We start from the raw sequence: 60,948 nt of genomic DNA, 5'->3' as shown, positions 1-60,948 counted from the left end.
CAGTCCATGGGGTGTTTTGCCTGACCCTGCGCATTAAAAATACATTAATATTAACCTAATCCCACACAGAAAGAATCTAATCCACATGCACCCCAGACACTGGCAAGCACATACACACCATTGATCTCCCTCAACTGAATCCCTGAAAAGTACAATGCTCCCACAATGACTTATGATCTGCCAGATCTAGACTACACCTTGGTCCATACCTGAATCCCACTATACAAAAGTACTCACCCACATAAATATTTGTTCACTCATGATAGCCCATATTGGGGAAACTGAAGCATAGTCTTGAGATGATGTACTGAGGTTCAGGAACTCTGAGATTAGTGCCAACATCTTAACAGGAAGCCTCAGGGGTCCCCTGTCCTCTTGGAGTCAGCAGCGCTGGCTCTGATTCCCATTTGCTTTCTCTGCCTATAGAGATTCAAGGACAAACTCCTCTGAGAGGTCCTCACATCACGACTCCCTCAGCCTAATAAATGCCCCAGAGACCAGCAGAGCAGATCTCAGACTCATGAGAAGCTGGCTGGGCTTCCACAATCAGGAGAGTCCTCCCACTTGAGTCACACCATCTCTGCCTTCTGAGATCTGGAGCGGGGAGGAGCAGCATCATGCTAGGGACCAGGTGTTAGGGAAGAAATGGGGGTTGAGGCCAGGAAAGGGAAATGTGTTATCCCTTTGGAGTAGTATGTCAGCTCCTCCATCCCTGCTTCTCTCCTTGTCAATCAGCCCAGAAGTACGTGGAAGACACATGCAGAAGCTGAACTTTGCTGAGAAGCAGATTCGACCTGATGAACAGACGTGGTGCACATCACCTTCTGGAGCGGCTGGGAAGGAAAGAAAAGCATCTGGACATGGAGGTGAGCTTCAGAAGCTGTCCACTCACTTGGCTACTCCAACCCAGTTTGGTACTTACTCTTTTCTCCCTGATACTTTCAAATATTTCATGGATTGGGAAGTCATAAGATCCAAGTAACATTTCCATATGTCACTTGGTTTTAAATCCATTCAGTTGGACTTCTAGGCACCTATACCATATGTTTTGGTGGAAGCAAAATCCTTCAATAGAAATAAGAGGAAAGAAAGAGTTGTATTCCCAGCATCATTCATACACCCTGTCCTTTTAGAGCTAATCTTCCTGATTTTCAGATCCAAAACCTTCCTCTCTTTCTAGTCATCAGCCTGGGTGTTCATCACTTCTCTGACTTAGAGCAATCAATTCCATTAATTCATCAAATCTCCACTTATTTTTGTATTGAACATTCCCCAGGCAGCCCTTTCACAATGACTCACTTATGAATATTGATCTGTGTGTGATGTACTGCTTTACAGACATGGTGTCTCCCTTGTTATTCATAAAACATCAGGAACCAGCTTGTGAGCAGGTGATGCAGGATGAATCAAACCTCTCACTGTTTGTCTTCACCAGAGGGCACTGTCCACTGCATGACACCAGCTCCACGCACCAGACATGCCCCAGTCATTCATGGCCAATTTTTTCCACCCGATTTGGCCCGCTAATCATGGATATTCATATTTTCAAATTCCACTACAACACAGAAAGGCCACCTCTCTAGCAAATACAAGGGTAAATTCTGAATATGGGAGAAGAAAGTGTGTCAGAGGGTACAAGGGCAATTCGAGTAGGAAATTTTTAGAACAATAAAAACAGTGCCAGGATGGGGAACACATGTATGCCTGTGGCGGATTCATTCTGATGTTTGGCAGAACTAATACAATTATGTAAAGTTTAAAAATAAAATAAAATAAAGAAAAAACAACAGTGCCTATGTTGATGGTGATCGACAATTAACATAGCGTAACTAGAGGAGGGGAAGCTTCACACTGGAGAGCATGAACTTAGAGTGAGCCAGCTTGGAGTTAAACCTGATTGCTTCTCATGTCCTTAGTGAACTTCAGCAAACCACTTCACCTCTGTAAGCCTTAAGTCTCCTGAAATGCTTCATCATTCCTTGGGATTTAGTGGCATGTTTAGCATAAACTTGGTACATAATGCTTACTCATATATACTGGTCATTATTATTAGCTTTAATTACTGATTCATCCAATTCTTCAATGCATAAACAAATATTCTTTCCATAAAACCCTGCCAAATCCTGAAATTAGCTAGATAATATTGCAGTGAGGGATGTGATACTTTACATACATAAATTAATTGATCTTCAGAACATCAAGAAACAGAAGATAAAGGACGGTGACACAGGGACTGATGAGGATCAACAGCTTCTCCTGCTGACAATATGCTTGTCTCTTTTCTAAGTGTTTTCATGTGTTATTCACTATTTTCATGAGAATGTGAATATTTGTGTCCTATATGACACATGAAGTACTTGAGGTTTAAAGATGTTTGATAACTTATATAAAAATATGAGCAGTTAATTGTAAATGATGTAATGCATTAATTCAACAATGTTAAATAAATTAATATATCAAGAAATTCATATGTAATATATGACTTTAAGGCCTTCCCAGGTTGCACTAGTGATAAAGGATCTGCCTGCCAGTGCAGGAGTTGTAAGAGACGTGGAGCCAATCCCTGGGATGATCTCCCTGAGAAGGGAATGGCACCTCACTCCAGTATTCTTGCCTGGAAAATTCCATGGGCAAAGGAGCCTGGCAGGCTATAGTCCTTGAGGCCTCAATGAGTTGGACACGACTGAACGACCAAGCACACACACTCACACAAGACTTGATGTCCTGAGTATGACTGGAAGACACATATTTACATGTTTCTCATATGTATCTTTGAATAAATGTATGAGAGAAGAAATTTTAAAACATGAATTGTATAGTTAACAATGGATGCTTTTCTGTACAAAAGTGGTTTAGGACAGGGGATTAATGAAGGGAAGAATGATTTATGAAAGAGGGGAGACTTGCACAGACTGATGATAGCATGCCGTGAGTTCAGGAGGGGTTAACCTTTGAAAGGTTAAGAACCTTTCATTCTGTGTCCAAATAAGGGAAAACCACTGTTGAATTGGATTCAATATTCCTCTCAGATATTCACTGTTGATTATTTTGGAAAATGCTTATTTCTATCAAAGACACACAAAGTCTAGTTTTATAATAACTGAATTTGCTTTGGTAAAGGATAGGGGTCCTTCATGGTGATGTATGGCAGAACCAATACAATATTGCAAAGTAATTAGCCTCCAGTTAAAATAAATAAATTTATATTTAAAAAAAGAAAGTTGAAAAAAATAAAATACTCCCCACCTCCAATGATCTTTATCTACTTATACTAATAATACCCTATTTTTTAACAAATGTATCACTCAGTTCAGTTCAGTTCAGTTGCTCAGTCATGTCCAACTCTTTGTGACCCTATGGACTACAGCACACCAGGCTTCCCTGTTCATCACCAAAACCCAGAGCTTGCTCAAACTCATGTCCATCCACTTGGTGATGCTATCCAACCATCTAATCCTGTTTTCCCCTTTTCCTCTGGCCTTTAATCTTTCCAGCATCAAGTCTTTTCCAATGAGTCGGTTCTACACATCAGGTGGTCAAAGTATTGGAGTTTCATCTTCAATATCAGTCCTTACAATGAATATTCAGGGCTGATCTCCTTTAGAATGGACTGGTTTGATCTCCTTGCAGTCCAAGGAACTCTCAAAAGTCTTCTCCAACACCACAGTTCAGAAACATCAATTCTTTAGTGCTCAGCTTTCTTTATAGTCCAACTCTCACATCCATTCATGATTACTAGAAAAACAATACCTTTGACTAGATGCACCTAGTAAAGTAATGTCTCTGCTTTTTAATACTCTGTCTAGATTGGTCATAGCTTTTCTTCCAAGGAGCAAGCATCTTTTCATTTCATGGCTGCAATCACCATCTGCAGTGATTTTGGAACCCAAGAAAATTAAGTCTGTCACTGTTTCCATTGTTTTCCCATCTATTTTCCACGAAGTGATGGGACTGGATACCATGATCTTAATTCTTTGAATGTTGAGTTTTAAGTCAGCTTTTTCACTCTCTTGTTTCAATTTCATCAAAAGGCCCTTTAGTGTCTCTTCACTTTCTGCCATAAAGGTTGTATCATCTGTGTATCTGAGGTTATTGATATTTCTCCCAGCAATCTTGATTCCAGCTTATGCTTCATCCAACCTGGCATTTTGCACTATGTACTCTGCATATAAGTTAAATAAGCTGGGTGACAATATACATCCTTGATGTATTCTGTACTGCTACGTGTATGTATCACTACCTGATATTGTATTACATATACTGTTTGTGATCATCTGACTTATCACCCAAGCTAGATGAATTACACAAAGGCAAGAATTTCTGTTCTATTGCTGTATTCCCAGCAGGGACACAGATTTCATAGACTAGGAACTAAGGAACTTGAATCAAGGGGTCCAGCTGTGATGGTTTCTAAAGGAAAACCCTTCTTCTGTTCCTTCAGGTTTCATGATAAGGCCCTTATGATCACATGGATTTGGGAAGGGAGGACCACATCAAGGCACCAGGAGAGTAACAAGCTTTCCCAGCGCAGCTGCTAATAGTGCCCAAATAGAGGACAACAAAGACTTGCTGGGATCTTGTAATTTGGGCTGTGGAATTGGAGCATGATAAATAACAAACCTTCTTGTACATAGCTAGACCAAAGTCAATGGAAAGACTCAATCAAAACAGCAGTGTCTCTGAGTTCATACTCCTGGGACTTTCCTCGCGGCCAGAGGACCAGAAACCACTCTTTATCCTCTTCCTCATCATATACCTGGTCACCATAACAGGGAATGTGCTCATCATCCTGGCCATCCGTTCTGACCCTCAACTGCACACCCCCATGTATTTCTTCCTGAGTTTCCTGTCTTTCTTTGACATTTGCTTCTCAACAACCATTGTCCCCAGGATGCTGCTGAATTTCCTGTCAGAGAACAAGACCATCTCCTATGCTGGATGTCTGGCCCAGATGTATTTTACATATGCCTTGGCCAACACTGATAGTTATCTTCTGGCAGCCATGGCCTATGACCGCTATGTGGCCATCTGTGACCCCTTCCACTATATCACCATCATGAGCCGCCGCCCCTGTATCCTGCTGGTGGCCTTCTCCTGCTCACTGCCTCACTTTCACTCACTCCTACACATACTTTTGCTGAATCAGCTCACCTTCTGTAACTCCAATGTTGTCCACCACTTTTTCTGCGACATCAACCCTCTTCTGAAATTGTCCTGCTCCTCCATATCTGTCAATGATCTCACAATAAAGACAGAAGGGCTGGTGTTCTGGGCGACCCCCTTCCTATGCATTGTTTTCTCGTATGTGCAAATCCTCGTAGCAGTTCTCAGGATCCCCTCAGCTGCAGGGAAACGCAAAGCCTTCTCCACCTATGGCTCCCACTTCACTGTGGTGATCCTGTTTTATGGAAGCATCTTTTATGTCTATTTACAGCCCTTGTCCAGCTACAATGTTCGGGACCGAGTGGCAACAATTGTCTACACTGTCCTGTCCTCCATGCTCAACCCTTTCATTTACAGTCTGAGAAACAAAGACATGAAGAGGGGCCTGGGGAAGCTGCTGGGCAGGAGGAAATCCTAGCTAGAAGGAGGAAATCCTAGCCTTCTGGGGATATGTTCATGGGTTTCTCTGAGGCTCTAGATCCTGTTTCTCTTGGTTCTTGACAAACATAATAAACTCCTATAGGTCAGTAGATATGACTCACATGTGTCATGGATGTTGGGTTGCACCCACTTCTTTACACATGCAACTACTAACTGTGGAGACTTTATGATGATTCAGGAATAGGCTCCAGGTCTACCAAAATCTTGGCTTCCAGTTTTCATATATCTGCAACTCTCTTTCTGCCTTCCTTTTCTGCAGGAAACCACATCTTTTTCATTGCTTCAAATGCTGTTGTTTTTCACAAAATTTCCTAGAACATACATCCATCTGATAACTTTTGATTCTCTTAGTATAATTTGGGTTTCAATGTAATGTCTATAATGAACTAGCTTTTTGAAAATCATTGCAGTAATTTAGAAAAATGATGCAATAGATGGAGATGGTGACAAGACAGAGACTTAGAAAACTGAAACTTCCACCAAGCGAGGAGTGTGTCTAGTGCAACAGTTATACAGAGATTGTGCCCTTCCTTATTCCATATTTTTGACAGCAGAATGTTCTGGGCTCTGTAGTGAACAAAACCCAACTCTTATGCATGTTAACTATCATTATTGTGGTAATCATTCTGTAATAAAAACACATATCAATTCACTGTGTTGGATACCTTAAACAGTGTCATGTGTCCATTATATCTCAATAAAGCTGGAATAAATAAATAAAACTTGTCAAGAGGATGCATGAATAGAAAGACAGATACATGAATAGTAAGTTGAAGGAGACAAAACGCAAAGCCAAGACTTTCTCTCTCTACATTATTTATTCCTGATATGTAGATGAAAGTTTAAAAATAAATTCACCACAAAGGAAAAGGACCCATGGGTATTGCATGAAGCAGTGGTTTATTTTGAGGGTATTAGCCAAATGTACCTTCTTTCCCATAATTTTACTATGGATAATGTTTACCAAAATACACAATATTTTCTGTATAAAATTTAAAAGTTAACTTTCTCTTCAATTTTCATGCCAGGAAGCAGTTTTACCCTCATTTAGTAAAAGAAGAACCTGAGGCTTCTAAAGGCTAAGTAACTTCTTAAATGTAACTACTAACAGAAAAGGGCAGTATTCTAATAAATATCTCTTTTTCTCAACACTAAACTTCAAACACTGCTCTGAGACTAAACTCTAAAACACATGCTTTTTTATCCAACATCCATTTGCTACATATGACAATATCCTTTGCATGGCTCTGGGCTTTAAACATACATAAATGTTAACTGCATACCACATGGAAAAATGTCTAGTCCACGTGCCAACCCAGATACTGGAAAGCACAGACACTGAAAGCACATAGATCTACCACTGCATTCCCTGAAAGCTTTAACCTTCCACTATATTAACCGATGACCTGCCAGGATCTAGAATACACCTTGGTCCACATTTGAATGTCCTAAAATAACAATATTCACCCCAGTGAGTATTTGTCCATCCTTGATAAAGCATATCAGTTGGGGAAACTGACACAGGCCCATGACATAGTGCACTGAGGTTCAGAAGCTCTGAGATTAGTACCAACGTCTAATCAGAAAGTCTCAAGCGTGCCCTGTCCCCTTGGAGTCAACAGTGCTAGTTGTGATTCCTCTTCTGCTTTCTCTGCCTACAGAGATCCCAGGACAAACTCTATGGAGAGATCATTACACCTCAACTCCCTCAGCCTAACAAACACCCCAGAGGCCAGCAGAGCAGAACTCAGACTCATGACAAGCTGGCTGGGCTTCCTCAATCAGGAGCATCCTCCCACTTGAGTCAGTGCATCTCTGCCTTCTGAGATCTGGAGCTGGCAGAAGCAATAGAGAGCTAGGGACCAAGTGTTAGGAAAGAAGTGGGAGTTGAGGTCAGTGAAGGAAAACATGTTACCCCTTTGGAGTAGCATATCAGCTCCTCCTCCATCTCTGTTTGTCTCCTTGTCAATCAGTCCAGAAGTTCATGGGAGACATACGAGGAAGCTGAACTTTGGTTGACAAACAGACTTGACCTGATAAACAGACGTGGTGCACATCATCTTCTGGAGTGGCTGGGAAGGAAAGAAAAGCATCAGGATGTGGAGGTGAGCTTCAGAAGCTGTCCACTCACTTGGCTACTCCAACCCAGTTTGGTACCTTACTCTTTCTCCCTGATACTTTCAAATATTTCATGGATTAAGAAGTCATAAGTTCAGGGAGGTAAAACTCACTTTTGGAATTTGGTTTTAAGTCCATGCAGTTGGACTTCTAGGCCATATATACCATTTGTTTTTATGGAAACAAAACCCCAGCAGTAGAAAGAAAAGAGAAGAAGAAGAAGAAGAAGAAAAAAAGATTGTAGACTCGGCCTGATCCACTCACCCTCTGCTTTTAGAATATTCGAGTCAAAAACCTTCCTACACTTCTTGTCTTCAACCTGGGTGCTCCTCACTTCTCTGACCTAGAGCAACCAATCCCATTAATTCACCAAATCTCCACTAATTTTTGTATTGCACATTCCCCAGGCAGCCATTTCACAAATGATTCACTTTTGAATATTGATCTGTGTGTGATGTACTGCTTTACAGACATGGTGTCTCCCTTGTTATTCATAAAACATCAGAAACCAGCTTGTGAGCAGGTGATGCAGGATGAACCAATGTCGTCAGCCCAGGGTACTGTCCTCTGTACGACTCCAACACCAACACCAGACACGCCCTAGTCATGCATGGCCAATATTTCCACCCAATTTGGCCAGTTAATCATGGATATTCAATTTTCAAATTCCACTATCTCTACAACACAGAAAGATAGGCCACCTCTCTAGCAAACATAAGGATAAATTCTGAATATGGGAGAAGAAATTGTGTCAGATAAGGAGGATAGATGGGGAAACTGTGTAGGAAATTGTCAAAACAATTAAAATAGAGCCTATGTTGATTGTTATAGACAATTAACATGCCAAACTTAGAGGAGGAGTAGCATGATACTGGAGAGCATAAACTTAGAGTGAGCCAGCTTGGAGTTTAAATTCGGATTGCTCTTCACAGCCTTGAAAGTGAAAATGAAAGTAGCTCAGTCGTGTCCAACTCTTTGCCACCCTATGGACTATACAGTCCATGGAATTCTCCAGGCCAGAATACTGGAGTGGGTAGACTTTCCCTTCTCCAGGGGATCTTCCCAACCCAGAGATTGAACCCAAGTATCCCACATTGCAGGGGGATTCTTCACCAACTGAGCTATCAGGGGAGCCTTAATGTCCTTAGTGAACTTCAGCAAACCACTTCAACACTGTAAGCCTTAATCTCTTAATGCTTCACAATTCCTTAGGATTTAGTAGGATGCTTAATATAAACTTGATACATAATACTTACTCACAAATATTGGTCATTATTATTAACTTTAATTACCAATTCATCCAATTATTTGGTGCATAAACAAATATTCCTTCCATTAAAAATTTGCAAAATCCTGAAATTAGCCAGACAATTTGGCAATGAGGAATGTGATACTTTATGTATATAAATTAATTGATTTTGAGAACATCAAGAAATAGAAGATAAAGGACGGGTACACAGGGACTGATAAGAATCAACAGCTTCTCCTGCATGCTAACAATATGGTCGTCACTCTTCCAAGTGTTTTCATGCATTATTTCACGAAATCTTCGTGAGAATGTGAATATTTGAGTCCAATGTTAGACATGAAGTATTTGAAATTTAAAGATGTTTGATAACTTAGAATATGAGCAGTTAATTTTAAATGAAGCAACATATTTATTTAACAATGTTAAATAAATTAATATAGCAATCAATAAATTAATATATAATATAAGACTTTCAGGGCTTCCCAGGTTTTGTTAGTGGTAAAGGATCTGCCTGCCAGTGCAGGAGATGTAAGAGACATGGATTCAATCCCTGGGAAGTTCTCCCAGAGAAGGGAATGGCACCTCACTCCAGTATTCTTGCCTGGAAAATTACAGGGGCAGAGGATCCTGGCAGGCTATAGTCCATGGGGCCTCAATGAGTTGGAAACGACTGAGCAACTTAGCACACACACACACACACACACACACACACACACACACACAAGGCTTTAAAATGCCTTAAAGTTCCAGTGCAATATGTCCATTTAAAATGTATTAAAGAATACACTGCCTCTGAAAATTAGTTTAAACACGTTAATGATATAAGTATATTCATTGTAGGGATTTTCATGGTAACCAATAATTTATAAATAACCAATGTCTCAAAATGTTTGAAACTTTCAATGTAATATGTAATTCACAAAGTATGGAAGAATATGATGGCTCTAAAAAATTTCTTTAAAGAACATTTGCTGATGTAAGATCTATCATTATAGAGTATGTTGCAGTAGCAACAAACAGAGACAATTTTCAAGTCCATTATAAGGTAATGGGTATGACTGGATATGACTGGAAAACGCATACTTACATGTTTCTCATAGATATCTTTGAATAAATATGTGAGAGAAGAAATTTTAAAACATGAATTGAATAGTTAACAATGGATGCCCTTCTGTACAAATGTGGTTTAGGACAGGGGATTAATGAAAGGAAAAACGATTTACGAAAGAAGGGAGACTTGCACAGACTGATGATAGCATGCCGTGAGCTAAGGAGGGTGACAGACAAGTGTGTCCAGACAAGGACAGAAACACAGTTGAATTGGGTTCAACATTCCTCTCAGATAGTCCCTGTTGATTATTTTGGCAAATGCTTATGTCTGCTGAAGACATGCAAAGATAAAGTTTAATTTTACAACAACTGAATTTGCTTTCATAAAGAATGGGGGTCCTATGACTTCAGTATCTAAAATACTCCCTACCCCCAATGATCTCTTACACTATTAACATTATTTTTTAACAAATGTATCGCTATTTGATATTATATTACATATACTGTTTGTAATCATCTGACCTATCAGCCAAGCTACATGAATTACATAAAAGCAAAGATTTCTGCTTTGTTGCAGTATTCCCAGCAAGAGGAACTTCCTAGATTTCCCAGACTAGGAACTAAGGAACTTGAATTAGAGGTTTCTAAAGGAAAATTCTTATGTTCCTCCTGGTTTCAACACAAGGTGCTTATGATAACGTGGATTTGGGAACAGAGGACCACATCAAAGACCACGAGGGTAAGGAGCTTTCCCAGCACAGCTGCCAATAGTGACCAAACAGAGGAAACAAAGTTTGCTGGGTTCTTGTGATTTGGGCTGTGGAATTGGAGCATGATGAATAACAAACCTTCTTGTATCTAACTAGACCCAAGTCAATGGAAAGACTCAACCAAATCAGCAGTGTCTCTGAGTTCATCCTCCTGGGACTCTCCTCCCGGCCTGAGGACCAGAAGCCACTCTTCATCCTCTTCCTCATCATGTACCTGGTCACCATAACAGGGAATGTGCTCATCATCCTGGCCATCAGCTCTGACCCCCAACTGCACACCCCCATGTATGTCTTCTTGAGTGTCCTGTCTTTCACTGACATTTGGTATACAACAACCATTGTCCCCAGGATGCTAGTTGACTCCCTGTCAGAGAAGAAGACCATCTCCTATGCTGGATGTCTGACCCAGATGTATTTCATATGTGCCTTGAGCAACACTGATAGTTATCTTCTGGCAGCCATGGCCTATGACTGCTCTGTGGCCATCTGTGACCCCTTCCACTATGTTACCATCATGAGCCACAGCCTCTGTGTCCTGCTGGTGGCCTTCTCCTGCTCACTGCCTCACTTTCACTCACTCCTACACATACTTCTGCTGAATCAGCTCACCTTCTGTGGCTCCAATGTTGTCCACCACTTCCTCTGCGACATCAACCCTCTGCTGAAATTGTCCTGCTCCTCCATATTTGTCAGTGATCTCACAATAAAGACAGAAGGGCTGGTGTTTTGGGTGACCCCCTTCCTATGCATTGTTTTCTCATATGTGCGAATCCTCGTAGCAGTTCTCAGGATCCCCTCAGCTGCAGGAAAACGCAAAGCCTTCTCCACCTGTGGCTCCCACTTCACTGTGGTGATCCTGTTTTATGGAAGCATCTTTTATGTCTATTTACAGCTCTTGTCCAGGTACACTGCTCAGGACCAAGTGGCTACACTTGTCTACACAGTTCTGTCCTCCATGCTCCACCCTTTTATTTACAGTCTGAGAAATAAAGACATGAAGAGGGGCCTGGGGAAGCTGATGGGCAGGAGGAAATCCTAGCTCAAAGGAGGAAATCCTAGTCTTTTGGGGATATGTTCATGGGTTTCTCTGAGGCTCTAGATGCTGTTTCTGCTAGTTTCTGATACACATAATAAACTCTTGTAGGTCAGCAGAAATGACTCACATGTGTCACAGATGTTGGGTTGTGTCCACTTATTTACACATACAACTATTAACCATGGAGACTTTATGATGATTCAGGAATAGGCTCCACGTCTACCAAAGTCTTGGCTTCCAGTTTTCATGTATCAGCATCTCTCTTCCTGTCTTCCTCTTCTCCAGGAAACCACATCCTTTTCATTGCTCCAAATGCTGTTGAAACCTTTGTTTCCCACAAACTTTGCTAGAACTTAACATATATCTGTTCAATAACTTTTGATTCCCTTAATATAATTTGGCTCTCAATGTAATTTCTGGAATAAACTAGCTTTTTCAAGTCATTGCAATGATTCAGAAAAGGAGAAGCAGAGAGAGAGTGACAGGATTGAGGCTCTTAAGAAATGGAAACTTCCACCAAGCGAGGAGTGTGTCTAGTGAAACAGTTATCCAGGGATTGTGCCTTTCCTTCTTCCATATGTTTGACAGCACAATGTTCTAGTCTCTGTAGTGAACAAAAGCCCAACTTTTAGCCCCGCTTAGCCAGGTGACCTAGTAGTTCAGCACACAACTGCCCTGATTATCAGGCCAGGGTACATGAGGCTGAGTTGCCTCAGGGTCTCTACCCTGGTCATCTGGTGCCTCAAATATGCCTCAAACGCACTGGTCTTATTCCCTCTCTTAGCTTTAGTTCCCCTTAGAGAGTCCCCTATTGCCACCATTATAATCATCCCGATCTATCTGCTTCCCAGAGAAAGTACATACATTAATTCTATGTACTTAGAATTAATGATTCTAAGGAGAGGCCTGGTATGCTGCGATTCATGGGGTCGCAAAGAGTCAGATATGACTGAGTGACTGAACTGAACTGAATCTACATGTATACAGATACTCACTGATTGCAGCATTTTACATAATAGAAAAAAATTAGAAAAATTAAAAATAATCTGAATGCCCATCAATAGAGAAATAGATAAATAGTGGTTCACTTTTCCATAGAGAGAAATAATCTGTAATATATATACATAAGGAGGTATATCTCTAGGACTGACCTGAAAAGCCATTACAAATATAAATGAAATTGTCTTTGAGTAAACATGTTAGGGTAAAAAAAAAAGTACATATATCTGTGTGTGTTTGTGTGTGTGTGTGAGGGTATATTTTTGTGTATCTGGTGAGATTATATACCCAGTAAGAAAACATACACCCTTACACACACACACACACACACACACACACACAGAGAGAGAACACATACACCGTTATACAAAAGACTAGAAAGAAATAATGTGTGCTTTAAAGTCTGCACATATTTTTAACATCAGAATTTTTAAAAGGGGACATTTTTTTAATAAATAAACACCAATTGTTAAGAGTAGTGTAAAATCTATTGCTCTGTTGTTCCTCATCATTGAGTTTTGTTTAGTTTTGTTTTGTTTAAAAAGCAATAATATCGCATCATGATAGGAAAGAGCTGGTAGAAAAGAGGTTGGATCACCAATGGGACCCTCCATTGAATGTCCTAATTCTCATTTTGATGAACTAGATAAGGAGGAAACACTTCATGCCTGAAACAATCACACTTCTACACAACATAGGGTTTTTGCTATCAACACTTTGGGTTTGGAAGAGAAAATCCTGATCTGTACACTTTTCTCCAAGACTGGGCATGGCCACAGAGCTATGGCTATGTCCCTCGAGTCAGTCTGAGTGAGGTCCAAGAATTTTCATTTCCTACAAGCCCACAGGTGATGCCACATACTGATTAATAAAAATACTTTGAGAATCACTAGTCTAGTAGATATCAAGACCCACTATAGACCTATTGCAATGAAGGCTATGTGGATATTGGTGAAAGACTAGACAAACAAGACAGCTGCTATAAAATAGAGAACCCAACAGGCAGTCCTAAGATGGCGGAGGAATAGGACAGGGAGACCACTTTCTCCCCCACAAATTCATAAAAAGAATATCTAAATGTTGAGTAAATTCCACAAAACTATTTCTGAATGCCAGCAGAGGACATCAGGCACCCAGAAAAGCAGCCCATTGTCTTCAAAAGGAGATAGGAAAAAATATAAAAGACAAAAAAAAAAAAGAGAGAGAGAGAGAGAGAGACAAAAAAAGTAGGGATGGGGCTCCATCCCAGGAAGGGAGTCTTAAAAAGAGAGAAGTTTCCAAACACCAGGAAACACTCTCACTGCAGAGTCTGTGGCGAGCCTTGGAAGCACAGAGGGCAACATAACAGGGAGGGAAAATAAATAAATAATTAAACCCCACAGATTATGAGCCCAACCGTAACTCCCCCAGCAGAGAAGCAGTGCAGACGCCTGCACCCGCCACTAGCAAGTGGGGGCTGGGCAGGGAGGAACGGGCTGTATTGCTTAGAGTAAGGATCTGGCCTGAATGCCCCAAGGGCAATCTGAGCAAACTAACTTGGGCTAGCAAACCAGACTGTGGGATAGCTACCACACGAAAAGCCCTAAGACACCGCCAGGCCCGCGCACAGAACAAAGGGCTGAACAGAAGTAGCCAACTGCAGACCACCCACTCCAGTGACAGGCAGCCAGAGCTGGAAGGGGGCAATCACAGCCCCAGAGAGACATTATCTACCAAACTACAAGCAGGCTTCTTTGCTAACTAAGATTTCCTGGGGTTCTGGACAGTGAACATCCACCTGAGAAGGTGCACCGGTTGTACATCCAGAAAACCGAGCAGCAGGGACGGGGGAGGCGATAAGTCACAGCAACCGAGCTCGCCAAACACCTCATCACTTGAGCTGCTCGGACCTGGGAAGGGCACAAAACGCAGGCCCAACGGAGTCTGTGCCTCTGAGGACTACCCGAGTGCCTGAACCTGAGCGGCATAGACCTGGGAGGTGCATGCAGCCCAAGGCTGGCCTCAGACGTTTCCTGGAGGAGCAACCTAGAGCCTGAGCAGTGTGGGCAGGGAGGGTACACACGTCATGAGCGGGGGCAGGCCCAGTGTGGCCGAGACACTGGGAGCACATGCCAGTGTTATTTGTTTGCACCGTCCTTCCCTCCCCACAGCGCGACTGAACAAGTGAGCCTAAAATAAGTGTCCACCACCGCCCTCTTTTTATCAGGGCAGAAATCAGACACTGAAGAGACCAGAAAACAGAAGAAGCTAAAACAGAGGGAACCGCCTTGGAAGTGACAGGTGCAATAGATTAAAACCCTGTCGTTAGTACTGACTCCATAGGAAGGGGCCTTTAGATCTTGAGAAATATAAGCCGGACCAAGGAACTATCCAAAATGAACTGACTTCACAATACCCACCACAACACCAAAGAAAGCCCTAGATATATTTTTACGATCTTTCTTTTTTTATTATTTAAAAAAAAAAATTTAAGTCCTCTGTTAATCCTTTAATTTTCACTTTTATAACCTACCATTATTTTGCAAAAAAAAAGGACCCTATTTTTTAAAGCAAAATCCATATATAGATATATTTTTTTATTATTTTTGCGATTTTGTTTCTTTTCTTTCTTTCTCTCTCTTTTTTTTTTTCTTCTTTTCTTTAATACTGTATTTTTGAAATTCCAAATTCTACTCTAGATTTTTAATCTTTGCTTTTTGGTATTTGTTATCAATTTTGTACCTTTAAGAACCCAATCTTCAGTACCCATTTTTACTTGGGAGCACAATTACTGGCTTGACAGCTCTCTCCCCCTTTGGACACAACCTTTTCTTAACCAGCTCAAATCTGTCTCCTCCCTTCCCCCTCTCTGTTCTACCCAACTCTCTGAATCTCTGTGTGTTCCAGACGGTGGAGAAGATTTAGAGAACTGATTACTGGCTGGATCTGTCTCTCTCCTTTTGATTCCCTGCTTTTATCCTCCTGGCAACCTCTGTGTCCTTCCTCCCTTTTCTGTTCCCTGTATAACTCCAAGAACATATCTGAGCGGTCCAGTTGTGGAGTGCCCATAAGGAAGTGATTACTGGCTAACTTGCTCTCTCCTCTATTGATTCCACCTCATCTCATTCAGGTCACCTCTAACTCCCTTGTCCTTCTTCGCTTCTCCATGTAACTCTGTGAACCTGTCTGGGTGTCCCTCACTGTGGAGAAACTTTTCATCTTTAACCTAGAAGTTTTATCAATGGTGCTGTATATAAGGAGAAGTCTTGAGACTACTGTAAAAATAAGACTGAAAACCAGAAGCAGGAGGCTTAAGTCCGAATCCTGAGAACACCAGAGAACTCCTGACTCCAGAGAACATTAATTGACAGGAGCTCATCAAGCGTCTCCATACCTACACTGAAACCAAGCACCACCCAAGGGCCAACAAGTTCCAGAGCAAGACATACCAAGCAAATTCTCCAGCAACACAGGAACACAGCCCTGAGCTCCAATACACAGACTGCCCAAAGTTGCTCCAAAACCATTGACATCTCATAACTCATTACTGGACACTTCATTGCACTCCAGAGAGAAGAAATCCAGCTCCACCCACCAGAACACGCCACAAGCTTCCCTAACCAAGAAACCTTGACAAGCCACCTGTACAACCCCACCCACAGTGAGGAAACTCCACAATAAAGAGAACTCCACAAACTGCCAGAATACAGAAAGGACACCCCAAACTCAGCAACATAAACAAGATGAAGAGACAGAGGAATACCCAGCAGGTAAAGGAACAGGATAAATGCCCACCAAACCAAACAAAATAGCAAGAGATAGGGAATCTACCTGGTAAAGAATTCCAAATAATGATAGTGAAAATGATCCAAATATTGAAATCAAAATGGAATCACAGATAAATAGCCTGGAGACAAGGATTGAGAGGATGCAAGAAAGGTTAACAAGGACCTAGAAGAAATAAAAAAGAGTCAATATATAATGAATAATGTAATAAATGAGATCAAAAACACTCTGGAGGCAAAAAATAGTAGAATAACAGAGGCAGAAGATAGGATTAGTGAAGTAGAAGGTAGAATGGTAGAAATGAATGAATCAGAGAGGATAAAAGAAAAACGAATTAAAAGAAATGAGGACAATCTCAGAGACCTCCAGGACAGTGTTAAACGCCCCAACATTCAACTCATAGGGGTCCCAGAAGAAGAAGACAGAAAGACAATGAGAAAATACTTGAGGAGATACTAGGTGAAAACTTCCCTAAAATCGGGAAGGAAATAATCACCCAAGTCCAAGAAACCCAGAGAGTCCAAAACAGGATAAACCCAAGGCGAAACACCCCAAGACACATATTAATCAAATTAACAAAGATCAAACAAAAAGGACAAATATTAGAAGCAGCAAGGGAAAAACAACAAATAACACACAAGGGGATTCCCATAAGGATAACAGCTGATCTTTCAATAAAACTCTTCAGGCCAGGAGGGAATGGCAAGACATACTTAAAGTGATGAAAGAAAGTAAACTACAGCCCAAATTACTGTACCCAGCAAGGATCTCATTCAAATATGAAGGAAAAATCAAAAGCTTTACAGACAAGCAAAAGCTGAGAGAATTCAGCACCACCAAACCAGCTCTCCAACTAATGCTAAAGGATAGTCTCTAGACAGGAAACACAAAAAGGGTGTATAAACTCAAACCCCAAACAATAAAGTAAATGGCAACGGGATCATATGTATCAATAATTACCTTAAACGTAAATGGGTTGAATGCCCCAACCAAAAGACAAAGACTGGCTGAATGGATACAAAAACAAGACCCCTATATATGTTGTCTACAAGAGACCCATCTCAAAACAGGGGACACATACAGACTGAAAGTGAAGGGCTGGAAAAAGATATTCCACACAAATAGAGACCAAAAGAAAGCAGGAGTAGCAATACTTATATCAGATAAAATAGACTTTAAAACAAAGGCTGTGAAAAGAGACAAAGTAGGACACTACATAATGATCAAAGGATCAATCCAAGAAGAAGATATAACAATTATAAATATATATGCACCCAACATAGGAGCACCACAATATGTAAGACAAATGCTAACAAGTATGAAAGGGGAAATTAACAATAACACAATAATAGTGGGAGACTTTAATACCCCACTCACACCTATGGATAGATCAACTAAACAGAAAATTAACAAGGAAACACAAACTTTAAATGATACAATAGACCAGTTAGACCTAATTGATATCTATAGGACATTTCATCCCAAAACAATGAATTTCACCTTTTTCTCAAGCACACATGGAACCTTCTCCAGGATAGATCACATCCTGGGCCATAAGGCTAGCCTTGGTAAATTAAAAAAAATTGAAATCATTCCAAGCATCTTTTCTGACCACAAAGAAGTAAGATTAGATCTCAATTACAGGAGAAAAACTATTAAAAATTCCAAAATATGGAGGCTGAACAACACGCTGCTGAATAACCAACAGATCACAGAAGAAATCAAAAAAGAAATCAAAATTTGCATAGAAACGAATGAAAATGAAAACACAACAACCCAAAACCTGTGGGACACAGTAAAAGCAGTCCTAAGGGGAAAGTTCATAGCAATACAGGCATACCTCAAGAAACAAGAAAAAAGTCAAATCAATAACCTAACTCTACACCAAAAGCAACTAGTAAAGGAAGAAATGAAGAACCCCAGGGTTAGTAGAAGGAAAGAAATCTCAAAAATTAGAGCAGAAATAAATGCAAAAGAAACAAAAGAGACCATAGCAAAAATCAACAAAACCAAAAGCTGGTTCTTTGAAAGGATAAACAAAATTGACAAACCATTAGCCAGACTCATCAAGAAACAAAGGGAGAAAAATCAAATCAATAAAATTAGAAATGAAAATGGAGAGATCACAACAGACAACACAGAAATACAAAGGATCATAAGAGACTACTATCAACAATTATATGCCAATAAAATGGACAACGAAGAAGAAATGGACAAATTCTTAGAAAAGTACAACTTTCCAAAACTCGATCAGGAAGAAATAGAAAATCTTAACAGATCCATCACAAGCACGGAAATTGAAAGTGTAATCAAAAATCTTCCAGCAAACAAAAGCCCAGGTCCAGACGGCTTCACAGCTGAATTCTACCAAAAATTTAGAGAAGAGCTAACACCTATTCTGCTCAAACTCTTCCAGAAAATTGCAGAGGATGGTAAACTTCCAAACTCATTCTATGAGGCCACCATCACCCTAATACCAAAACCTGACAAAGATCCCACAAAAAAAGAAAACTACAGGCCAATATCACTGATGAACATAGATGCAAAAATCCTTAACAAAATTCTAGCAATCAGAATCCAACAACACATTAAAAAGATCATACACCATGACCAAGTGGGCTTTATCCCAGGGATGCAAGGATTCTTCAATATCCGCAAATCAATCAATGTAATACACCACATTAACAAATTGAAAAAGAAAAACCATATGATTATCTCAATAGATGCAGAGAAAGCCTTTGACAAAATTCAACATCCATTTATGATAAAAACTCTCCAGAAAGCAGGAATAGAAGGAACATACCTCAACATAATAAAAGCTATATATGACAAACCCACAGCAAACATTATCCTCAATGGTGAAAAATTGAAAGCATTTCCTCTAAAGTCAGGAACAAGACAAGGGTGCCCACTTTCACCATTACTATTCAACATAGTTTTGGAAGTTTTGGCCACAGCAATCAGAGCAGAAAAAGAAATAAAAGGAATCCAAATTGGAAAAGAAGAAGTAAAGCTCTCACTGTTTGCAGATGACATGATCCTCTACATAGAAAACCCTAAAGACTCCACCAGAAAATTACTAGAACTAATCAATGACTATAGTAAAGTTGCAGGATATAAAATCAACACACAGAAATCCCTTGCATTCCTATACACTAATAATGAGAAAACAGAAAGAGAAATTAAGGAAACAATTCCATTCACCATTGCAACGGAAAGAATAAAATACTTAGGAATATATCTACCTAAAGAATCTAAAGACCTATATATAGAAAACTATAAAACACTGGTGAAAGAAATCAAAGAGGACACTAACAGATGGAGAAATATACCATGTTCATGGATTGGAAGAATCAATGTAGTGAAAATGAGTATACTACCCAAAGCAATCTATAGATTCAATGCAATCCCTATCAAGCTACCAACAGCATTCTTCACAGAGCTAGAACAAATAATTTCACAATTTGTATGGAAAAACAAAAAACCTCGAATAGCCAAAGCGATCTTGAGAAAGAAGAATGGAACTGGAGGAATCAACCTACCTGACTTCAGGCTCTACTACAAAGCCACAGTTATCAAGACAGTATGGTACTGGCACAAAGACAGAAATATAGATCAATGGAACAAAATAGAAAGCCCAGAGATAAATCCACGCACATATGGACACCTTATCTTCGACAAAGGAGGCAAGAGTATACAATGGATTAAAGACAATTTCTTTAACAAGTGGTGCTGGGAACTCTGGTCAACCACTTGTAAAAGAATGAAACTAGAACACTTTCTAACACCATACACAAAAATAAACTCAAAATGGATTAAAGATCTAAACGTAAGACCAGAAACTATAAAACTCCTAGAGGAGAACATAGGCAAAACACTCTCTGACATACATCATAGCAGGATCCTCTATGACCCACCTCCCAGAATATTGGAAATAAAAGCAAAAATAAACAAATGGGACCTAATTAACCTTAAAAGCTTCTGCACATCAAAGGAAACTATTAGCAAGGTGAAAAGACAGCCTTCAGAATGGGAGAAGATAATAGCAAATGAAGCAACTGACAAACAACTAATCTCGAGAATATACAAGCAACTCCTACAGCTCAACTCCAGAAAAATAAATGACCCAATCAAAAAATGGGCCAAAGAACTAAATAGACATTTCTCCAAAGAAGACATACAGATGGCTAACAAACACATGAAAAGATGCTCAACATCACTCATTATCAGAGAAATGCAAATCAAAACCACTATGAGGTACCATTTCACACCAGTCAGAATGGCTGCGATCCAAAAGTCTACAAGTAATAAATGCTGGAGAGGGTGTGGAGAAAAGGGAACCCTCTTACACTGTTGGTGGGAATGCAAACTAGTACAGCCACTATGGAGAACAGTGTGGAGATTCCTTAAAAAACTGGAAATAGACATGCCTTATGATCCAGCAATCCCACTGTTGGGCATACACACTGAGAAAACCAGAAGGGAAAGAGACACGAGTACCCCAATGTTCATCGCAGCACTGTTTATAATAGCCAGGACATGGAAGCAACCTAGATGTCCATCAGCAGATGAATGGCTAAGAAAGCTGTGGTACATATACACAATGGAGTATTATTCAGCCATTAAAAAGAATACATTTGAATCAGTTCTAATGAGGTGGATGAAACTGGAGCCTATTATACAGAGTGAAGTAAGCCAGAAAGAAAAACACCAATACAGTATACTAACGCATATATATGGAATTTAGAAAGATGGTAACAATAACCCTGTGTACGAGACAGCAAAAGAGACACTGATGTATAGAACAGTCTTATGGACTCTGTGGGAGAGGGAGAGGGTGGGAAGATTTGGGAGAATGGCATTGAAACATGTAAAATATCATGTATGAAATGAGTTGCCAGTCCAGGTTCGATGCACGATACTGGATGCTTGGGGCTGGTGCACTGGGACGACCCAGAGGGATGGAATGGGGAGGGGGGAGGGAGGAGGGTTCGGGATGGGGAACACATGTATACCTGTGGCGGATTCATTTTGATATTTGGCAAATCTAATACAGTTATGTAAAGTTTAAAAATAAAATAAAATTAAAAAAAAAAAAGAAAAAAAAAATTAGAGCAGAAATAAATGCAAAAGAAACAAAAGAGACCATAGCAAAAATCAACAAAGCCAAAAGCTGGTTCTTTGAAAGGATAAATAAAATTGACAAACCATTAGCCAGACTCATCAAGAAACAAAGGGACAAAAATCAAATGAATAAAATTAGAAATGAAAATGGAGAGATCAGAACAGACAACACAGAAATACAAAGGATCATAAGAGATTACTATCAACAATTATATGGCAATAAAATGGACAACGTGGAAGAAATGGACAAATTCTTAGAAAAGTACAACTTTCCAAAACTGGACCAGGAAGAAATAGAAAATCTTAACAGACCAATCACAAGCACGGAAATTGAAACTGTAATCAAAAATTTTCCAGCAAACAAAAGCCCAGGTCCAGACGGCTTCACAGCTGAATTCTACCAAAAATTTAGAGAAGAGCTAACACCTATCCTGCTCAAACTCTTCCAGAAAATTGCAGAGGAAGGTAAACTTCCAAACTCATTCTATGAGGCCACCATCACCCTAACACCAAAATCTGACAAAGAGGCCACAAAAACAAAAACAAAAACAAAACTACAGGCCAATATCACTGATGAACATAGATGCAAAAATCCTTAACAAAATTCTAGCAATTAGAATCCAACAACACATTGAAAAGATCATACACCATGACCAAGTGTGCTTTATCCCAGGGATGCAAGGATTCTTCAATATCCGCAAATGAAACAATGTAATACACCACATTAACAAATTGAAAAATAAAAGCCATATGATTATCTCAATAGATGCAGAGAAAGCCTTTGACAAAATTCAACATCCATTTATGATAAAAACTCTCAGAAAGCAGGAATAGAAGGAACATACCTCAACATAATAAAAGCTATATATGACAAGCCCACAGCAAACATTATCCTCAATGGTGAAAAATTGAAAGCATTTCCTCTAAAGTCAGGAACAAGACAAGGGTGCCCACTTTCACCATTACTATTCAACATAGTTTTGGAAGTTTTGGCCACAGCAATCAGAGCAGAAAAAGAAATAAAAGGAATCCAAATTGGAAAAGAAGAAGTAAAACTCACACTGTTTGCAGGTGACATGATCCTCTACATAGAAAACGCTAAAGACTCCACCAGAAAATTACTAGAGCTAATCATGAATATAGTAAAGTTGCAGGATATAAAATCAACACACAGAAATCCCTTGCATTCCTATACACTAATAATGAGAAAATAGAAAGAGAAATTAAGGAAACAATTCCATTCACCATTGCAATGAAAAGAATAAAATACTTAGGAATATATCTACCTAAAGAAACTAAAGGCCTATATATAGAAAACTATAAAACTCTGATGAAAGAAATCAAAGAGGACACTAATAGATGGAGAAATATACCATGTTCATGGATTGGAAGAATCAATATAGTGAAAATGAGTATACTACCCAAAGCAATCTATAGATTCAATGAAATATCTATTCAAGCTACCAATGGTATTTTTCACAGAGCTAGAACAAATAATTTCACAGTTTGCATGGAAATACAAAAAACCTCGAATAGCAAAAGCAATCTTGAGAAAGAAGAATGGAACTGGATGAATCAACCTGCCTGACTTCAGGCTCTACTACAAAGCCACAGTCATCAAGACAGTATGATATTGGCACAAAGACAGAAATATAGATCAATGGAACAAAATAGAAAGCCCAGAGATAAATCCATGCACATATGGACACCTTATCTTTGACAAAGGAGGCAACAATATACAATGGATCAAAGACAATCTCTTTAACAAGTGGTGCTGGGAAAACTGGTCAACCACTTGTAAAAGAATGAAACTAGAACACTTTCTAACACCATACACAAAAATAAACTCAAAATGGATTAAAGATCTAAACATAAGACCAGAAACTATAAAACTCCTAGAGGAGAACATAGGCAAAACACTCTCTGACATACATCACAGCAGGATCCTCTAGGACCCACCTCCCAGAATATTGGAAATAAAAGCAAAAATAAACACATGGGATCTAATTAAACTTAAAAGCTTCTGCACAACCAAGGAAACTATTAGCAAGGTGAAAAGACAGCCTTCAGAATGGAAGAAAATAATAGCAAATGAAGCAACTGACAAACAACTAATCTCAAAAATATACAAGCAACTCCTACAGCTCAATTCCAGAAAAATAAACAACTCAATCAAAAATGGGCCAATGAACTAAATAGACATTTCTCTAAAGAAGACATACAGATGGCTAACAAACACATGAAAAGATGCTCAACATCACTCATTATCAGAGAAATGCAAATCAAAACCACAATGAGGTACCCTTTCATACTACTCAGAATGGCTGCGATCCAAAAGTCTACAAGCAATAAATGCTGGAGAGGGTGTGGAGAAAAGGGAACCCTCTTACACTGTTGGTGGGAATGCAAACTAGTACAGCCACTATGGAGAACAGTGTGGAGATTCCTTAAAAAACTGGAAATAGAACTGCCATATGCCCAGCAATCCCACTGCTGGGCATACACACCGATGAAACCAGAATTGAAAGAGACACGTGTACCCCAATGTTCATCGCAGCACTGTTTATAATAGCCAGGACATGGAAGCAACCTAGATGTCCATCAGCAGATGAATGGATAAGAAAGCTGTGGTTCATATACACAATGGAATATTACTCAGCCATTAAAAAGAATACATTTGAATCCATTCTAATGAGGTGGATGAAACTGGAGCCGATTATACAGAGTGAAGTAAGCCAGAAAGAAAAACATCAATACAGTATACTAACGCATATATATGGAATTTAGAAAGACGGTAACGATAACCCTGTAAGCGAGACAGCAAAAGAGACACAGATGTATAGAACAGTCTTTTGGACTCTGTGGGAGAGGTGGGGGGAGGGGATGATTTGGGAGAATGGCATTAAAACATATATAATACCATATATGAAACGAATCGCCAGTCCAGGTTCGATGCAGGATACAGGAAACTTGGGGCTGGTGCACTGGGATGACCCAGAGGGATGGTGTGGGAAGGAGGTGGGAGGCGGGGTTCAGGATTGGGAACATGTGTACATCTGTGGCAGATCCATGTTGATGTATGGCAAAATGAATACAATAAAAAAAATTAATCTAAAAAAAAAAGCACAGGTTGAGTGAATGAGGCTGGGGATTCCATAGTTTTTGTCTCTGTTCTACTTATGGGCTCTGCTTCCATTAAAACAAGTGGTATAGGGGGACTTCTCTGGTGGTCCAGTGACTAAGACTCCATGCTGCCAACACAGGGGGCTTGGGTTCGATCATTGGTCAGGGAACTAGATCCCACATGACAAAATTAAGAATTCATATCCTACAACTAGGAGTCCGCCTGCTGCAACAAAGACCCGGTGCAGCCAACATTTTTTAAAATGTGGTATAGATAGCCTAGAAGTCCAACTGGATGGATTTAAAACCAAATGGCATATGGAAATTTTACTTGGACCTTATGACTTCTCAATCCTTAAGTTATTTGAAAGTATCTTGGAGGAAAGAGTAAGGTACCAAACTGGATTGGAGTAGCCAAGTAGGTGGCCAGTTTCCTGAAACTCACCTCCATGTCCAGATGCTTTTCTTCCCTTCCCAGGCCCTCCAGAAGCTGATCTGCACCACATCTGTTCATCAGGTCACGTCTGCTTCTCACACAAAGCTCAGCTTCCTCATGTGTCTCCCATGAACTTCTGGGCTGATCGACGAGAGAAGCTGGGATGGAGGAGGAGCTATCTACTACTTCAGAGGGATAACATGTTTCCCTTCCCTGACCTCAACACCCACTTCTTTCCCAACACCTGGTCCTGGGCTCACTGCTGCTCTCCCAGCTCCAGATCTCAGAAGGCAGAGATGCTCTGACTCAAGTGGGAGGACGCTCCTGATTGAGGAAGCCCAGCCAGCTTCTCATGAGTCTGAGGTCTGCTCTACTGGTGTCTGGGGCACTTGGTAGGCTGAGGGAGTTGAGGTGTGATGACCTCTCAGGGGAATTTGTCCCCAGAGAGGGAGTAGAGAGCAGACAGAGAAAGCAGAATGGGAACCACTGTCAGCACCACTGACACCAAGGGGACAGGAGACCCTTGAGGCTTCCAGTTTAGATGTTAGGACTAATCTCAGAGCTTCCAAACCTCACTGTGACATCTCAAGGGCATGCTTCAGTTTCCTTTACTATGGATTATCAAGAGTGGACAAAAAATTATGTGGGTGAATACTTTCATTTTTGGAGACTCAGATGTGGACCAAAATGTATTCTAGGTTTGGGGAGGTCATGAGTCAATGTGAAAAGGCTGCAGTTTTCAGGGGATTCCATGGAGGTAGATCAATGGTGTGTACATGCTTTCCACTGTCTGTCTGCATGTGGAGTAAATATTTTACTAGGTGAGATTAGGTTAACATTAATGTATATTTAAAGGGCAGGTTTCAGCAAAAGTTACTGTCACATTTAGCAAAACAGCTTTGGAAAAAAGGTATGCATTTCATAGTTTAGACTAAGAGCAGTGTTTTGAGGTAAAGTGTTGGGGAAAGGAGATATTTACTAGAACGTTGGCCTTGTCACTTAGTAGTTGCTTTTAATAAGCTTCTTAGCCTCTATAAGCTTCAGGTTCTTCATCTGAAAAATTAGTGTAACAACTCTGGCACCAAAACAAGAAATGAAATTTCCTTTTGAGTTCTATACTGAGAACATTGTATATTACGGTGAATAATATCTACAACAATATTATAGGAAATAAAACACATTCTGCTACCACCCTCAGAGTACCACTGCCTCACACAGAACATGTATTTGTTGAAGAATGATCACTACAGTAATGTTAGTTAATACATCCATACGTTTACATGGTTAAAACTTATTGACTTGTTTTGGTGAGAACTTTTATATCTGCTCACTTAGAAGTTTAAAAAAAATTTTTTTTTCAAATTGAGGTCTAGTTGATGTACAATATTATATAAGTTTGGGTATCCAACACAGTGATTCATAAATTTTAAAGTTATATTCCATTTATAGTTACTATAAAATATTGGGTGTATTCCATGTGCTGAACAATATGTCCTTGTAGGTTATTTATTTTCTGCATAGTGGTTGCTGCTGCTATTGCTAAGTCGCTTCAGTCGTGTCTGACTCTGTGCGACGCCATAGATGGCAGCCCAACAGGCTCCCCGGTCCCTGGGATTCTCCAGGCAAGAACACTGGAGTGGGTTGCCATTTCCTTCTCCAATGCATGAAAGTGAGAAGTGAAAGTGAAGTCGCTCAGTCGTGTCCGAGTTTTAGCGACCCCATGGACCCCATAGCGGTTGGTAACTCTTAATTCTCTACCCCATCTTGCCTCTTCCCTCCCCTCTTCCCTACTGATAACCTATAGTTTGCTCCATGTATCTATGAATCTGTGTCTTTTTTTCAGTAGTTTGTTTTTTCAGTAATCTATATATAAGTATTATCAGACAATACTTTTCTTTCTCTGTTTTATTTTTTTAAGGGGAAATTGTTTTATTTAGATCCTTGTTTTTATTCAATGAAAGATTCTTTAATTATATAGTGCCTTTACAATTTTGAAGTTTCACTTACATGATTTCATATAATTCCATGCTGCTACTGCTGCTAAGTCGCTTCAGTCATGTCCAACTCTGTGCGACCCCCAAAACGGCAGCCCACCAGGCTCCCCCATCCCTAGGATTCTCCAGGCAAGAATACTGGAGTGGGTTGCAATTTCCTTCTCCAATACATGAAAGTGAAAAGTGAAAGTGAAGTCCCTCAGTCGTGTCCGACTCTTAGCGACCCCATGGACTGCAGCCTACCAGGCTCCTCCGTCCATGAGATTTTCCAGGCAAGAGTACTGGAGTGGGGTGCCATTGCCTTCTCCATATAATTCCATCATAACCCTTAAAAAAATCCCTAAGCCTCTATTGCCTCTCCCCTCTTCCCTCTCATCACTGGCAGCCACTAGTTTGTTCTCTGTATCTGTAAATCAGTCATCATCTGTCCTCACACAGAGCTATTACATTATTAGTGACCAGACTTCTTATGATGTATGGTGCATCTCTGCAGGTTGTTGATTTATAGCTGGAAGCTTGTATCTCTAATCCCCTTCCACTTTCCCCCTCCCCTCCAAATCCCCTCTGGCTATCACCCATTTGTTCTCTGTATTTATAAGTCTGTTTTCATTTTGTTTTGTTTTTTAGATTACATATTAAAGTGATATCATATGGTATTTTTCTTTGTCTGTGTGACTTATTTCGCTTAGTATAATATCCTCAAGTTCATCCATCTTGTTACAAATAGCAAGATTTCATTTTTTATGGCTGAGTAACTGGTCATAACAAACACCCTCTTCCAACAACACAAGAGAAGACTCTATATATGGACATCACCAGATGGTCAACACCGAAATCAGATTGATTATATTCTTTGCAGCCAAAGATGGAGAAGCTCTATGCAGTCAGCAAAAACAAGACCAGGAGCTGACTGTGGCTCAGACCATGAACTCCTTATTGCCAAATTCAGACTGAAATTGAAGAAAGTAGGGAAAACCACTAGACCATTCAGGTATGACCTAAATCAAATCCCTTATGATTATACAGTGGAAGTGAGAAATAGATTTAAGGGCCTAGATCTGATAGATAGAGTGCCTGATGAACTATGGAATGAGGTCCATGATGTTGTACAGGAGACAGGGATCAAGAGCATCCCCATGGAAAAGAAATGCAAAAAAGCAAAATGGCTGTCTGGGGAGACCTTACAAATAGCTGTGAAAAGAAGAGAAGTGAAAAGCAAAGGAGAAAAGGAAAGATAAAAGTATCTGAATGCAGAGTTCCAAAGAATAGCAAGAAGAGATAGGAAAGCCTTCTTTAGCGATCAATGCAAAGAAATAGAGGAAAACAACAGATTGGGAAAGACTAGGAATCTCTTCAAGAAAATCAGAGATACCAAAGGAATATTTCATGCAAAGATGGGCTCGATAAAGGACAGAAATGGTATGAACCTAACAGAAGCAGAAGATATTAAGAAGAGATGGCAAGAATACACAGAAGAACTATACAAAAAAGATCTTCATGACCCAGATAATCACAATGGTGTGATCATTGACCTAGAGCCAGACATCCTGGAATGTGAAGTCAAGTGGGCCTTAGAAAGCAACACTACGAACAAAGCTAGTGGAGGTGATGGAATTCCAGTTGAGCTATTCCAGATCCTGAAAGATGATGCTGTGAAAGTGCTGCACTCAATATGCCAGAAAATTTGGACAACTCAGCAGTGGCCATAGGTCTGGAAAATGTCCGTTTTCATTCCAATCCCAAAGAAAGGCAATGCCAAAGAATGCTCAAACTACCACACAATTGTACTCATCTCACACGCTAGTAAAATAATGCTCAAAATTCTCCAAGCCAGGCTTCAGCAATACGTGAACCGTGAACTTCCTGATGTTCAAGCTGGTTTTAGAAAAGGCAGAGGAACCAGAGATCAAATTGCCAACATCCACTGGATCATGGAAAAAGCAAGAGAGTTCCAGAAAAACATCTATTTCTGCTTTATTGACTATGCCAAAGCCTTTGACTGTATGGATCACAAGAAACTGTGGAAAATTCTTCAAGAGATGGGAATACCAGACCACCTGATCTGCCTCTTGAGAAATTTGTATGCAGGTCAGAAAGCAACAGTTAGAACTGGACATGGAACAACAGACTGGTTCCAAATAGGAAAAGGAGTTCGTCAAGGCTGTATATTGTCACCCTGTTTGTTTAACTTATATGCAGAGTACATCATGAGAAACGCTGGACTGGAAGAAACACAAGCTGGAATCAAGATTGCCGGGAGAAATATCAATCACCTCAGATATGCAGATGACACCACCCTTATGGCAGAAAGTGAAGAGGAAGTAAAAAGCCTCTTGATGAAAGTGAAAGTGGAGAGTGAAAAAGTTGGCTTAAAGCTCAGCATTCAGAAAAAGAAGATCATGGCATCCGGTCCCACCACTTCATGGGAAATAGATGGGGAAACAGTGGAAACAGTGTCAGACTTTATTTTTCTGGGCTCCAAAATCACTGCAGATGGTGACTGCAGCCATGAAATTAAAAGACGCTTACTCCTTGGAAGGAAAGTTATGACCAACCTAGATAGCATATTCAAAAGCAGAGACATTACTTTGCCAACAAAGGTTCGTCTAGTCAAGGCTATGGTTTTTCCTGTGGTCATGTATGGATGTGAGAGTTGGACTGTGAAGAAGGCTGAGTGCCGAAGAATTGATGCTTTTGAACTGTGGTGTTGGAGAAGACTCTTGAGAGTGCCTTGGACTGCAAGGAGATCCAACCAGCCCATTCTGAAGGAGATCAGCCTTGGGATTTCTTTGGAAGGAATGATGCTAAAGCTGAAACTCCAGTACTTTGGCCACCTCATGCAAAGAGTTGACTCATTGGAAAAGACTCTGATGCTGGGAGGGATTGGGGGCAGGAGGAGAAGGGGACGACAGAGGATGAGATGGCTGGATGGCATCACTGACTCGATGGATGTGAGTCTGAGTGAACTCCGGGAATTGGTGATGGACAGGGAAGCCTGGCGTGCTGCGATTCATGGGGTCGCAAAGAGTCGGACACAACTGAGCGACTGATCTGATCTGAATAGTCCATTTTCTATGCATGTTATTGAAAGATATGTGGGGTTTGGCTGCTCACCTCTCAAAAGTCAACAGACAGACCAGGTTGGTGGAAAGGAAAGTTTGCTTTATTTCAGGTGCCTGCAACTGCGGGGAAGGGTGGCCAACATCGACATCTGTCCAAAGGCTGATTTCCACCCTGCCCCCAACAAGCAGGGGGTGAGAACTTTTACAGATAAACTGGCGGCGGGGTGGGAGTGGGGGTGAGCAATGTATAGAAAAGCATAGTCATTTTCAAACTGGTCATCGTTGATCTGACCAGCATCATCTTGGTTGTTTTAGGTACAGTTAATCTTCAGTTTCAGGGTCCATATGTTCCCATTTCTTTCCAGCCAGTTCTCAGAATTGTGGCCCCTCATGTCCTGGATGCAGTCTGGTCATCAAGCAGTTAACTTCTCCACCTGGTATTCTAGTACCTTTAAGACAGCTCCCAGGATATGACTCAGAATATTATCTACAGCCCTTGAGAAAGCACTAAAGGTCCTTGACTTTAGTTCAAGCTTAATGACCACGTTATTATTATTTGGTCTCCTTTGACTGTTTTCCTTTGTTTCTGCAGTTCTTCTGTGATTAAACTTATTCTTTGACAAAAGGCAGGCAGAGGACATGGTGGTCGTGGGGGTGGGCACCACCCAACAGTAGCAGCCTGCTCTGTGTCGTGCACACCACATCTTTGTTCAATCTATTCATCTACTGATGAGCACTTAGTGAGCTTTCATACCCTCTTTATTGTAAATAATGCTTCAATGAACATCAGGGTGCATTTTTTTGGATTAGTGTTTTTCTTTTATTCAGGTAAATACCCAGAAGTGAAATTGCTGGAACTTTAGCAGTTCCATTTTACTTTGTAAATTCCTTCCAGTATAGTTTTCCATCCACATTGAAATCTGGTGTAGTTAAAAGACCAAATTAGATTCCAGTGTGTCAGGCAGAGGACAGTAATGTGTCTCTCTCATCATCAAGTACTTGCTTTAACCAGGGTGTTACTCTGGCTACAGAAACATAAAGTAGCAGTTACTACCTGACAGTCACAGTATGTCATAGAGGTTCAAAGGCAGGCATCCTCCTAGTGCAACAGCAAATGTAATAATATGTGACTGAAGTGATAAGCCCAAATTACTATAGTTTAGGCAGGTCTTTAAGGAACTCATTGACATCGTCTTTCTAAATTGTACATAAATTGTATATAAAAGGTCTCAATGGACATGAATTTGAGCAAACTCCAGGAAACAGTGAACAGAGAAGCCTGGCATGCTGCAGGCCATGGGGTCTCAGAGTTGGAAAAGATTTAGCGACCGAACAAGAACAAAATAAAAGGTCTCAGAAAATTGTTTTAATGTGGGTTTGGTCCAATTCTTCCTCTCATGGAAAAATGAATTCTGGAACATTATTGGCCATGACTCAGCAGTACACATGAGATAACAGTTAAGAACACTAAACTCTTGCTTTGAGGTAGTTTCTTAAGAAAGGAATATTGAATCCCATTCCTGCCTTTATTTTTCATTAGGTGATCTCTCTTCAACTGCCTTAGTTCTTGCACTTTTTCTGATTTCTACCTGTCCTAACCCAAACCGGGCTTCTCTGGACAATCAGCTCTGGTTCAACTCTACCGCCCTCTATAGGCATGCAGCAAGATGAGACTCTCCAGAGCTGCTGCTTTCGTCCATTTCTGCTGAAGAATTGATGCTTTTCAACTGTGGTGCTGGAGAAGATTCTCGAGAGTCCCTTGGACAGCAAGGAGATCAAACCAGTCCATCCTAAAGGAAATCAGTCCTGAATATTCATTGGAAGGACTGATAATGAAGCTGAAGCGCCAATACTTCGGCCGCCTGATGCGAAGACCTGAATCACTGGAAAAAACTGATGTTGGGAAAGATGGAGGGCAGGAGGAGAAGGGGGAGACAGAGGAAGAGAAGATTGGATGGCATCATCTACTCAATGGACATCAGTTTGAGCAAACACCAGAAGACAGTGAAGGACAGGGAAGCCTGACATGCTGCAGGTCATGGAGTGGCAGAGTTGAACATGACTTAGTGACTGAACAACAGCAATTACCAAATAAGTCACTATATATTCTGTCTGCTACTTGGAGTTTGCACTATTTTTATTGTGATGGAGTGGAAAAGCTTTCTGCTTTGAAGATCAGACTCCTGGCTTTTTATGGATGCACACTATTTTTTGAAACACACATGTCTCCCATTCTCCATCTATTACAGCCCTTATACATTAAAACAATACTGCAATTAATCATAATTGATTTATTTACTACTGATATGATTTTATGTTTTGGCCTATTTTTATATTAAAAACTAAGATTCACTCAAATAAAATCTCTACACTCAACATACGGTTATGGCAATATTTCTGTGAGATTCTTAAGACTTGAAGTTTCTAGAATAAGTATTAAATTATATATTTTAAAACATACTTTAGTGATAGATGGAGGGAGGAAAGGTTTCAGCATTCCCCCTGTGGAATGGATAATTTCCTGATTCTTACTCTTTCTGGTCATTAGCAATTTTTAGTTGTTTGGTTAAAAAATGATGAAATTGAAAAGAAATAAAGTCATAGCAATACAATAAGTGAGGAACAGAAAAACAAAGAGGAGAAAAAGTGAAAACTGAAGTTTTAAACAAGAAAACATTTTTGAATGAGAAAAAATGAGGAGTTATAAAAATATTCAAAGTGAAAGTTAGCTAAAATGTACTCTTTCTCCTCCTCCTCTCCTTCCGTCTCCCCTTTCAAATGTTTGCAAAGGCATCCAACAGCTACAAATTAAGTATTTATTTTTAGCAATATACTGAAATGTGAAGGATTTTGGAGGATAAGTCTTGAAATGAGAAATTTGTTCAGGAAATATCTGTGGGAAAAAGATTGGTTTAAAGCATCTCATCTGGAATATGCAATGTAATGAATCTTCATAGGAAAGAGGAGAAACAGTGGGGAAGAACATCATGATTTAAGCAGAAGCAAAGTCAAATAAAGGGTCTTCATCAATGGATGTAATTGACCACAATGCCTATTATCGCATGGGTTAAAAATGTTAACCTCCAAGAGCTTGCTTGTTCACCAAAACCCAGTAGAAACCAGATTCAAATGGGGAAGATTCCCTTGTGTTTTCATCAAGGGGGTGCTGCCTGAGGTTTCCTCCTGCCCACCAGCTTCCTCAGACCCTGTTTCAGGTCTTTGTTTCTTAGGCTGTAGATAAAAGGATTGAGCATGGAGGACAGAACTGTGTAGACAATTGTTGCCACGTGGTCCCTGACAGTGTAGGTGGACACAGGCTGTAAATAGACATAGAAGATGCTTCCATAAAAGAGTGTTACCGCTGTAAGGTGAGACCCACAGGTGGAGAAGGCTTTGTGTTTCCCAGAAGCTGAGGGAATTTTGAGAACCGTGATGAGGATTCGTATGTAAGAAAAAGCAACGCATAGAAAAGGAGTCACCAAAAAGGCAGATGCCTCTGTCATTAACACAATTTCATTGACAAATGTGGAGGAGCAGGATAATTTCATCAGAGGGCTGAGGTCACAGAGAAAATGATGGATAATGTTGGAGTCACAGAAGGTGAGGTGATTCAGTAGAAGTGTGTGTAGGAGAGAGTGGAAGTGAGGCAATAAGCAGGAGAAAGCCACCAGCAAGACACAGCAGCGGTGACTCATGATGGTGACATAGTGGAAGGGGTCACGGATGGCCACATAGCGGTCAAAGGCCATGACTACTAGAAGCCAACTGTCAGTGTTGCCCAAGGCATATATAAAATACATCTGGGTAAGGCACCCAGCATAGGAGATGGTCTTGTGTGACAGAAAGCTCACCAGCATCCTGGGGACAATGGTTGTTGTGAAGCAAATGTCAGTGAAAGACAGGAAACTCAAAAAGAAATACATGGGGGTGTGCAGTTGGGGGTCAGAGTGGATGGCCAGGATGATGAGCAGATTCCCTGTTATGGTGACCAGATATATGATGAGGAAGAGGATGAAGAGTGGCTTCTGGTCCTCAGGCCAGAAGGAGAGTCCCAGGAGGATGAATTCAGAGACACTACTGGTTTGGTTGAGTCTTTCCATTGACTTGGGTCTAAGTTATATGCAAGCTGTTTTGTTATTTCACATGCTCCAATTCCATTGTCCAAATCAGGAGAACCCACCAAGCTTTTTGGTTACCAGTAGCAACTGTACTTTCCCAAAGAATCTGTCTGCAATGCAGGGGACCTGGGTCAATCACTGGGTTGGGAAGATTCCCTGGAGAAGGGAATGGCTACCCACTCCAGTATTCTTGCCTGATGAATTCTATGGACAGAGAAGCCAGGCAGGCTACAGTCCATAGTGCCACTAACACTTTCACTTTCACAGCAGGTGTGCAGGGAAAGCTTCTCATCCTCATGGTCCATGATGTGGTCTTAGCTTCCCAAATCCATGGGCATCATAAGGACCTTATATTGCAAGCTGTAGGGACAGAAGAAGAGTTTTCCTATAGAATCCATCAGAGTGGTCTTCTTTGATCAAGTTGCTTAGTTCCTATTCTGGGAGAAACTCTGTTTCCCTAATGGGAACATAGCAAAAAAATAATATTTGCTTCGTGTAGTTCATGTTGTATTTTGGGAGATAGATCATGGACAAACAGAATATGGAACATTACATCAGGTGAAGAGAAGTTTTGTTAGCAAAATAGGGTATTATAAGACAATGGAGATGGCTGGAGGGTGTGGATGGTGAAACACAGAAGTCACAGAACCATCATTCCTTCTAAAGCACATTCAGTTGTTATCCTATTGGATTTAACTTTGCATGTCTGGGAAACGGGTAAGGGTTTGCTGAAACAACCAACAGGGCAAGTCTAAGAGGAATGGTGAAGCTAGGTCAACATTGTTTTATTTTCCTTGTTTGGGCACAGAATGGGAAGCTAATCCTCCTTACCTCATGGCATGATATCATTTTGCAAAATTTTATGGAAGGAATATTTGTTCATGCATCTAGTGATTTGAGTGTATCAGTAGTTAAAGCAGAAAATAACAACCAGTGTTTACAAATACATATTCCCTATGAAACCTATGCTAAGCACTTGACTAAATCCCATGATAAGGAATTATGAAGCATGCATTGTTTCAGGGAACTAAGGTTTACAGAGGTGAAGCGGTTTGCTCATGGTTACTAAGGAGTTGAATAGCATCAGGTATCAAACATCAAGCTTATGCTCTTAAGCATTATGTACCTCTCCTCCAGTTTTGGTATATTTATTGTCTATCACAATCAGGCACAGACACTGTTTTCCTCATTTTGACAGTTTCCTACATGAATTACCCTTCTATGTCCCTTAATTAACAATGATTCTTCTTCCATGATCAGAATGCATCCTTGGAGTTGCAAAAGAGGTAGCCTATCTTTCTGTGAAGTAGAGATGGAGGAAGTTGAAATTTTGAATCTCCATGATAAACTGGCCAAAATCAGGTGGAAAAATTTGACTCTGTGTGACCGCTGTGTGTCTAGTGAGTGGAGTTGGGGTCCTGGAGTGGACAGTGCCCTGGACTAAAGTTGAATTGTGGGAGTTTGATTTTTCCTCCATCACCTGTTCGCAAACTCATTCTTGATGTTTAATGAATAACAACTGAGATACTATGTCTGTAAAGCAGTGTATCACACACTGATCAATATTCAAAGATGAGGTATTTATGGAAGGCTTGCCTGGGGAATGTGGAATACAAAAGTTAGTGCAGAGTTAGTGAATTAATGGAATTCGGTGCTGCAGGTCACAGATGTGAAGAACACACAGGTTGATGACTAGAAAAAAGGAGGAATATTTTGGATCTGAGAATCAGGAAGAATAGTTCTAAAAGCACAGGGTGAGTGGATCAGGCTGTGAATATGATGGGTTTTCTTTTCTTTCCCTTCTACTGGTGGGGTTTTACTTCCAATAAAACCAATGGTATAAATGGGTTAGAGATCAAACTGGTTGAACTAAAGACCAAATGCCACATGGAAGTTCTACTTGGACCTTAGGATGTCTCAGTCTGTGAGATATTTGAAAGTATCTGGGAGAAAAAAAGTAAGGTACCAAAGTGGGTTGGAGTAGCCAAGTGGGTGGCCAGCTTCTGAAGCTCACCTCTATGTCCAGATGCTTCTCCTTCTTTCTCAGCCTCTCCAGAAGCTGATGTGCACCATGTGCGTTCATCAAGTCATGTCTGCTTCTCAGTCAAAGCTCAGCTTCCTCATGTGTCTCCCATGAAATTCGGGGCTGATTGACAAGGAGACAAGCAGGGATGGAGGAGGAGCTGATATACTACTCCAAAGGGGTAACACGTTTTCCTTCCCTGACCTCAACCCCACCCTTCTTTCTTAACGGTCTCTGGTCCCTAGCTCACTGCTGCTCTCCCAGCTCCAGATCTCAGAAGGCAGAGATGCTCTGACTCAAGTGGGAGGGCTCTCTTGGGTGTGGCAGTACAGCCAGCTTCTCACGAGTCTGAGGTCTGCTCTGTGGCCTCTGAGATTCTTATTAGTCTAAGGATGTTGTGGCGTGATGAACTGTCTAGGAGGTTTGTCTCCAAGGGGACGAGGACCCCTGAGGCTTCCTGTTTAGATGTTGGGACTGATCTTTGATCTTCTTAATCTCTCTGTGACATCTCAAGGGCATGCTTCTGTTTGCCCAACTATAGTTATGAGGGATGGACAGATATTTATGTAGGTGAAAACTTGAATTTGGGGGGATTTGGATGTCCACCAAGGTGTATTCTAGATCTGGGGAAGACAAGCCAAAATGAGGAGGTTGCAATTTTTAGGATATTCAGTGAGGGGTAGTTCAATAGTGTAAATGTGCTTTCCAGTGTCTGGGGAGGCACATGGATTATACATTTTTGTATGTGGGATTAGGCTAATGTAAGTTTATATAGGCTTAAATCATAGGGTAAGGCAATGGTTATTGTCATATAGCAAACAGACTTTGGATCAAATAATGCATGTGTTTTCAGAGTTTAGTCTCAGAGCTTTGGGGTTCAGCAATGAGGAAAATAGATACTTATTAGAATGCTGGTCTTGCCCCTTAGTAGTTGCTTTTGAAAAGTTACTTAGCCTCTATGAACCTCAAGTCCTTCCTCTGCTAAATGAAGATATAACTCTTCTTGGCACTGACATCAGGGAGCAAATTTCCTTTTGGAATTTATACAGAGAATACTTGCGTATTTTGGTGAATATCATTCACAGCAAGGATATAGGGGGAAAAGTACATTCTGCTACTGCCCTCAGGATAAGCCAGTGCCTCATACAACACATGTGTGTCTTTTCCCTTACCTGTGAGTTTAATTTAAAAATTTTATCTACATATTAAGAGTAAATACTATAGAGACAGAAAGTCCTGGGTTTGGGTCCTGCATCTTCTAATTACTATTCAGATGGCTGGCTTTCTTTCTATTAATTTAATCTCTTGACAAATACTATTTATTTACAGTTTATTGAGAAATAATGGACATAGAACATTGTTTAATGTGTACAACACAGTGATTTGACAGATGTATTTATTGCAAAATGATGACCACAATAATGTTAGTTAACATATCCATAGTTTTGATTTTTGTAGTGACAACTTTTAAAATCTCCTGTCATAAAAATTTTCAACTGTAGAGCACAGTCTTGTTAAACCTAGTCACTTTGCTGTATCTTTACTTGAACTATATAGATGATAGCAAATTGTTTCCTAAAGTGACTGTACCAATTTATATTGCTGCTGCTGCTGCTAAGTCGCTTCAGTCGTGTCTGACTCTGTGCGACCCCATAGACGGCAGCCCACCAGGCTCCTCCGTCCCTGGGATTCTCCAGTCAAGAACACTGGAGTGGGTTGCCATTTCCTTCTCCAATGCATGAAAGTGAAAAGTCAAAGTGAAGTCGCTCAGTCGTGTCCAACTCTTAGTGACCCCATGGACTGCAGCCCACCAGGCTCCTCCATCCATGGGACTTTCCAGGCAAGAGTACTGGAGTGGGGTGCCATTGCCTTCTCCGAATTTATATTGCTACTAACAGCATAAATATGAAAAGTTTAAAAAATATGAAACAATATAAAATTATGCTGTTAATTTATATTGCTACTAACAGCATAATTTTATATTGCTTCATATTTTTTAAACTTTTCATATTTATCCTCAGAATTCTAATTTTTATTATCTGTTGGTGTGCAATGGCTCCCCATTGTTATTTAATATTAATTCTCTGATTATTAATGTAACACATCATATTTTCATATGATTATTGGTCATTTAGATTTTCTTCTCTTTTGTGACAGATTTATTTAATTTTTTTCCTAGACCCTCATCTCCCTCAGCCCCCAGCTTTGCCTGTTTTTCTTACTGATTTCTAGGGATCTTTATGTACTCTTAATCTGGATGTTTTAATTGGTTTTATGAATTTCAAATACCTTTTACTATTTTGTTATTTGTCTTTTTCTGCTATGATGTCTTTGATAGTAACAAGTCTAATTTACAATTTCCTTGTATGGTTAGTGCTTACTTTCTGTTTCTTATTAAAGAAATATTTTTCTATCTTAAGGAGAAAAAGATATTCTCCTATATTACTTTCTAAACATTTTTAGTTTTTGGTTTTCATATGTAAGTTTGTAACTCATCAGGAGTAAATTTTTGCATATGGTATGTGGTAAGAATCCAGTTTCATTTTTGCATGTGATTTTCCAACTGTCTTAAGCTGCACTCAAGAAAAAATGCGCCTCATTCATGTCAAGTATATACCAACAGGGGGCGGGGGTGTGTGTGTTTCTGGGCTCTCTATTTTATAGCAGGTGTCTTGTTTGTCTACTCTTTCACCAATATCCACATAGCCTTCATTACAATAGGTCTATAGTGGGTCCTGGTATCTACTAGACTAGTGATTCTCAAAGTATTTTTATTAATCAGTATGTGGCATCACCTGAGGGCTTGTTAGAAATGAAAATTCTTGGACCTCACTCAGACTGACTCGAGGGACATAGCCATAGCTCCATGGCCATGCCCAGTCTTGGAGAAAAGTGTACAGATCAGGATTTTCTCTTCCAAATCTAAAGTGTTGATAGCAAAAACCCTATGTTGTGTAGAAGTGTAATTGTTTCAGGCATGAAGTGTTTCCTCCTTATCTAGTTCATCAAAATGAGAATTAGGACATTCAACGGAGGGTCTCATTGGTGATCTGAGCTCTTTTCTACCAGCTCTTTCCTATCATGATGTGATATTATTGCTTTTTAAACAAAACAAAACTCAACAAAACTCAATGATGAGGAACAACAGAGCAATAGTTAGATTTTACACTACTCTTAACAATTGGTGTTTATTTATGAAAAAAAAAGTCCCCTTTTAAAAATTCTGATGTTAAAAATATGTGCAGACTTTAAAGCACACATTATTTCCTTCTAGTCTTTTGTGTAACGGTGTGTGTGTTATATGTGTGTGTGTGTGTGTGTGTGTGTGTGTAAGGGTGCATGTTTTCTTACTGGGTATATAATCTCACTAGATACAAAAAAATATACCCTCACACACACACACAGATATATACTTTTTTTTTTTACCCTAACAGGTTTATTCATAGACATTTTCGTTTGTATTCGTAATGGCTTTTCAGGTCAGTCCTAGAGATATACCTCCTTATGTATATCTATTACAGATTATTTCTCTCTATGGAAAAATTGAACCACTATTTATCTATTTCTCTATTGATGGGCATTTAGATTATTCTTAATTTTTCTAATTTTTTCTATTATGAAAAATGCTGCAATCCATGAGTATCTGTATATATGTAGATTATACACTTGATATAGCATTACTGAAGGCATGAGTCCAGAAATACAAATAATGGGACATAAGCAGTGGTAGGAAATTTTCAATCATGCAGCTTCCCACATAAAGACTAGGTTAGTCTTTTCTATGGGGTGCTCCTTAAAATTCAGGTTCACAGGCCCAATGAGACCTATTGAATAATAGCTCCAAGAAGAACATAGAAGAAGTATAAATGATAATATATTCAGATATAAAATAAAGTATAAAATCACTGAGTAATAATAAAGAATAAAGGAAGAAACAGAAGTGAACAGTATAAAGTCCTTGCCTAGATGACTCTACTTCCCAGAGCACTCAGTATGTCTGAATGGTTCCCAAAGTTCCTAGTTATATCTGCCTTTAATGTTCACATGTGGGTTTTTATACTCTCCTTAGAATCATTAATTCTAAGTACATAGAATTAATGTATGTACTTTCTCTGGAAAGCAGACAGATCTGGATGATTATGATGGTGGCAATAGGGGACTCTCTAAGGGGAACTAAAGCTAAGAGAGAGAACAAGATCAGTGCCTCGAGGCATATTTGAGGCACCAGATGACCAGGGTAGAGACCCAGAGGCAACTCAGCCTCATGCCCACTGGCCTGATTATCAGGGCAGTTGTCTGCTGAACTACTAGGTAATTTGGCTAAGCGGGGCTAAGAGTTGGGCTGTTGTTCACTACAGAGCCTAGAACATTGTGCTGTCAAACATATGGAAGAAGGATGAGGCACAATCCCTGGATAACTGTTGCACTAGACACACTCCTCGCTTGGTGGAAGCTTCAGTTTCTTAAGAGCCTCAATCCTGTCACTCTCTCTCTGCTTCTCCTTTTCTGAATCACTGCAACGACCTTCAAAAAGCTAGTTTATTCCAGAAATTACATTGAGAGCCAAATTATATTAAGGGAATCAAAAGTTATTGAACAGATATATGTTAAGTTCTAGGAAAGTTTGTGGGAAACAAAGGTTTCAACAGCATTTGGAGCAATGAAAAGGATGTGGTTTCCTGGAGAAGAGGAAGACAGGAAGAGAGATGCTGATACATGAAAACTGGAAGCCAAGACTTTGGTAGACCTGGAGCCTATTCCTGAAACATCATAAAGTCTCCATGGTTAATAGTTGTATGTGTAAATAAGTGGACACAACCCAACATCTGTGACACATGTGAGTCATTTCTGCTGACCTACAAGAGTTTATTATGTGTATCAGAAACTAGCAGAAACAGCATCTAAAGCCTCAGAGAAACCCATGAACATATCCCCAAAAGACTAGGATTTCCTCCTTTGAGCTAGGATTTCCTCCTGCCCATCAGCTTCCCCAGGCCCCTCTTCATGTCTTTGTTTCTCAGACTGTAAATAAAAGGGTTGAGCATGGAGGACAGAACTGTGTAGACAAGTGTAGCCACTTGGTCCTGAACATTGTAGCTGGACAAGGGCTGTAAATAGACATAAAAGATGCTTCCATAAAACAGGATCACCACAGTGAAGTGGGAGCCACAGGTGGAGAAGGCTTTGCGTTTCCCTGCAGCTGAGGGGATCCTGAGAACTGCTACGAGGATTCGCACATACGAGAAAACAATGCATAGGAAGGGGGTCACCCAGAACACCAGCCCTTCTGTCTTTATTGTGAGATCATTGACAAATATGGAGGAGCAGGACAATTTCAGCAGAGGGTTGATGTCGCAGAGGAAGTGGTGGACAACATTGGAGTCACAGAAGGTGAGCTGATTCAGCAGAAGTATGTGTAGGAGTGAGTGGAGGTGAGGCAATGAGCAGGAGAAGGCCAGTAGCAGGACACAGCGGCGGTGGCTCATGATGGTGACATAGTGGAAGGGGTCACAGATGGCCACATAGCGGTCATAGGCCATGGCAGCCAGAAGACAATTATCAGTGTTGCCCAGAGCATATATGAAATACATCTGGGTCAGACATCCGGCATAGGAGATGGTCTTCTCTGACAGGAAGTCAACTAGCATCCTGGGGACAATGGTTGTTGTATACCAAATGTCAGTGAAAGACAGGACACTCAAGAAGACATACATGGGGGTGTGCAGTTGGGGGTCAGAGCTGATGGCCAGGATGATGAGCACATTCCCTGTTATGGTGACCAGGTACATGATGAGGAAGAGGATGAAGAGTGGCTTCTGGTCCTCAGGCCGGGAGGAGAGTCCCAGGAGGATGAACTCAGAAACACTGCTGGTTTGGTTGAGTCTTTCCATTGACTTGGGTCTAGTTAGATACAAGAAGGTTTGTTATTCATCATGCTCCAATTCCACAGCCCAGATCACAAGAACCCAGAAATTCTTTGTTTCCTCTGTTTGGTCACTATTGGCAGCTGTGCTGGGAAAGCTCGTTACCCTCGTGGTTTTTGATGTGGTCCTCTGTTCCCAAATCCATGTTATCATAAGCATCTTGTGTTGAAACCAGGAGGAACAGAAGAAGAGTTTTCCTTTAGAAAAACTCTAAAGGAACCTCCAATTCAAGTTCCTTAGTTCCTAGTCTGGGAAATCTAGGAAGTTCCTAGCGCTGGGAATACAGCAACAAAGCAGAAATCTTTGCCTTTATGTAATCCATGTAGCTTCGCTGATAGGTCAGATGATTACAAACAGTATATGTAATATAATATCAAATAGCAATACATTTGTTAAAAAATAGGGTATTAATAGTGTAAGAGACCATTGTGGGTGGGGAGTATTTTAGATACTGAAATCATAGGACACCCATTCTTTATGAAAGCAAATTCAATTTTTGTAAAATTAAACTTTATCTTTGCATGTCTTCAATAGAAATAAGCATTTGCCAAAATAATCAACAGGGACTATCTGAGAGGAATGTTGAACCCAGTTCAACCGTGTTTCTGTCCTTGTCTGGACACACTTGTCTGTCACCCTCCTTAGCTCACGGCATGCTATCATCAGTCTGTGCAAGTCTCCCCTCTTTCATAAATCGTTTTCCTTTCATTAATCCCCTGTCCTAAACCACATTTGTACAGAAGGGCATCTATTGTTAACTATTCAATTCATGTTTTAAAATTTCTTCTCTCACATATTTATTCAAAGATATCGATAGAAACATGTAAGTATGCGTTTTCCAGTCATACCCAGTTACCTAATAATGGACCTCAAAATTGCCTCTCTTTCTTGCTACTGCAAAATATTCTATAATGATAGATCTGACATCAGCAAATGTTCTTTAAAGAAATTTTTTAGAGCCAGCATATTCATTCATAATTTGTGAATTACATATCACATCAGAAGTTTCAAACATTTTGAGACATTGGTTATTTATAAATTATTGGTTACCATGAAAATCCCTACAATGAATATACTTATATCATTAAAGTGTTTAAACTAATTTTCAGAGGCAGTGTATTCTTTAATACATTTTAAATGGACATATTGCACTGGAACTTTAAGGCATTTTAAAGCCTTGTGTGTGTGTGTGTGTGTGTTTGCTCAGTCACTCAGTTGTGTCCAACTCATTGAGGCCCCATGGACTATAGCCTGCCAGGATCCTTTGCCCATGAAATTTTCCAGGCAAGAATACTGGAGTGAGGTGCCATTCCCTTCTCTGGGAGAACTTCCCAGGGATTGAATCCATGTCTCTTACATCTCCTACACTGGCAGGCAGATCCTTTATCACTAGCAAAACCTGAGAAGCCCTTAAAGTCTTATATTATACATTAATTTATTTATTGATATATTAATTTATTTAACATTGTTAAATTAATATGTTGCTTCATTTATAATTAACTGCTCATATACTAAGTTATCAAACATCTTTAAATTTCAAATACTTCATGTGTAATATTGGACTAAAATATTCACATTCTCACAAAGATTTCGTGAAATAATGCATGAAAACACTTGGAAGAGTGACGACCATATTGTTAGCATGCAGGAGAAGCTGTTGATTCTTATCAGTCCCTGTGTACCCGTCCTTTATCTTCTATTTCTTGATGTTCTCAAAATCAATTAATTTATGTACATAAAGTATCACATTCCTCACTGCCAAATTGTCTGGCTAATTTCAGGATTTTGCAAGTTTTTAATGGAAGGAATATTTGTTTATGCACCGAATAATTGGATGAATTGGTAATTAAAGTTAGTAATGATGACCAATATTTGTGAGTAAGTATTATATATCAAGTTTATATTAAGCATCCTACTAAATCCTAAGGAATTGTGAAGCATTTTAAGAGATTAAGGCTTACAGCATTGAAGTGGTTTGCTGAAGTTCACTAAGGACATTAAGGCTCCCCTGATAGCTCAGTTGGTGAAGAATCCCCCTGCAATGTGGGATACTTGCGTTCAATCTCTGGGTTGGGAAGATCCCCTGGAGAAGGGAAAGTCTACCCACTCCAGTATTCTGGCCTGGAGAATTCCATGGACTGTATAGTCCATAGGGTGGCAAAGAGTCGGACACGACTGAGCTACTTTCATTTTCACTTTCAAGGCTGTGAAGAGCAATCCGAATTTGAACTCCAAGCTGGCTCACTCTAAGTTTATGCTCTCCAGTATCATGCTACTCCTCCTCTAGGTTTGGCATGTTAATTGTCTATAACAATCAACATAGGTGCTATTTTAATTATTTTGACAATTTCCTACCCAGTTTGCCCTTCTATCCTCCTTATCTGACACACTTTCTTCTCCCATATTCAGAATTTATCCTTGTATTTGTTAGAGAGGTGGCCTATCTTTCTGTGTTGTAGAGATAGTGGAATTTGAAAATTGAATATCCATGATTAACTGGCCAAATTGGGTGGAAATATTGATCATGCATGACTAGGGCGTGTCTGGCTTTGGTGTTGGAGTCGTACAGAGGACAGTACCCTGGGCTGACGACATTGGTTCATCCTGCATCACCTGCTCACAAGCTGGTTCCTGATGATTTATGAATAACAAGGGAGACACCATTTCTGTAAAGCAGTACATCACACACAGATCAATATTCAAAAGTGAGTCATTGTGAAAGGGCTGCCTGGGGAATGTGCAATACAAAAATTAGTGGAGATTTGGTGAATTAATGGGATTGGTTGTTCTATTCAGAGAGTGAGGAGCACCCAGGTTGAAGACAAGAAAAGAGGAGGAAGGTTTTTGACTTGAACATTCTAAATGCAGAGGGTAAATGAATCAGGCCAAGACTACAATCTTTTTTTTTTCTCTCTCTCTCGTTTCTTTCTACTGCTGGGGTTTTGTTTCCATAAAAATAAATGGTATATATGGCCTAGAAGTCCAAATGCATGGACTTAAAACCAAATTCCAAAAGTGAGATTTACCTCCCTGGACTTATGACTTCTCAATCAATGAAACATTTGAAAGTATCAGGGAGAAAAGAGTAAGGTACTAAACTGGGTTGGAGTAGCCAAGTAAGTGACCAGCTTCTGAAGCTCACCTCCACATGCCGATGCTTTTCTTTCCTTCCCAGCCGCTCCACAAGATAATGTGCAGCACGTCTGTTTATCAGGTCAAGCTGCTTCTCAGCCAAAGTTCAGCTTCCTCATATGTCTCCCATGAACTTCTGGACAGATTGACAAGGAGACAGAGATGGAAGAGGAGCTGATATGCTACTCCAAAGGGGTAACATGTTTTCCTTCAATGACCTCAATTCCTACTTCTTTCCTAACACTTGGTCCCTAGCTCTCTATTGCTTCTGCCAGCTCCAGATCTCAGGAGGCAGAGATGCACTGACTCAAGTGGGAGGACTCTCCTGATTGAGGAAGCCCAGCCAGCTTCTCATGAGTCTGAGGTCTGCTCTGCTGGCCTCTGGGGTGTTTGTTAGGCTGAGGGAGTTGAGGTGTGATGATCTCTCCATAGAGTTTGTCCTGGGATCTCTGTAGGCAGAGAAAGCAGAAGAGGAATCACAAATAGCACTGTTGACTCCAAGGGGACAGGGCACCCTTGAGACTTTCTGATTAGATGTTGGGACTAATCTCAGAGCTTCTGAACCTCAGTGCACTATGTCATGGGCCTGTGTCAGTTTCCCCAACTGATATGCTTTATCAAGGATGGACAAATACTCACTGGGGTGAATATTGTTATTTTAGGACATTGAAATGTGGACCAAGGTGTATTCTAGATCCTGGCAGGTCATAGGTTAATATAGTGGAAGGTTAAAGCTTTCAGGGAATGCAGTGGTAGATCTATGTGCTTTCAGTGTCTGTGCTTTCCAGTATCTGGGTTGGCATGTGGACTAGACATTTTTCCATGTGGTACGCAGTTAACGTTTATGTATGTTTAAAACCCAGAGCCATGCAAAGGATATTGTCATATGTAGCAAATGGATGTTGGATTAAAAAAAGCATGAGTTTTTAGAGTTCAGTCTCAGAGCAGGGTTTGAAGTTTAGTGTTGAGGAAAAGAAATATTTATTAGAATACTGCCCTTTTCTGTTAGTAGTTACATTTAAGAAGTTACTTAGCCTTTAGAAGCCTCAGGTTCTTCCTTTACTAAATGAGGGTAAAACTGCTTCTTGGCAAGAAAATTGAAGAGAAAATTAACTTTTGAATTTTATACAGAAAATATTGTGTATTTCGGTAAACATTATCCATAGTAAAATTATAGGAAAGAAGGTACATTCGGCTACTGCCCTCAAAATAAACCACTGCCTCATGCAATACCCATGGGTCCTTTTCCTTTGTGGTGAATTTATTTTAAACTTTCGTCTACATATCAAGAATAAATAATGTAGAGAGAGAAAGTATTGGCTTTGAGTTTCGTCTCCTCCACTTACTATTCATGTGTCTGCCTTTCTATTCATGCATCCTCTTGACAAGTTTTATTTATTTATTCCAGCTTTATTGAGACATAATGGATACATGACATTAAATTGTCCAACACAGTGATTTGATAGATGTTTTTATTACAGAATGATTACCACAATAATGATAGTTCACATGCATAAGAGTTGGGTTTTTGTTCACTACAGAGCCCAGAACATTCTGCTGTCAAAAATATGGAAGAAGGAAGAGGCACAATCTCTGTATAACTGTTGCCCTAGACACACTCCTCGCTTGGTCGAAGTTTCAGTTTTTTAAGTCTCTGTCTTGTCACCGTCTCTGTCTAGTTGCTTCTTTTTTCTAAATTACTGCAACAATTTTCAAAAAGCTAATTCATTACAGAAATTACATTGAAACCCATATTATAATAAGAGAATCAAAAGTTATCGGACTTACCTATGTTCTAGGAAATTTTGTGGAAAACAAAGGTTTCAACAGCATTTGGAGCATTGAAAAAGATGTGGTTCATGAAGAAGAGAAAGGCAGAAAGAGAGTTGCAGATATATGAAAACTGGAAGCCAAGATATTGGTAGACCTGGAGCCTATTCCTGAATCATCATAAAGTCTCCACGGTTAGTAGTTGCATGTGTAAAGAAGTGGGTGCAACTCAACATCCGTGACTCATGTAAGTCATATCTACTGACCTACAGGAGTTTATTATGTTTGTCAAGAACCAAGAGAAACAGGATCTAGAGCCTCAGAGAAACCCATGAACATATCCCCAGAAGGCTAGGATTTCCTCCTTCTAGCTAGGATTTCCTCCTGCCCAGCAGCTTCCCCAGGCCCTTCTTCATGTCTTTGTTTCTCAGACTGTAAATGAAAGGGTTGAGCATGGAGGACAGGACTGTGTAGACAATTGTTGCCACTCGGTCCTGAACATTGTAGCTGGACAAGGGCTGTAAATAGACATAAAAGATGCTTCCATAAAACAGGATCACCACAGTAAAGTGGGATCCACAGGTGGAGAAGGCTTTGCATTTCCCTGCAGCTGAGGGGATCCTGAGAACTGCTACGAGTATTCGCACATACGAGAAAACAATGCATAGGAAGGGGGTCACCCAAAACACCAGCCCTTCTGTCTTTATTGTGAGATCATTGACAAATATGGAGGAGCAGGACAATTTCAGCAGAGGGTTGATGTCACAGAAAAAGTGGTGGACCACATTGGAGTCACAGAAGGTGAGCTGATTCAGCAGAAGTATGTGTAGGAGTGAGTGAAAGTGAGGCAGTGAGCAGGAGAAGGCCACCAGCAGGACACAGGGGCGGTGGCTCATGATGATGACATAGTGGAAGGGGTCACAGATGGCCACATAGCGGTCATAGGCCATGGCTGCCAGAAGACAACTATCAGTGTTGCCCAAGGCATATGTAAAATACATCTGGGCCAGACATCCAGCATAGGAGATGGTCTTGTTCTCTGACAGGAAATTCACCAGCATCCTGGGGACAATGGTTGTTGAGAAGCAAATGTCAATGAAAGACAGGAAACTCAAGAAGGAATACATGGGGGTCTGCAGTTGGGGGTCAGAACGGATGGCCAGGATGATGAGCAGGTTCCCTGTTATGGTGACTAGGTATATGATGAAGAAGAGGATAAAGAGTGGCTTCTGGTCCTCTGGCCGCGAGGTAAGTCCCAGGAGTATGAACTCAGAGACATTGCTGTTTTGATTGAGCCTTTCCATTGACTTTGGTCTAGCTATGTACAAGAAGGTTTGTTATTTATCATGCTCCAATTCCACAGCCCAAACTACAAGAACCCAGCAAGTCTTTGTTGTCCTCTATTTGGGCACTATTAGCAGCTGTGTTGGGAAAGCTTGTTACTCTCCTGGTGCCTTGATGTGGTCCTCCCTTCCCAAATCCATGTGATCATAAGGGCTTTATCATGAAACCTGAAGGAACAGAAGGGTTTTCCTTTAGAAACTGTCACAGCTGGACCCCTTGATTCAAGTTCCTTCGTTCCTAGTCTACGAAATCTGTGTCCCTGCTGGGAATACAGCAATAGAACAGAAATTCTTGCCTTTGTGTAATTCATCTAGCTTGGGTGATAAGTCAGATGATCACAAACAGTATATGTAATACAGTATCAGGTAGTGATACATACACGTAGCGGTACAGAATACATCAAGGATGTATATTGTCACCCAGCTTATTTAACTTATATGCAGAGTACATCGTGCAAAATGCCAGGTTGGATGAAGCATAAGCTGGAATCAAGATTGCTGGGAGAAATATCAATAACCTCAGATACACAGATGATACAACCTTTATGGCAGAAAGTGAAGAGAAACTAAAGGGCCTTTTGATGAAATTGAAACAAGAGAGTGAAAAAGCTGACTTAAAACTCAACATTCAAAAAATTAAGGTCATGGTATCCAGTCCCATCACTTCATGGAAAATAGATGGGAAAACAATGGAAACAGTGACAGACTTAATTTTCTTGGGTTCCAAAATCACTACAGATGGTGATTGCAGCCATGAAATGAAAAGATGCTTGCTCCTTGGAAGAAAAGCTATGACCAATCTACACAGCATATTAAAAAGCAGAGACATTACTTTACTAGGTCCATCTAGTCAAATGTACTGTTTTTCCAGTAATCATGAATGGATGTGAGAGTTGGACTATAAAGAAAGCTGAGCACCAAAGAATTGATGTTTTTGAACTGTGGTTTGGAGAAGACTCTTGAGAGTTCCTTGGACTGCAAGGATCAAACCAGTTAATCCTAAGGGAAATCAGTCCTGAATATTCTTTGGAAGGACTGATGTTGAAGCTGAAACTCCAATACTTTGGCCACCTGATGTGAAGAACTGACTCACTGGAAAAGACCCTAATGCTGGGAAAGATTGAAGGCAGGAGAAGGGGACAACAGAGGATTAGATGTTGGATATCATCACCTACTGGATGGACATGAATTTGAGCAAGCTCTGGGTGTTGGTGATGGACAGAGAAGTCTGGCGTGCTGCAGTCCATAGGGTCGCAAAGAGTTGGACATGACTGAGTGATTGAACTGAACTGAACTGAGTGATACATTTGTTAAAAAAAAAACAGGGTATTATTAGTATAAGCAGATAGAGATCATTGGAAGTGGGGAGTATTTTTTTTTCCACTTTCTTTTTTTAATATAAATTTATTTATTTGAATTGGAGGCTAATTACTTTACAATATTGTATTGGTTTTGCCATATATCAACATGAAGGACCCCCATTCTTTACCAAAGCAAATTCAGTTGTTATAAAACTAGACTTTGTGTGTCTTTGATAGAAATAAGCATTTGCCAAAATAATCAACAGTGAATATCTGAGAGGAATATTGAATCCAATCCAACAGTGGTTTTTCCTTGTTTGGACCCAGAATGAAAGGTTCTTAACCTTTCAAAGGTTAACCCCTCCTGAACTCACGGCATGCTGTCATCAGTCTGTGCAAGTCTCCCCTCTTTCGTAAATCATTCTTCCCTTCATTAATCCCCTGTCCTAAACCACTTTTGCACAATAAGGAATCCATTGTTAACTATACAATTCATGTTTTAAAATTTCTTTTCTCATATATTTGTTCAAAGATTCGTATGAGAAACATGAAAATATGTGTCTTCCAGTCATACTCAGGACATCAAGTCTTGTGTGCGTGTGTGTGCTTGGTCGTTCAGTCGTGTCCAACTCATTGAGGCCCCAAGGACTATAGCCTGCCAGGCTCCTTTGCCCATGGAATTTTCCAGGCAAGAATACTGGAGTGAGGTGCCATTCCCTTCTCAGGGAGATCATCCCAGGGATTGGCTCCACGTCTCTTACAACTCCTGCACTGGCAGGCAGATCCTTTATCACTAGTGCAACCTGGGAAGGCCTTAAAGTCATATATTACATATGAATTTCTTGCTATATTAATTTATTTAACATTGTTGAATTAATACATTACATCATTTACAATTAACTGCTCATATTTTTATATAAGTTATCAAACATCTTTAAACCTCAAGTACTTCATGTGTCATATAGGACACAACTACTCACATTCTCATGAAAATAGTGAAATAATGCATGAAAACACTTAGAAGAGAGAAGAGCATATTGTCAGCAGGAGAAGCTGTTGATCCTCATCAGTCCCTGTGTCACCGTCCTTTATCTTCTATTTCTTGATGTTCTCAAAATCAATTAATTTATGTACGTAAAATATCACATCCCTCACTGCCAAATTGTCCAGCTAATTTCAGGATTTGTCACGTTTTTAGTGGAAAGAATATTTGCTTATGCACTGAAGAATTGCATGAATCAGTAATTAAAGCTAATAATAATGACCAATATATATGAGTAAGTATTATGTACCATGCTTATGCTAAACATGCCACTAAATCCCAGGGAATTATGAAGCATTTCAGGAGACTAAGGCTTACAGAGGTGAAGTGGTTTGCTGAAGTTCACTAAGGACGTGAGAAGCAATCAGGTTTAACTCCAAGCTGGCTCACTCTAAGTTCATGCTCTCCAGTGTGAAGCTTCCCCTCCTCTAGTTATGCTATGTTAATTGTCGATCACCATCATCATAGGCACTGTTTTTATTGTTCTAAAAATTTCCTACTCGAATTGCCCTTGTACCCTCTGACACACTTTCTTCTCCCATATTCAGAATTTATCCTTATATTTGCTAGAGAGGTGGGCTTTCTGTGTTGTAGTGGAATTTGAAAATATGAATATCCATGATTAACGGGCTAAATCGGGTGGAAAAAATTGACCATGTATGACTTAGGCGTGTCTGGTGCGTGGAGCTGGTGTCGTGCAGTGGTCAGTGCCCTCTGGTGAAGACAAACAGTGAGGGGTTTGATTCATCCTGCATCACCTGCTTACAAGCTGGTTCCTGATGTTTTATGAATAACAAGGGAGACACCATGTCTGTAAAGCAGTACATCACACACAGATCAATATTCAAAAGGGAGTCATTGTGAAAGGGCTGCCTGGGGAATGTTCAATACAAAAATTAGTGGAGATTTGGTGAATTAATGGAATTGATTGCTCTAGGTCAGAGAAGTGATGAACACCCAGGCTGATGACTAGAAAGAGAGGAAGGTTTTGTATCTGAGAATCAGGAAGATTAGTTCTAAAAGGACAGGGTGTATGAATGATGCTGAGAATACAAGTCTTTCTTTTCTCTTATTTCTATTGAAGGATTTTGCTTCCACCAAAACATATGGTATAGGTGCCTAGAAGTCCAACTGGATGGATTTAAAACCAAGTGACATATGGAAATGTTACTTGGATCTTATGACTTCTCAATCCATGAAATATTTGAAAGTATCAGGGAGAAAAGAGTAAGGTACCAACTGGGTTGGAGTAGCCAAGTGAGTGGACAGCTTCTGAAGCTCACCTCCATGTCCAGATGCTTTTCTTTCCTTCCCAGCCACTCCAGAAGATGATGTGCACCACGTCTGTTCATCAGGTCGAATCTGCTTCTCAGCCAAAGCTCAGCTTCTGCATGTGTCTTCCATGTACTTCTGGGCTGCTTGACAAGGAGAGAAGCAGGGATGGAGGAGGAGCCGACATACTACTCCAAAGGGATAACGCATTTCCCTTTCCTGACCTCAACCCCCATTCCTTCCCTAACGCCTGGTCCCTAGCATGATGCTGCTCCTCCCCGCTCCAGATCTCAGAAGGCAGAGATGGTGTGACCCAAGTGGGAGGACTCTCCTGATTGTGGAAGCCCAGCCAGCTTCTCATGAGTCTGAGATCTGCTCTGCTGGTCTCTGGGGCATTTATTAGGCTGAGGGAGTCGTGATGTGAGGACCTCTCAGAGGAGTTTGTCCTTGAATCTCTGTAGGCAGGGAAAGCAAATGGGAATCACAGCCAGCGCTGCTGACTCCAAGAGGACAGGGGACCCCTGAGGCTTCCTGTTAAGATGTTGGCACTAATCTCAGAGTTTCTGAACCTCAGTACATCATCTCAAGACTATGCTTCAGTTTCCCCAGGATGGGCTCTCATGAGTGGACAAATATTTATGTGAGTGAGTACTTTTATTTCAGGGGATTCGGGTATGGACCAAGGTGTAGTCTATATCTGGCAGATCATAAGTCAATGTGGGACCATTGTACTTTTCAAGGGATTCAGTTGAGGGAGATCGATGGTGTGTATGTGCTTGCCAGTGTCTGGGAGGCACGTGGATTAGATTTTTTCTGTGTGGGATTAGGTTAATATTAATGTATGTTTAATGCACAGGGTCAGGCAAAATTTATTGTCATATTTAACAAAGGAGCTTTGGAAAAAATGTATGTATTTCAGAGTTCAGGTGGTATGCCTACAAAATAGAATATTAGTCAGCCAGAAAAAATGAAATCTTGCCTCTGGCAACAACATGGATGGACCTGGAGCAGTGTTTTGAGGTTAAGTTCTTTGTTTAAATTTTTTAAAATTGAAGTATGGTTGATATACAATATTATGTAAGTTCGGGTATCCAACATAGTGAATCGCAATTTTTAAAGGTTATACTCCATTTTTTAGTTATTATAAAATATAGGGCATATTTTCTGTGCTGAACAGTATGTCCCTGTAGGTTATTTATTTTCTACATAGTGGTTTGTACCTCTTAATTCTCTACCCTTATCTTGTCTCTTCCCTTTCTCTTTACTTACTGCTAATCTATAGTTTGGTGTATGTATCTACAAGTCTGTCTTTTTAAAATTTTCATTAGTTTGTCTTTTAATAGTCTATTCGTCTAGTCAAAGCTATGGTTTTTCCTGTGGTCATGTATGGATGTGAGAGTTGGACTGTGAAGAAGGCTGAGTGCCGAAGAATTGATGCTTTTGAACTGTGGTGTTGGAGAAGACTCTTGAGGGTCCCTTGGACTGCAAGGAGATCCAACCAGTCCATTCTGAAGGAGATCAGCCCTGGGATTTCTTTGGAAGGAATGATGCTAAAGCTGAAACTCCAGTACTTTGGCCATCTCATGCGAAGAGTTGACTCATTGGAAAAGACTCTGATACTGGGAGGGGTTGGGGGCAAGAGGAGAAGGGGACAACAGAGGATGAGATGGCTGGATGGCATCACTGACTCGATGGACGTGAGTCTGAGTGAACTCCGGGAGTTGGTGATGGACAGGGAGGCCTGGCGTGCTGCGATTCATGGGGTCACAAAAAGTTGGACATGACTGAGCCACTGATCTGATCTGATATAAGTGATATCATATAGTATTTGTCTCTGTTATTGTTTCATTTAGTGTTTTGTTTTTATTCAATGAAAGATTCTTTAAATTCTATGTGCTTTACAACTTTTAAAAGTTTCACTTACACAATTTCATATAATCCCACAGTAATCCTTTTTAACAAGTTCCATACCCGGTGTTTCCCCTCCCCTTCTCCTTCTCCCTACTGGTAACTACAGGTTATTTCTGTATAGCTGTGAGTCTGTAATCATTTGTTCCATACAAAGTTATTATAATACTATTGACCTTATTTCTTTAAATTATATTGCTGCTGCTAAGTTGCTTCAGTCATGTCTGATTCTGTGCAACCCCATAGGTGGCAGCTCAACAGGCTCCCCCATCCCTGGGATTCTCCAGGCAAGAATAATGGAGTGGGTTGCCATTTCCTTCTCCTAGGTGTACATTACATCTCCACAACTTATTTGTTTATAACTGGAAGTTTGTATCTTTTAGTTCCCTTCAACTATACCCTCTCCCCTCCAAAGTCCATCTCCTCTGGCTACCACCCATCTCTTCTCTGTACTTGTGAGACTTTTCATTTTGTTTTGCTTGTTTTGGTTTTCAGATTCCACATTAAAGTGAGATCATATGATACTTTTCTTTCTCTGCGTGATTATTTCACTTGCCATCATACCCTCTAAGTTCATCCATGTTGTTGCAAATGGCAAGATGTCATTTTTTCTGGCTGAGTAATATTCTATTTTGTATGCATACCACATTGTTAAAATCTATTTATCTACTGATGGATACTTAATTAGCTTTCATACTTTCTCTATGGTAAACAATGCTTCAGTGGACGTTAGGGTATACCTTTTTTTTTTTTTTTTTCAAATAGTGTGTTTGTTTTCCTCAAGTAAATACTCAGAAGTGAAACTGCTAGATCATGTGGCAGTTCTATTTTTAACTCTTTGAGTTCCTTCCAGTATAGTTTTCCACCCAATTTAAGTCTGTTGTAGTTAAAAGACCAGTTAGATTCCAACGGAGGACCGCAACATGTCTGTCTGGTACTCAGGTGCCTGCTTTAACCAAGGTGTCATCCTGGTTATAGAAACATAAAGCAGCAGCTGCTCGCTGACAGTCACAGTATGTCACTGATGTTCAAAGGCAGGCGCCCTCTCTTAGTGCTACAGCAAATGTAACAGCAATATGTGTCTACAGTGATAATCCTAACTTACTATTGTCTAGGCAGGTCTTTAAGAAACTCATTGATATCTTCTCTCTAAATTGTATACAAAATGTCTCAGGAAATTATTATAGTTTGGCTTTGGCCCAATACTTCATCCCCTAGAAAAATGAACCCTGGAAACATCCTGCATTGGCCCTAACTCAGCACTACATGTGAGAGAGGGTTAAAAAACACTACACTCTTGCTTTGAGGTAGTTTTGCAAGAAAGGAAAATTGAATCCCTTTCCTGCCTTTATTTTTCATTAGGTTATCTCACTTCAGCTGCCTTAGTTCTCCAACTTTTTCCAATTCCTAGCTGTCCTAAAACTAAGATCATGGCATCCAGTCCCATCACTTCATGGCAAATAAAAGGGGAAACAATGGAAACAGTGAGAGACTTTAATTTTTTGGGCTCCAATATCACTGCAGATGGTGACTGCAGCTGTGAAATTAAAAGACACTTGCTCCTTGAAAGAAAACTATGACCAACCTAGACAGCATATTAAAAAGCAGAGACATTACTTTGCTGACAAAGGTCCATTTACTCAAAGCTATGGTTTTCCCAGTAGTCATGAATGGATGTGAGAGTTGGACTATAAAGAAACCTGAGCAGCAAAGAATTGATGATTTTGAACTGTGATATTAGAGAAGATTCTTGAGAGTCCCTTGGACTGCAAGGAGTTCAAACCAGTCAATCCTAAAGGACTAGACAGCATATTAAAAAGCAGAGACATTACTTTGCCAGCAAAGGTCCATTTAGTCAAAGCTATGGTTTTCCCAGTAGTCATGTATGGATGTGAGAGTTGGACTATAAAGAAAGCTGAGCACCAAAGAATTGATGCTTTTGTTTTTTTGTTTGTTTGTTTTTGTTTTTTTATTTTTTAATTCTTACACGGTCCGGCGGCTCCATGGCAACTGGCGCAACACACCACCAAGGAACACACACGCGCCGCAGGTCGGAAGTTTCCGGCGCTTCTCGGCTACTTCCGCCTCTTTGCTGGGCCAACGGAGAGCTTCGTCAAAGCAGTTCTCTGCAGTTTCCGCCCGCATTCAGAGGTCAAGCCACGCCCCCCACATGACCCGAGATCCGGCACAGGAGCCCGAATTGATGCTTTTGAACTCTGGTATTGGAGAAGACTCTTGAGAGTCCCTTGGACAGCCAGGAGATCCAACCAGTCCATCCTAAAGGAAATCAGTCCTGAATATACATTGTAAGTTCTGGTGCTGAAACTGAAACTCCAATCCTGCGGCCAACTGATGTGAAGAACTGACTCATTGGAAAAGACCCTGATACTGGGAAAGATTGAAGGCAGGAGGAGAAGGGGACGACAGAGGTTGAAATGGTTGGATGGCATCACTGACTCAATGGACAAAAGTTTGAGTAAGCTGCAGGAGTTGGTGATGGACAGGGAAGCCTGGTTTGCTGCAGTCCGTGGGGTCACCAAGAGTTGGACACGACTGAGTGACTGAACGGAACTGAGCCTGTCTGCCAGGAGCCAGCGTGAGGACCTCCACCTGTGGCAAAGGTCATGAGGAAGGAGGCTCGACATATGCAAAGGCGGGATCAAGCCTCAGGAGTCCCTCTGGATATTCTCGAGCATCTGTCCTAACCCAAACTGCACTTCTCTGGATAATCAGCTCTGGTTCAGCTCTACTACCTTCTATAGGCATGCAGAAAGATGAGGCTCTCCAGAGCTGCTGCTTTTGTCCATTTGTAGGAAGAAGTGCAACATTAGTGGCTCAGATGGTAAAGAATCTGCCTGCAATGCAGGAAACCCAAGCTTGATCCCTGGGTTGAGGAGATCCCCTGGAGAAGGGAATGGCTACCCACTCCAGTATTCTTGCCTAGAGAATCCCATGGGCAGAAGAACCAGGCGGGCTATAGTCCATGGGATCACAAAGACTTGGATTTGAGTGATTATAAACCAGAAGACCAGAAAGAAGTAGAAAGACAAAGAATGATGGGATTATCTCTAAATAGAGGGACTGAGGCATTGCCCATGGTCAGTCTGAATTGGGCCCAGCTAGAGGAAGGCATGCTCCAGAACATTTTTCCTTTAGAAGTAGGCACAGTCAAAATTTGTTGTTGTTCAGTTGCTAAGTCATGTCTCCCTCTTGGAGACCTCACAGACTGTAGCACACCAGACTCCTCTATTCTTTATTATCTCCTGGAGTTTGGTCAAATTCATATCCGTTGAGTCAGTGATGCTAACTATCTCATCCTCTGCTGACCGCTTCTCCTCTTGCCCTCAATCTTTCCCAGCATCAGGGCCTTTTCCCATGAGTCAGCTCTTCACATCAGGTAGCCAAAGTATTGGAGCTTCAGCTTCAGCACCAGTCCTTCCAATGAATATTCAGAGTTGATTTCTTTTAGGATCGACTGGTTTGATCTCCTTGCTGTCCAAGGGACTCTCAAGAGTCTTCTCCAGCACAACAGTTCAAAAGCATCAATTCTTTGGTATTCAGCCTTCTTTATGGTCCAACTCTCACATCCATATGTGATTTCTGGAAAAACCATAGCTTTGACTATACAGACCTTTGTAGGCAAACTGGTTGGAATTAAATAGAATTCTCAGCAGCACTGTCTCCTTTGGTATGGACATATAAATAGTACCCTCAATTTAAATCAATTGGATTCCCAAGACAAAGAGTAAACTGGTGAAACTGTTAGTTGCTCAGTTGTGTCTGACTCTTTGAGACCCCATGGAACTGTAGCCCACCAGGCTCTTCTGTCCATGAAATTCTCCAGACTAGAATACTGGAGTGGGTTGCCAAACACTTCTCCAGGGATCTTCCCAGGATCGAACCTGGGTCTCCTGCATTGCAGGTAGATTCTTTGCCATCTGAGCCACCACACGAGACAAAGAGAAAATTGGTGAGTTGAAGGTAAATTTTGTGAGGTGAAGGGTCACATTATCCTTGACCCTCTCATTCCCTTGTATTCAGATGAAGCACACATTCAGCTGGTATTAGTCTTTATTGTGCACCAGTGATGAATCATCCCCAAAGCCTTTGCTTATTATCTCCAGGTTCCCAGCTTTTTTTTTTTTTAATTGATGCATGATTTTTATTTAGTAAAATGACAAATCTTATGTGTACAGCATTTTACTGATGACTTGGTCATCTGTTTCTTGTTGATGACCATTTAATTTTAGTTCTTCCTAATATAAAATACTATGAATATTTTTGAGTTTTTAATAAACATAAAGTATTATTATGTTTATAAGAATTTCCATACTGCTTTCCAAAGTGATTGTGTAATTTTATATTACCAGTCACTGCCTCTAGGTCATGAGGTTATGGTAATTTTTAAATTTTTACTTATAAATTTTTGTATTATGCTTCTATACTAAAAAAAGACTTTGAGTTTCTAGAAGAAATACTAAATTATATATTTTAAACATATAGTTGTAGGAAGAGATGAAGGAAAAAATGGTTTCAACATTGCTATTGTGGAATGGATAATTTCTTGGTTCTTGTTCTTTCTGGTCATTAGCAATTTTTTTAAAATTTAAATTGATTTATTTTAATTGGAGGCTAATTACTTTACAATGTTGTATTGGTTTGCCATACATCAACATGAATTTTTAATTGTTTAGAAAAAATGAGGGAATTGAAAAGAAAGAAAGACATAACAATATAATAAAGGAGGAATGGAAAACCAAGAGAAGAGAAAAAGTGAAAACTTAAGTTTTAAACAAAAACATTTTGAAAGAGAAAAATGAAGAATTATGAAAATCTTCAAATTGAAAATCAGCTAAAATGTACTTTCTCCTTCTCCTCCTCCTCCCTCTCCTTTCTTCCTTTCCCTTTTCAAATGTTTACAAAGGCATCCAAGAGCTACAAATTTGGAAATTATTTTTAGCGATATACTGAAATGTGAAGGATGTTGGTGGATAAGTCTTGAAAAGAGAGCAGTTTGTTCAGGAAGTATCCGTGGGAAAAGGATTAGTTTAAAGCATCTCATTTGGAAGATTCACTGTGATGACTCTTCATAGGAGAGAGGAGAAATAGAGAGGGAAAGTATCTTGATTAAGCAGAGGCAGAGCCAACTGAAGGATCATCATCACTGGATGTAATTACCCATAATGCCTCATCTCACATGGGTTAAAGAAGCTAACCTCCAAGAACTTGCTTATTTACCAAGAATCAGCAGAAACCAGATTCAGGTGGAGCAGAATCCACACGTGTGTTTTTCAAGAGGGTGCTACCTATGGTTTCCTTCTAACCAACAGCTTTCTCAGGCCCTGTTTCAGGTCTTTGTTTCTCAGGCTGTAGATAAAGGGATTGAGGGTGGAAGTTAAAACTGTGTAGACAATTGTTGCCATGTGGTCCCTGATGGTGTAGGTGGACACAGGCTGTAAATAGACATAGAAGATGCTTCCATAAAAGAGTGTTACCACAGTGAGGTGAGACCCACACGTGGAGAAAGCTTTGCATTTTCCAGCAGCCGAGGGAATTTTGAGAACTGCAAGGAGGATTCGTATATACGAAAAAGTAATGCATAGAAAGGGAGTCACCAAAAAACAGATCCTTCTATCATCATGACAATTTCATTGACAAATGTGGAGGAGCACGATAATTTCACCAGAGGGCTGAAGTCACAGAGGAAGTGGTGGATAATATTAGAGTCACAGAAAGTGACCTGATTCAGCAAAAGTGTATGTAGGAGTGAGTGGAAGTGAGGCAATGAGTAGGAGAAGGCCACCAGCAGGACACAGCGGTGATGGCTCATGATGGTGACATAATGGAAGGGGTCACAGATGGCCACATAGCGGTCAAAGGCCATGACTACTAGAAGCCAACTGTCAGTGTTGCCCAAGGCATATATAAAATACATCTGGGTCAGACATCCAGCATAGGAGATGGTCTTATGTGACAGGAAGTTCACCAGCATCCTGGGGACAATGGTTGTTGTGAAGCAAATGTCAGTGAAAGACAGGAAACTCAAGAAGAAATACATGGGGGTTTGGAGCTGGGAGTCAGAGTGGATGGCCAGGATGATGAGCAGATTCCCTGTTATGGTGACCAGGTATATGATGAAGAAGAAGATGAAGAGTGGCTTCTGGTCCTCAGGCAGGGAGGAGAGTCCCAGGAGGATGAATTCAGAGACTCTTCTGGTTTGGTTGAGTCTTTCCATTGACTTGCATCTAGTCATATACAAGGTTTGTTATTTGTCATGTTCCAATACCATAGCCCAAGTCATGATAACCCAGCAAGTCTTTCTTTCCTCTATTTGGTCACTGTTAGTAGCCGTCCCAGGAAAGCATGTCCGGCTTATGGTCGTTGATGTGTTCTTCCCTTCCCAAATTCATGGGCATCATAAGGGCCTTGTATTGCAAGCTGGAGAGACAGAAGAAGACAAGTTTTCCTTTAGAAATTGCCAGAGGTGGCCCTCTCTGATTCAAGTTCCTTAGTTCCTATTCTGGGAAAAGTCCTATTTCCTTACTGGGAACATAGCAATAAAACTGAGAAATCTTTGCCTTTGTGTAGTTTATGTTGTACTTTGGGAGATAGATCATCAACAAACAAATACGTAACATAGTATCAGGTACGGATAAATTTTGTTAAGCAAATAGAGCAACCTAAAAGAATGGAGCTGACTGGGGAGTGGAGGTGGAGGTATTTTAGATAGGGAAGTCAGAGAGCCCTCATTTTTTATTAGAGCAAATTCTGTTGCATAATTCTAA

At 40.4% G+C, this 60,948-nt stretch overlaps 5 protein-coding genes and 1 pseudogene across 5 annotated transcripts; 2 read left to right on the top strand and 4 right to left on the bottom strand.

Annotated features, from left to right (window-relative positions):
• The first annotated feature begins 4,636 nt into the window (after nucleotides 1-4,636).
• Nucleotides 4,637-5,581, top strand: LOC129622583 (olfactory receptor 1L8-like). Its single transcript, XM_055539185.1, has one exon. The coding sequence runs from the start codon at nucleotides 4,649-4,651 to the stop codon at nucleotides 5,579-5,581; it is 933 nt and encodes a 310-aa protein (XP_055395160.1). The 5' UTR covers nucleotides 4,637-4,648.
• A 5,304-nt stretch (nucleotides 5,582-10,885) lies between these two features.
• Nucleotides 10,886-11,830, top strand: LOC129622581 (olfactory receptor 1L8-like). The gene has a single exon (XM_055539184.1). The coding sequence runs from the start codon at nucleotides 10,898-10,900 to the stop codon at nucleotides 11,828-11,830; it is 933 nt and encodes a 310-aa protein (XP_055395159.1). The 5' UTR covers nucleotides 10,886-10,897.
• A 21,655-nt stretch (nucleotides 11,831-33,485) lies between these two features.
• On the bottom strand, nucleotides 33,486-34,430 carry LOC129622580 (olfactory receptor 1L8-like). The gene has a single exon (XM_055539183.1). The coding sequence runs from the start codon at nucleotides 34,428-34,430 to the stop codon at nucleotides 33,486-33,488; it is 945 nt and encodes a 314-aa protein (XP_055395158.1).
• A 7,002-nt stretch (nucleotides 34,431-41,432) lies between these two features.
• On the bottom strand, nucleotides 41,433-42,374 carry LOC129622579 (olfactory receptor 1L8-like). The gene has a single exon (XM_055539182.1). It carries the CDS (start codon nucleotides 42,360-42,362, stop codon nucleotides 41,433-41,435), a length of 930 nt encoding a protein of 309 aa, XP_055395157.1. The 5' UTR covers nucleotides 42,363-42,374.
• Nucleotides 42,375-47,668: 5,294 nt separating this feature from the next.
• LOC129622578 (olfactory receptor 1L8-like) lies at nucleotides 47,669-48,613 on the bottom strand. Its single transcript, XM_055539181.1, has one exon. It carries the CDS (start codon nucleotides 48,599-48,601, stop codon nucleotides 47,669-47,671), a length of 933 nt encoding a protein of 310 aa, XP_055395156.1. The 5' UTR covers nucleotides 48,602-48,613.
• A 10,856-nt stretch (nucleotides 48,614-59,469) lies between these two features.
• Nucleotides 59,470-60,398, bottom strand: LOC129622577 (olfactory receptor 1L8-like; annotated as a pseudogene).
• Between the last annotated feature and the right edge of the window lie 550 nt (nucleotides 60,399-60,948).

This window comes from Bubalus kerabau, chromosome 11 (assembly GCF_029407905.1).
Source record: "Bubalus kerabau isolate K-KA32 ecotype Philippines breed swamp buffalo chromosome 11, PCC_UOA_SB_1v2, whole genome shotgun sequence".
In the NCBI taxonomy this organism is placed as follows: Eukaryota; Metazoa; Chordata; class Mammalia; order Artiodactyla; family Bovidae; genus Bubalus; species Bubalus kerabau.
This window is presented reverse-complemented; position numbering and strand designations above follow the sequence as displayed.

Excerpts from the sequence above, each read along its gene's own strand:
- LOC129622583 (XM_055539185.1), top strand. The coding sequence starts at position 4,649 with ATGGAAAGACTCAATCAAAACAGCAGTGTCTCTGAGTTCATACTCCTG.
- LOC129622581 (XM_055539184.1), top strand. The coding sequence starts at position 10,898 with ATGGAAAGACTCAACCAAATCAGCAGTGTCTCTGAGTTCATCCTCCTG.
- LOC129622580 (XM_055539183.1), bottom strand. The coding sequence starts at position 34,430 with ATGGAAAGACTCAACCAAACCAGTAGTGTCTCTGAATTCATCCTCCTG.
- LOC129622579 (XM_055539182.1), bottom strand. The coding sequence starts at position 42,362 with ATGGAAAGACTCAACCAAACCAGCAGTGTTTCTGAGTTCATCCTCCTG.
- LOC129622578 (XM_055539181.1), bottom strand. The coding sequence starts at position 48,601 with ATGGAAAGGCTCAATCAAAACAGCAATGTCTCTGAGTTCATACTCCTG.